The sequence below is a fragment of the Callithrix jacchus genome, chromosome X (genome assembly GCF_049354715.1).
Source record: "Callithrix jacchus isolate 240 chromosome X, calJac240_pri, whole genome shotgun sequence".
In the NCBI taxonomy this organism is placed as follows: domain Eukaryota; kingdom Metazoa; phylum Chordata; class Mammalia; order Primates; family Cebidae; genus Callithrix; species Callithrix jacchus.
Genome location: NC_133524.1, coordinates 28,919,066 through 28,991,154, shown reverse-complemented (window position 1 = coordinate 28,991,154; position 72,089 = coordinate 28,919,066). Strand labels below are relative to the sequence as shown.

At 37.8% G+C, this 72,089-nt stretch overlaps 2 protein-coding genes across 2 annotated transcripts; both read left to right on the top strand.

Annotated features, from left to right (window-relative positions):
• The first annotated feature begins 45,621 nt into the window (after positions 1 to 45,621).
• On the top strand, positions 45,622 to 48,559 carry LOC100398575 (DDB1- and CUL4-associated factor 8-like protein 1). The gene has a single exon (XM_002762745.6). It carries the CDS (start codon positions 45,720 to 45,722, stop codon positions 47,547 to 47,549), a length of 1,830 nt encoding a protein of 609 aa, XP_002762791.3. The 5' UTR covers positions 45,622 to 45,719; the 3' UTR covers positions 47,550 to 48,559.
• Positions 48,560 to 58,934: 10,375 nt separating this feature from the next.
• LOC100398228 (DDB1- and CUL4-associated factor 8-like protein 2) lies at positions 58,935 to 61,859 on the top strand. The gene has a single exon (XM_035288710.3). It carries the CDS (start codon positions 59,011 to 59,013, stop codon positions 60,787 to 60,789), a length of 1,779 nt encoding a protein of 592 aa, XP_035144601.1. The 5' UTR covers positions 58,935 to 59,010; the 3' UTR covers positions 60,790 to 61,859.
• The last annotated feature ends 10,230 nt before the right edge of the window (positions 61,860 to 72,089 follow it).

Here is a 72,089-nt window from a genome sequence, read left to right as displayed (position 1 = left end):
GCCTCTAGCTCCATCCATGTCCCTACAAAGGACATAATCTCATTCTTTTTTATGGCTACATAGTATTCCATGAGATATATGTACCAAATTTTCTTTATCCAGTCTATCATTGATGGATATTTGGGTTGATTCCATGTCTTTGCTATTGTGAACAGTAGTACAATGAAAATACATGTGCATATGTCTTTATAATAGGATGATTTATATTTATTTGGGTATATGCTAGTAATGGGAATACTGTGTCAAACCATATTTCTGTCTTTAGGTTTTTGTATAAGTGTCCTGTTTTCTCCACAACCTCATCAGCATTTATTTTTGACTTTTTTTTTTTTAGACAAAGTTTCACTCCCATTGCTCAAGCTGGAGTGCAATGCCACAATCTCAGCTCACCGCAACCTCCACCTCCAAGGTTCAAGTGATTCTCCTGCCTCAGCCTCCTGAATAGCTGGGACTATATGCATGCACCAACACTCCTAGCTAATTTTTTGTATTTTTAGTAGAGACGGGGTTTCTCCATGTTGGCCAGGCTGGTCTCGAACTCCCAATCTCAGATGATCCACCTGCCTTGACCTACTAAAGTGCTGGGATTACAGGCGTGAACCACTGTGTTCAGCCAACTTTTTAATAATAGCAATTCTGACTCGTGTGAGATGGTATCTCATTATGGTTTTGATTTGCATTTCTCTAGTGATCAATGATGTTATGCTTTTTTTCATGTGCTTTTTGGCCACGTAAATGTCTTCTTTTGAGAAGTGTCTGTTCATGTCCTTTACCCAATGTTAATTGGATTGTTTACTTTTCTCTTGTAAATTTGTTTACATACCTTATATTATAGATGCTAGATATTAGACTTTTATCAGAGGCACAGTTTGCAAAATATTTCTCCCTGTTCTCATGCTACTAATAAACACATACCTGAGACTGAAAAATTTATAAAGGAAAGAGGTTTAATTGACTCACAGTTCCACATGGCTGGGGAAGTCTCACAATCATGGTAGAAGGCAAATAAGGAACAAAGTTACCTCTTACATGGTAGCAGGCCAGAGGGCTTGTGTAGAGAAACTTCAACTTATAAAACCATCAGATCTCATGAGATTTATTCACTAACATGAGAACAGTATGGGGGAAACTGCCGCCATGATTCAATTATCTCCACCTGGCCCCACCTTTGACATGTGGAGATTATTACAATGCAAGGTGAGATTTGGGTGGGGACGTAGCCAAACCATATCATTCCCATTCTGTAGGTTGTCTCCAACAGCACATTTAAAGGATTATAAACCATGACCAAGTAGATTTTTTTTCTTTTAACTAATCTGTATTTGTTACATCTTTAAGCAGAATGTGACTCAGGCACTACATTTTCATCCACAAGACTGGCTCTGAGTTTATTTTTGAACAGCTTTTATGACATGCTTAGATAGGCTTATAACTTTGCTCCTCCAAACAATACTTTTCTTTCGGAAAACAAGCCCTGTGGAGAGTTGCTTCCATCAAGTTGCTTCAGTTTAACCTATTTCTAGAGAACTAGTATATGCAGAATTAGCAACTACAGGGGATGAAAAGTTCAAAAATAGATCCTACAAGATGTAACCAATACTTTTCTTCTAAATATCAAGGTACACCTCAGAAACACTTTGATAACAAGATTTGATCTACTAAGGAATCTGGCTTGATAGCTAAACACTTTAGACCACAAAGTTAGCATCATGTTACATACATCGTACAACACACGGTACCTCAATCTATTAAAATAACCCAGTGTGAAACTAAGAAAGCATTACTAGCTCTGCTTTAGTGCCTAAGGTATTACAGTGTCACTTAGAAGTAGACAGAAATCTTATCTTCCCTTTAAAGTAGTTATTGTCATGCCTTACAGAATTTTTATGTTAACAAAAATAAAGAAAAACATCCTTGAAAATATATTATCAGAGGAATTGTAGAGTATTGAACAGGTAAGACATTCCTCAGATGGAGGTTAGTCTACTTCTTTTATGCGTGATTTGTCATCATCTCCTTCAAGGGGTGGCGTTTCTTCAGTTACAGCTGCACTGGTATCATCAGCAGTAGGGTCAGCTTCATCAATACCCAGACCAAGTTTGATCATCCTGTAAATCTTGTTACCATGTGTTTGGGGACCTTCCATACTGAAGCCAGAAGACAGGAGTGCAATTTCATAAAGCAAGATGACCAGGTGGAATTTAACCCAGAAATGCAAGTGTGGTTCAACATAAGGATATCAATTAATTTAGTGCATCCCGTTAATAGAACAAAGGGGGAAATGCATAATCATCTGCACTGACATTAAAAGAATTCACCAATTCTTCATGATAAGAAATGTTAAAAAACTTGAAATAGAAGAGGATTTTTTCAACATAATGAAGTATGTTAGTAAAAAAAAAAAAAAACATAGCTAACTTCACACTCAATGCTAAAAGACTGAAAGCTTTTCCCCTAAGCTCAAGAACAAGACAACGATATCTGCTTTCACCATTGCTATTTAACATTTTACTGGAATTTCCAGCCAAAGAATTTAGACAAGAAACAGAAATAAAAGGCATTCAAATTGAAAAGGAAGAATCAAAACTATCTATATTTGCATATGATGTAATCCTTTATATAGACAATCCTAAAGAATCCTGATATGGTTAGGCTTTGTGTTCCTACCCAAATCTCTTCTTGAATTGTAATCCCCAGCTGTTGAGGAAGATACCTGGTGGGAAGTGATTGGATTATGGGGGCAGTTACCCTGATACTGTTCTCATGATAGTGAGTGAATTCTTATGAGATCTGATGGTTTTATAAATGATAGTTTTTCCTGTGCTCACACATTCGATCTCTCTTTCCTGCCAGTGTGTGAAGAAAGTCTTTGCTTACCCTTTGCCGTCTGCTATAATTGTTAGGTCTCCCCAGCAAGGCGGAACTGCAAGTCAATTAAACCTCTTTTCTTTATAAATTACCCAATCTCAGGTATGACTTTACAGCAGGCTGAAAATGGACTAACACAAATCCACAAGAAAACTATTACACCTAATAAACAAATTCAGTAAAGTTGCAGGGTACAAGATCAAAATGTAAAATTCACTTGCATTTTCATACACCAGGAATGAAAACTCTAAAAAGGAAACTAAGAAATCAATTCATTTATAATAGTGTCTAAAATAATAAAATACATGGGAATAAATTTAATCAATTAGGTGAAAGAAACTGTACATGAAAAAATGCAGAACATTGTTCAAAAAGTATCCTAACTAAATGGAAAGACATCCTGGATTTATGAATAGAGAGACTGAATATTTTCAAGGTGTCAATACTACCCAAAGCAATCTACAGATTCCACACAATCTCTATCAAAAATCACTATAAAAACAACTTTTGTTTTGAAGAAGTGAAAATGCGAATCCTCAACTTCATATGAAATTTCAAGAGATACACATAGTCAAAAAATTTTTTTAAAAGACGTTGGAGGACTCATAGTTTCAAATTTCAAAACTTACTGCAAATCCACAATGATCAAAATAGGGCAGTACTGCCATAAGGATAGACAGATAGGCCAATGTGACAGAACTGATATTTCAAAAACTGACCTATGCATCTATGGCAATTGCTTTTGACAGGAGTGCCACACCCATTCAACAAGGGAAGAATCGTCTTTTCAATGGTTGATGCTATGGTCAACTGGATTTCCACATTCTAAAGAATGAAGCTGGACCCCTCTATGGCACACCATATACAAAAGTTAACTCAGAATAAAGCAACAACCTGAATATAAGTGCTAATACCAAAAAGCTCTTAAAAGAAAATATAGAAATAAATTTATGTGACCTTGGATTTGGCAGTGGAAGACCATGAGTAACAAAAGAGAAAAATAGATAATGAACTCCATCAAATTAAAAACTTTGGTGCACAAAAGTACACTATCAAGAGTGTAAAAACAACCTCCAGAATGAGAGAACATATTTGGAAACTATGGATCTGATAAGGTTAAATATCCACAATATATAAACAACATCTACAACTCTAAAACAAACAACACAGTAAAAATTTTGCATAGACATTTATTCAAAAAAGATAAACAAATGGCCAATTGGCTCATGAAAATATGTGCAACATTAGTCATTAGGGAAATGAGAATCAAAACAACAATGATATACCACCTCACACCTGCTTAGACAGCTATATTTAAAACTTACAAATGGAAACTAAGAAGTATTAGCAAGAATGTGGAAACACTGGAACCCTCATATATTGCTGGTGAGAAGGTAAAATGATGCAGCTGCTAGGGAAAGTGGTTTGGCAATTCCTCAAAAAGCTACACATAGAATTACTAATGACTCACCAATTCCATTACTAGGTGTATAACCAAAGAAATTAAAGCAGATATTCAGATATTTGTTCCGTTTAATACTTGTTAGATGTTCTTTGCAGTATGATTCACAAAAGAAAAAAATGAGGAAAAAATCTTAGTGTCCATCTAGATGAACAGATAAAATATGGTATATGCATACAACATTATATTATTCAGCCATTAATAGGAATGAATTTCTGATACATGCTACAACAGGGAGGAACCTGGAAAATATTGTGTTAAGTGAAATAAGCCAGACCAAAAAAAAAGGACACATATTGTGTGATTCCATTTATATGAGGTACCTCCCATAGGTAAATTCATAGACGAAGAAAGTGTAATTGAGGTTACCAGGGGATGGGGAGGAGAGAAAGAAGAGTTCTTGTTAATTAGGTATAGAGTTTTTATTTGGGATGATGAATAAGTTCTGCAAATGGATAATGGTAATGATTATACAACATTGTGAATGTACTTAATGATAGTGAATTATACACTGAAAAATGGTTAAAAGAGAAATTTTAGGGTAATTTTTTAAAATCAGTAATATATTAAAAACTGTTGAATTGTACCCTTAGGATACTGAATTGTACGATATATGAATTCTATCTCTATTCAGGTGTTTAAAAATTTTTCATTCTTTGCCAAATCTCCATACTGTTTTTCAGAGAGGCTATACTAATTTACATTACCATTAAAAATGTATAAGTGTTTCCTTGTCTCCAAATCATCACCAACATCTGTTATTTTGTGACTTTTTAATAGTAGTCATTCTGACTGTTGTAAGATAAAAAGGGAAGGAAATGTGGGATGAGAGATTGCTTAATGGGTACACTGTACGTTATTAGGGTGATGGTTACACTAAAAGCCCAGATATCTTCACTACACTATGCAATATATCCATGTAACAAAAATAGCCTGGCCTTGTACACTTCAAATTTATACAAATAAAAAAATAGATAGTTTCAAGCTGTTTAGGTAGCTGAAAACCTTGGACTTATCTAAATTAGTTTAATTAATAAATATTCATTACATATGTAGATCATTAAAAATGAGACAAAATACTGAAATCGTACTACAAATAATTTTAAGGACATATATACATGGATTTGTTAGTGTTTTCATTTCTGCCAAATTAAGAAATTGTACATTAAGGATGTAGTACTATATCCTTTGTGTAATGACAGCAAAAAAGTTGTTAAATGTATATCTTGAAGCTTTGCTAGTCTGCTATAAAATACCAATGTATGCCAGATAGTTCACAGTTATCTACCTCTGAGTTTCTTTGTAAAACAGAATTACCAATGGTAAAAATTATAATCAACATAGTATACATATGCAAGGTAGGCAGAAGATATTTTTATTGAGAAAAAGAGAACAGTTTTGTTTTAAGTCAAAAAACTGGTTCTTCCTGAATGGTAAAGAAAAAAGCATAGGATAAAACCTGAATAGATATAAAACATTATAAAAAGTCAGATAAAGAGAATTTTGCAGTGGTCAAAACAAACGTTGATAGACTGGTTGATAATATTTAGAAAGCACTTTAGTGTCAAATGTACTGATACAAAATTAGAATTTGCTTTTCTCTCAAAATGACAATATTTTCATGAATTATTGATCTTCTTTCAAGAGGTTGGAAAAGGTTTTCCTTTACCTTTTAAGTATTTTGCTTTGAAGGTAAATAGTCTATGTCTAATCAGAATAATTTCTGATGCTTTATGTTGACTTTATTACATCTTTGATGATTTAAGAAAAAAATTCATCTCACATTTTTTTTTTATATATTTTATTTTTTGTTAGAGATGGGGTCTTGCTATCTTGCTCATGCTGGTCTAGAACTCGTGAGCTCAAGCAATCCTCCCACCTCTGCCTCTCAAAGTGTTGGGATTATAGCAATGAGCCACTGCACCCAGCCTCATATCCCCTTTGAAAGTGAATGTTTTCTACAATCATGTTACCTCCTATATTTACTTTTAAATTGTTTCCTTGTCATTTGGATTAAATAAGTAACCAAATACTGTTTTGCACTCACCCATGATTCTATTTAATAGAGTGTTCAAACCTCCTGACAAGTTTTGGCATTTTGTCTTCCTTAAATTGGATCTTAAATGTTATCTTTAGCACCTAAAACTTCCTTTGCATCCCAGAAGGTCCCTGGAAAATCACAAAGGAATTGTTCTTTCACCTTGTACAAAGAGAAGTACTAGAAATAATTAGGTTTATTTGAAACGTTATGAGTTGCATAGGAAGGGTTGTCAAATCAGAAGAGACATTTAGCCTTTCTTAGGTTAAATCTATGTTGAGTAAAATGTTATTAATATAAATAGTTCAGAAATTATATGATGTTCCTAGAGAATTTTCCATGTTGTTGCTGCCTATGATGTTTCTATCTACCAGAGTACTGGTGCTATTTTGCCTAATGTCATAAAACAGTATGTTGTTATTACTGATAACTTTATTTATTTTTAAAAACATTAACTTGGTCACAATTTTACTTCTTAAAATTCAATCTAGATCAGTGGTTTTCAATGGGGGATTCATATCACTAACCTATGGAGTTTTCATATACTGTTGTTTAGGACCTACTCCAGACTGGCTGAATCTCTTTACTTGATATCCTTGATATAGTCTTGGTATATTCTAACTAAATACTTGATATACTTATGGTGTGTTATGATTCAGGATTCTTACACATCTGAAGATATTTTCCTGTGTAATAATTGTGCTTATTCATTTTTATGAATGAGATATCCACTTTTCTCTGAAAATAAGGCTTATCACTATGTTATAGATATTTTGTATAAAACTTTTTTGATCGACATTACCAGAATTTTGTTCGACATGCAGAATGTTATTCTGCATGCCACAGAACAACAAAATAAAGAAAAACATTTGCAAATTGTATATCTGATAAGGGGTTAATATTAAAAGTATATAAGGAACTCATACCAATCAATAGAAAGAAAACCAATAACCCAACCTAAAAATGGACAAAAGACCTGAATAGATATTTCTCCAAAAGAAACATACAAATGACCAACAGGTATGAGAGAAGGTGCTCAACATCACTAATTATCAAAGTGATGCAAATCAAACCACAATGAGATATCACCTTAAACCTTTTAAGATGGTGATATTGTTTCTCTCTGTGACCCCACCCAAATCTCATGTTCAATTGTAATCCCTGATGTTGGAGGTGAGGCCTGGTGAGAGGTGATTGGATCCTGGGAGTGGATGTGCCCTTTGGTGCTACTCTCCTGATAGTGAGTAAGTGCTTGTGAGATCTGGTAGTTTAAGAGTGTATATCACCTCCTCCCTCTCTCTCTTCCTCCTGCTCCAGCTATGTGAGGTGCTTGCTCTCACTTTGCCTTCTGCCATGTTTGTAGGTTTCCTGAGGCCTCCCCAGAAGCCAAACAGATGTCAGCATCATGTTTCCTGTACAGCCTGTAGAACAGTGAGCCAATTAAACCTCTTTTCTTTATAAATTACCCAGTCTCAGGTATTTTTTATAGCAATGCTAGAACTCACTAATACAGATGACTATTACAAAATAAAAAATAGAAGAGCCAACAAGTGTTGGCAAGAGTGTGGAAAAAAAAGTCAACTCTAGTACACTGTTGGTGGAAATGTAAATGAGTATATCAATTTTGGAATGTAATTTGTAAGTTTCCAAAAAACCTGGAAATAGAATTGCTGTATGAACCAAGAATCACTCCTCTGAGTATATACTCAAGGGAGATAAAATCACCACTTTATAAAGGTATCTGCACTTCTTTGTTCACTGCAGCATTATTCACAATAATGAAGATATGCAAATAACCTAAACATCTGTTGATATAGTAGTATATATATGCATAATTCCATAAGATTATGAACAAATGGCAGAGTATTCTTTTTAGGGCTGAAAAATATGCAAACTGTTGTTCAGCCTTAAAAAACATACTCTGCCATTTGTGACAACATGAATCAACCTAGAGGATACTATGCTAAGTGAAATAAACAGGACAGAGAAAGAAAAATATTACACAATCTCTCATTAATCAGGAATCTAAAACAAATTGAATATATAGAAACAGACAGTAGAAAAGTGGTTACCAGGGATGTAGCAATGCTAGAACTGACTAATACAGATGACTATTACAAAAGTCATAGTAATAGGGAGTAGGGGAAATGGTGAGATGTATGTCGAAGGATACAAAGTTGCACTTATGTAAGATGAATAAGCCTAAAGAGCTAATGTACAATATGAGAACTATAGTTATTAATATCGTATGGTATATTGGAAATTTGCTAAGAGAGTAAAGTTTAGATACTTATTATCACACAAAAATGAAAGGGAACTATGTGAGATACAGATGTTAATTTATTTGACTATAGTAATTACTTCACTATGTATATCTATATCAAAACGTCGTGTTGCACATCTTAAAAATATACAATAAAGAAAACCTATAGCCCACCTTTATGGATTATAAGATTTTGGTCCTTTTTATTGTCTTTGAGCTACTTACCTCTTTGTAACTGATGGATATGCAAATTCTATCTTGTATGGTGTAGATACTCAATTGACTTTTATTCCCACTGTTGAAGAAAACAGTTTTGTTACCTACCTGTAAACTGGATTAGATTTTAAATTGTCACCCCATACCAAATTTTCCATTCTTCTAGTTTCTTTCAATATCTGGTTACATTACTCCAAATTAACATTTCCAATTGTTTTTCCCTCCCTCCTACCTCGGCATCACCAAGAACTATAAAACATGGCTACCCAGATCCTTATAGAAACTTCAAGTAAACCCATTGCTGGCCTTTTCCCAAAGGTCTGAAGGAGCACTGTTACTTAAAGCCCAAACAACTTGATATATACCTTAAAGGATTCATTACCATGGCAGACTATGCATGGGCTAGATTTCTCACTGGACAAGTGTCTGAGACACTAAGAAAGTCTGGTAGAATCATCATGCAATGCATGTCCTTATAAGTGAGGTAACAAATACTGTGAACAACATTACCAAGAGTACCAGAAACGCAATAAGCAATGCTGCATAATCAAAAGATTTTCACCTATCAGCCTCTTGGAATTTGCTTAACTGGATACCCTTAGTGCTCAACTTCTGGCTGTTTACTTTCATATAACCTTTTATAATAGCATGTATCATTTTCATTTTGGGCGCCACTCTTTTAAAATGCCTCAAATGCAGGACCTTAAAACAACTGAGCTCTGCCACCTGGCCCAACAGATGGTTGAACTGGTCCTATAGGGACAATCCCACCAAGAAGGCATTTACCCTGAGGATTATTTCATTTGGTTATGCTCTGTTTCTGGTTCCCTTTATCCCTGAGTTGTTCAAGAACAGTCTCTGGCTGAGTCTGTCTTGAAAAAGAGAAGGTACTGACAAGGTTGATGGAACTTTGTGCTTGACATAACTTTAGACTGGCTTGACTAGGACAGCTAGATGCTAATTTTTATGGGAACATCCTGCACTATAACTGCTTTGCTAATCTCAGTCCCAAACCTCTGCCTTGTGCTTAAACACAAACACTTCTTACCTCAACATTCTCCTTATTGCAATATTTTACATAGTTGTGTAATTTCAAGCCCTCTGGCTAGCAGTTTTAGCACTCACTTCCTCCTTCCACAGCCACCTATCCCATGGTATCTGCATATAAAAGCTTCGCTTGTCTACTCCTTTCCTGAGATGTTTCTGAATTAGGTTTTCAGCATATCCCTAGTGCAACTGTCCTCCTATTCCCATTCTAATAGTCCCAGTTCAAGTCTCTGTATTAATTTCCAGATACACTTTTTCTTGACCTGGACTTGACCTTCTAGTCACCACTCTGTCTATGTATTGAGTAAATTTGGGTCCTTCCAGTCACCTTCCACCCTACACTGAGGCAACTGGGCTGTTTCGGTTTTCTACCACTGACCAGCCACGTACATGTTAGCGAACCAAGGGCTTTGGTGACCGTCCTTCTCCTGCTCTGGTAACCAGGCCTTCGTTCTAGTAACCAACCTGCCTGTGTGGTATGGAACCATATCAGCAACCATCTGTCCAGCAGGCTGGAACCTCGGAGTCCCTTCCAGTCACCAGTGAGCCCATATGTTCAGACCTCGTTGCCCTTTCGGCTAACATTTTTCCTGGGCACAAGTACCCCAGGGTCCTTTCTGGTCAGCAGCCTGTCTGTGATCTACTGAACCTCAGGCTCTGTTAGCAATCATGCATGCCACACACTGATGCCCCCAAGTCTTTTCCAGTCACTGGCCCGCCCCTTAGCTCTAGACCCACTAGCCCTTTCAATCATTGTATAACCATTGTATAACCTGTTGGGGCTTTTTAGCCACCACCATGCCTACCTAGGCCCTTCTGGCCATCTACCTGCTCATGTGCTGTGGAAACAAAGGTCTTTTCAGCTGCTTTCTGGACCTCACACTGTTGCCCCAGGGGGCCCTTCCAGCTACTTCCTTCGTGCTGGTCCCGCAAGGGGCTTTTCTGACCACCAGCATGCTGGTGCACTAGGGTTTTGGGGACTTTCAGGCCACCAACCTGCCCTTGTGCTGGGAACCTGGGACACTTGCACTGGTCTGCCCAGGTGCTGGAGACCATGCCTGCCCTGAAGGCAGCTATGATATGTACTGATGACCTGATTGTCATGGTAGTGGCCTCACTGATCCTGGCCGCCCAGAATCCCGACTGGGTCCAGCCATTCGGTTACTGCAGTGGGGCCAAGAAGCTGTCAGATGTCAGAACACTGTGGAGGATAACAGGGGCATCAGAGGTGTGAGAAGAAGCTTACATGGATGTGAGCTCAGCCACCTTGGCTTAATGGAGACATGCAGATCCAGGCATCTGGTGCAACCTCCCTGTACCAAGTGAAATAGATCCTACTTTGCTGTGGCCATGACAGAACAGGCCTTGCTGAGTCCAAGCAGATGAGCAGAGCCTGGACAAGGCCAGGGGGAAGTCAGTGGCCAGCAAGTGAGCAGTTGGCCTACTACCAGGCCTGGAGAGTGGGCGAGAGAAAAACTAGAACAACGTACTTCATTTGGTCAGCAGGGAGTGCCCAACAACGTTTTGAAAGATGCTCAGGTCATTTATAAAAGGCTTAACGCATATAACTATAAAAAGACTTCTCTCAATTTTTGTCAACCTTTTAAAAGACAGCTTTAAATTCTTATTTTGCCACATCTAGGCTTCTAGAAATAAAAAGGTTGCTGACATATGTTAAAAATGTAGAGTTAGAAAATCACAGGTCTTGTACATGACCTTTTGTTTTAAAAAACACTTAAAAATAAATATCTTCTGGAAATGACTTCTGGGACTATAACCACTAAAAGGGACATCAGGAGCAACACATGAACACATTTGTTTGGTGGGTTAGAGGAGGTGGAGCAAAAGGACTTGAGAAGAAAGAAAAAAGTTCATATTTAGGGGATATTTCATGTTATAACAAATGCATTCTGTGTATGCATTTTTTCTCCCCCAACCCCACACACCCCTCAAAACGATATTTCCTTTACTTTTTCTTATTTTAATTATTTTGCTATTGCTTTTCATTGACATAATACTTGTACATATTTATGGGGTATAGTGTGATATTTTGATACATATGTAAAATGTGTTATAACCAAATTTGAGTAATTAGTAAATCCATCTCTTAAAACATTAATCATCTCTTTGTGCATTGGTTCCCCTTTTGTTATATGGTTGATAATATTACTTTTCTTTGAAATATCTAGTCTCTCTACATGTTCTGAGATCCACAAAGTATGTCAAAAACAGTGAAATAAAATAACACATTTTGTTATTTATGTTTGTTAAAATTCAGATTAAATAATATATTTTAGAAATAAAATAGTTAAACTTCCCTTGTGAGCTATATTTTGTTTTACAATATTTATAAGTACATAATTGATGAATATGTCCCAATTTTGCAACCTCTATTATCTATGTGTTAAAGAATTCTATGAATTCTTAATTGTATTAATAAAACTAAAACATTATACACTTTGTATTGGAACTCATAGGAAAACATGTCTTCTGTAAAACACTTTTGGAAATAAATTTAAATTTCTTCAACTGCCTCTAAGCAGTACACTTGTCTATACTTGTCCACTGAATTGGTGGTGAAAAGGGTGAAGAGAGGAGGACATGGTTTAAGACCAAGATGGGCACAATTAGAAGACACCTCAAACCATAAGCATCATTTTGTGTGTGCGGTTTTGTTGAATGGCACTCTGCATAAATGGACAAATAAATTCTTATTTCAAATATGCAGACTTTCTAAATATTTAGAAATGTCCAATGTATTTATACTAGTGGTAGTAAAATAAAACTTTCATATGAAATTTACATGAAATCTTATCTTTGAGGCAGGAAATGGCTAAACCTTCTCTTGGAGCAATACTCATTGTGTTTATTCACTTGGTCTGGCAAGAGGGAGGAGAACACAGTACTCAGGACTTAGTGGCAATGTGTTCACAGTTGTATCATTTTAGACAAACACTTGTCCTCCATGTTCTGTATATGTCATCTTATTTTGTTGGTCTATGGTGTTTATAATGGACTAACCAGTTTTGATTTTACATCTAGTCTTTCTGGAATTTAAAGAGGTTGTCAGTTATGACAAAAGTAGAGTTAGTAAATTTTTCTCCATTTCTTGTTAAATTTCATATTCAAGAATGTCTTCTGAAAATAACTTTGGGAAATACAATTGTTAAAATCACCTCTTAGCATTACAAATGCTTACACTTGTCTATTCAGTGGACAGAAGTGAAAAGGAGTAAGAAAAAGGAACTTTCTAGGCCAAATTGTCCTTATTTAGAAGACAATTTCTGGTTATACGTTTATGGCATCTATATGATTTAGTCAATTCTGTTGTGTGTATAGTGAACAAACTTAAGTCCTAATTTGAAAAATTTAGTATTTGTAGATGTTAGAAATGTATAACATATGTTAAAAGTATATAATATATAGCCACGGATATATGTGTGTATTTCTTTTGACCATAAGTACAGTTTTGTACTTATGAATAAATTGTTGGAAAGTTAAAGGGAAACATCTTTTAGCTGTTATTTTAATATTATAGACCTAATAATGACTTATTTTAGAAGCATTATACCTCTTGTACTCCATTGTGTTGTGTCTCATTTTAAACTGAACATTAAGACAATGCAGTACATGTTGAGCATCTCTTATCCGAAATGCTGTGGACCAGAAGTGTTTCAGATTTTGGATTTTTTTCAGATTATGGATAATAGCATATAAATGAGATATCTTGTGGATGGAATCCAAATCTAAACATAGAATTTATTTGTTTTCTAGACATATTATGCATATAGCCTGAAGTAATTTTATACAATATTTTAGGTAATTTTGTGCAAGGAATAAAGTGTACAAAGAGCAATCAGAAAATAAAGGTGTTGCTATCTCAGCCACTCATATAGAAAATCTGGGGTTGTTAGGCATCACAATTATTCTTGATTGTATTTATGTGCTCCTGATAAGAAATTATTTGCTTAAATTTACTCATACCTAAGTACTTAGTAAATATTACATACCATTGATACAGTAGAAAATTTTTTCAGGGTAACTAAGCAGCAAAGCAGCACAGTGGCAACACCAGAAAACCTATATCAACTGTTCAACAGCAACAGCAGGCTTTCAGTCTCCAGCTATGTTGCTGTGTTTTGAGTAAAAGGATATTGTACATTGTATTCTACTTTTTAGGTATGAAGAAACATCAGAAGCAGCTGAGGAACCAGGAAGTGCATTCTCTAGTGATGAGGAGGCATTCTGCTGGATGACTTTTTAAAAATATTCCCTCCAGAGTCATCTGCCTCTTTAAGAATGTTTTTTGTCTTAGAAGTCTCACTTGGATTTTATAAACTGACATGATTTCCTGGTCTGTTATGAATGTACACTGTTCTATTCCTTCAGTAAAACAATCACACAGTTTCACCATATTGTCTATAGCCACTTTTTCTGCAATGTTAACAATGTCATCTTCATCATTTCTACGATCATGATCACCTTGATTCAGAACCATGTTGGCTGTTTCACCATTGGTCAATAAATGTATAACTGGAGCCACATTATTGATGTTAAAAACTTCTTCAATAGCCACTTCTTCCACCTTCATGATAGACTCTGCATTCTGAAGGTATACTTTTTGCATATGTAAGGAGGTCAGAAATCAATTTTTAAAATTTGATAATCTGGAATCCTTCAAAGTCACCAACTTGTTCATCACCATTACTGAAAGTAGTCGCAGGCTATACTAAAAACAATTGTGTTTTTAGTCATGGTATTAAAAGCATTAACAACAGCATATATTCTTCATGCTAAATTCCTTTTGAAAAATCTTTTGTACCCTCAATTCTGTTCAGCGCTGCTAGCATGCTGTTCAAGAAAGTGTTTTTATATTTACTCTTAATTGATCTAAAGATACCTTGATCACATGGCTGAGTTAATAAAGTCACATTTGTGGGGAAGTACATGACATAAATATTATTTTTCATGAGAATTTCAGCTGGAAGATGAGCAGAATAATTGTCAAGGAATAACAAAATCTTGCAATTGACATGCAGTCCAGCTTTGTGGCAGAGAGCATGAGATGCTGGTAGAAAATATTTATGAAACCAATCAGAAAAGATTTCCCTGGTAATCCATGCCTTTTTGTTAGCATGATAATGGAGAGGTAATAAATGAATTTCTTGAAAACAGCAAGGATGCAAGCTTTTGCCAATGATAGCACGCTTAAATTTAGGTGTACCTGCTGCATAAGCACATCCCAGTACAGTTATTCTATCCTTAGCATCCTTAATTCCTGTACTGTCTGTCTCATCAGCTACAGCCAGTGTTTTTCTAGGACAATAATGCCACAATGATAATGTTTCATCAGCCTTAGACTTGTTCTGGTTTCGTATTTTCTTCAGCTATGACCTTGGCAAACTCATCAATGAATGTCTCTCCTGCTTTGTGATCAGCAGATGCCTTATCATCACACATTAAAAATGTAATGCTGTGTATATCTTAAATGTCTGCAATAAGCCTGTTGAATATTCAGTGTTTCCTTCAAATTTCAGTCCATTGTAGATCTTTGCTTGTTTCAAGTTGGCATACTGGTAAGTGGCTCATGTTCACTGCAACACTCACAGATGCACCCTTTCAGTACATGATCAAGATCTTCATTATTAGCTTTATGCAGTGTTTTTCTATTTTTAATTAACTTCTGTTCATCACTCTCAGCATACAACTTCAATATTTTATTCTTCTGCTTTGCAGGTTATATAAGATGGTCATTTCAACACCAAATTCTTCTATAAGATATTTCACATTTACACTGCTGTCCAGTTTCTCCAACAGCTTGACTTTCTGTCACATATATAAACATAAATGCTTCCTCTTTTTCTTATCACTGTTACCCATAGGATGACTTCAGGCCTTTTTGACATTTTCAATAATATATTTATACCATAGTACAGAGAATACACAGTGAATAATGCACATAGGTTTTAGCACTGTGCGGGGCATCATGGAGAAACTGCCATTATTGAGTCGGGCCTGTGTACGTGCCATTTCATTAAACTTTTTGGGCATGCTTGAGGAGGGAATCTGGATATACCCAGAAAAGATATATTGCAACTGAAGTGGGCTGAGAAAGTACGTTTTTCCACTGGAGATGCTAAATAAACTGTATGTTGTGCATATGCATTTTGCTTGTAACCCTCACATAAGGTTCAGTATGGAATTTTCCACTTGTGGTGTCATGTTGGCACTCAAAAAGTTTTAAATTTCAGAGCATTTCAGATTTTAGATTTTGTGATTAGGCACGCTGAAACTGTATTTTAATTATAATTCTACCAACATTTTTTAATCCAGAGGCTTGTCATTTTTGGTGTTTAAACAATTTTTGAGCTTGAGAGAGGAACAATTGCATTTTTCTCCTCATTAAATTGGCGTATTCTATTTTTGGTTGTTAAAATAGTCATGGCCTTGGAATTTTTAATTGGCAAGTCACCTAAGTGTATGTTCCCTGTGTATATATGCACACACAAACACACAGAGAACTAGAAGTTTACTTTAAACTGTAAACTGCTTTGATTAAGGATGCATTTGTGTTTTTTGCTTCTTGTATTTTCAGTTTTCTACAATATACCTATTAACTTTAAAAAGTTGGAAAAATAAATGATATTTATAAAAAAAATCAGTAGGTATTGTTCTTATTTATTTATTTATTCATCTTTGAGTCAGAGTTTTGCTCTTGTTGCCCAGGCTAAAGTGCAATGGCACGATCTTGGCTCACTGCCACCTCCACCTCCTGGGTTCAAGCAATTTTCCTTCCTCAGCCTTCTGAGTAACTGGGATTATAGGCGTGCTCCACCACACTAGCTAATTTTGTATTTTTAGTAGAGGCAGGGTTTCTCCATGTCGGTCAGGCTGGTGTCGAACTCCTAACCTCAGGTGATCTGCTTGCCTCAGCCTCCCAAAGTGCTGGGATTACAGGTGTGAGCCACCATGCCCAACCTGTATTGTTCTTTTTAACACCTACTGTTCTTGAAGAGAAATAGTAGTTTGTCTCAGCAGTTACCCTCATCTTAGTGGTCCAGTTTTTCTCTGACTGCTTATAGGACTTTTGGTCATTACACTAGGATATATGTTAGCATTGATGTTCTTTATGAATTGTCCTGGTACATAGTGAGCTCTTTCAGATTCAATGTTGGGTCTTCTTTCATTATAGAAAAACTTATATTTTTTAAACCTTTATTTTCTGTTCCTTTTTAGCAGACCAGCCACTGTACTTGCTTTTTACTCTCTCTGTAACTTTACAAGTACTCACTTCTAGGTAACTGATTCACATCTTTGCAGCATGGTTTTTGCACTTTGCTAGTTTGTGTGCATTTTAGATTTTTGTGTGTTTTATGTTCTGTTTAATTCTTTAACTCTAGAAATTTTCTTTTTATCTCATCCTGTTTTTGTACCATCTTGGAATTCATAACCTCATTTTCCTAGATGAAAGTATCTTTTTAATTTCCTTGAAACTATGGAGGGTTGTCTAAACTTTTTTTCCATTTTGTTACCCTTTTTTTTAAAAAAAAAGAATACTTCTAAGATATGCTCTACTTCTCTCTCTTTTGCTAGACTCCTTCCTGTCATTTTTCTTTAAATTGTACTTTAAGTTCTGGGGTGCATGTGCAGATCTTATAGGATTGTTACATAAGTACACACATGCCATGGTGGTTTGCTGTCCTCATCTCCCCATCACCTACATCAGGCATTTGTCCCAATGTTATCCCTTCCCAACCTCCTCACCCCCCGCTATCCCTCCCCTAATTCCCCACCCCCAAACAGACCCCAGTGTGTGATGTTCCCCTCCCTGTGCCCATGTGTTCTCATTATTCAACACCTACCTATGAGTGAGAACATGCGGTGTTTGGTTTTCTGTTCTTGTGTCACTTTGCTGAGAATAATAGTTTCCAGATTCACCTATGTCCCTACAAAGGACATTAATTCATCCTTTGTTATGGCTGCATAGTATTCCACGGAGTATATGTGCCACATTTTCTTTGTCCAGTCTATCACCCATGGGCATTTGGGTTGGTTCCAGGTCTTTGCTATTGTAAACAGTGCCACAATGAACATAGTGTGCATGTGTCTTTATAATAGAATGATTTATAATCCTTTGGGTATATACCTAGTAATGGGATTTCTGAGTCAAATGGTGTTTCTATTTCTAGATCCTTGAGGAATTGCCACACTGTCTTCCACAATGGTTGAACTAATTTACACTACCACCAACAGAGTAAAAGTGTTCCTATTTCTCCACATCCTCTCCAGCATCTGTTGTCTCCTGATTTTTTAATGATCGCCATTCTAGCTGGCATGAGATGGTATCTCAATGTGGTTTTGATTTGCATTTCTCTAATGACCAGTGGTAACGAGCATTTTTTTCATATGTTTGTAGGCCTCATAAATGATTTCCTTTCTTTCTTCTCTATTCTTCCTCTCTCTTCTTCTGTTTTGTCCTCCTCTCTTCTCCTCCTTTTATAATTTTACATAGTTCCCAGTTTGTGCTGTTTCTCCTATTATTGCTGAATCAGTGTGTGAATAACATTTTTTTTTTTTAAATGCATGTGATGTGGTTTGGCTGTGTCCCCACCCAAATCTCATCTCAAATTGTGGTCTCTACATGTTGAGGGAGGGACCTAGAAGGAGGTGATTGGATTTTGGGGGCAGTTTCCCCCTTGCTGTTCTGATAGTAAGTTCTCAGAGATCTCATGGCTCAAAAGTGGCAGTTCCCGCTGTGCACTCTCTCTCTGCCTCCATGTAAAATCTGCCTTGCTTCCTCTTTGCCTTCAATATGATTGTAAGTTTCCTGAAGCCTTCCCAGCCATGTGGAACTGTGAGTTAATTAAGGCTCTTTTCTTTATAAATTACCCAGTCTCAGGAATTCTTTATAGTAGTGTGAAGATGGAGTAATACAGATTATTGATATTGGGAGTGGGGCACTGCTATAAAAAAAAAAAACCCGGAAATGTGGAAATGACTTTGGAATTGAGTAACATGCAAAGGTTGGAAAAGTTTGGAGGGGTCAGAAGAAGATAGGAAGATGCGAGAAAGTTTGGAACTTCCTAGAGACTGGTGGAATGGTTTTGACGGAAGTGCTGATGGTGATATGGACAACAAAGTCTAGGCTGAGGTGGTCTCAGATGGAGATGAGGAACTTATTGAGAACTGGAGTAAAGTTCATTCTTGTCATACTTTAACAAAGAGACTGGCAGCATTTTGCCCAACCCTAGAGATCTGTGGAACTTTGAACTTGAGAGAGGTGATTTAGAGTATCTGGCCGAAGAAATTTCTAAGCACCAAAGCATTCAAGAAATGATCTGGCTTATTCTGAAAGTGTTCTTTTATAGGTGTTCACAAAGAGTTGGTTTGAACCTGGAACTTATGTTTAAACAGGAAGCAGAGCCTAAAGGTTTGGAATATTTGTAGCCTGACCATGGGGTAGAAAAGAAAAACCCATTTTCTGGGGAGAAATTCAAGCCAGCTGCAGAAATTTACATAAGCAGTGAGGAGCCAAACGTTAGTAACCAGGAAAATGGGCAAATGCCTCTAAGGCATGTCAGAGATCTTTGCAGCAGCCCCTCCCATCACCGGTCTGGAGGCCTAATGGCTTTTTGGGCCCAGCCTAGGGCCATGCTGCTCTCTGCAGCCCCAGGACAAGGTGCCTTGCATCCCAGCTGCCCCATCTCCAGCACTGGCTAAAAGGGACTAAGGTACAGCTTGGCTATTGCTTTATAGGGTGCAAGCCCCTAGCCTTGGCAGCTTCCACGTGGTGTTGGGCCTGCAAGTGCGCAGAAGACATTAATTGAGGTTTGGGAACCTCCACCTAGATTTCAGAGGATGTATGGAAACACCTGGACATACAAGCAGAAGTTTGCAGCACCAGAGGAAACCTCATGGGGAAACTCTGCTGGGGCAGCACAAAGAGGAAATGTGGGGTTGGAGCCCCCACACAGTCCCCACTGGGGCACTGCCCAGTGGAGTTGTGAGAAGAGGGCCCCCAGCTTCCCGACCCCAGAAAAGTAGATCCACCAACAACTTGCACCATGCGCCTGGAAAAGCTGCAGGTACCCAATGGCTGCCCATGAAAGCAGCTGCAGGGGCTGTACCCTGCAGAGCCACAGGGGCAGGGCTGCCCAAGGCCATGGGAGCCCATCCCTTGCATCACCATGGCCCTGGATGATGTATAGTCAAAGGAGATTATTTTGGAACTTTAAGATTTAATGAGTGTCCTGCTGAGTTTTGTACTTGCGTGGGACCTGTAGCCATTTTGTTTTGGCCAGTTTCTCTCATTTGGAATGGGAACATTTACCCAATGACTGTACCCTATTGTATCTTGGAAGTAACTAACTTGTTTTTTATTTTATAGGCTCATAATTGGAAGGGACTTGCCTTATTTCAGATGAGACTTGTGACTTGTACTTTTGAGTTAATGCTAGATGAGTTATGACTTTGAGGGGCTATTGGGAAGGCAAGATTAGTTTTAAAATGTGAAAGTAACATGTAATTTGGGAGGGTCCAAGGGCCAAACAATATGGTTTGGCTTTCTGTCCCCACTCAAAATCTTATTTTGAATTAAGTCCCCACGTGTTGAGGGAGGGACCTAGTGGGAGGTGACTATATCATGGAGGTGGATTCTTCCATGATGTTCTAGCAATAGTGAAGGAGTTCTCAGGAGATCTGATGATTTAAAAGTGGCAGTTTCCCCTGTTCTCTCTCCTTCTCTCTTTCTACCTTGTGAAGAAGGTGCTTGCTTCCCCTTTGCCTTCCTCCATGATCGCAAATTTTCTGAGGCCTCTCAAGCCATTTAGAACTGTGAGTCAATTAATCTTCTTTTGTTTATAAATTACCCAGTCTCAGGTATTCTTTAAAGCAGTGTGAAAATGAACTAACACAGCATGTATACAGATTATTTTTAAATGCTAAATTCAAAAAATCTCTCTGGACTTTCTCCTTGCACCAAAATGGTTGTAATCAAATTCAGTTTGTCTTTCTTCACTAGCTACCTGGACACTGTGAATTTTCTTCTTTGATATGAGCTAAAGAGCTGAAAATAGATGAATAGAAAAAAAATGTTATGGATTGGTTAAACATCTAATGTAAGCTTAGAATTTTTCTTCAAATCATTTCACATATTATATCTTTTCAGTGCACTAGGTTCTATGGGGAGACATTCTGCCTAGTTTCTATGCAAAGGTATCCTCATACCTAAAGTAGACTTTTTATATTTGGATATATTAGTCTTTTTCTTTCTTGCATACTTATTTACTCTATACTATTATTCTAGAAGTGGAGCCCAGAATTTCTTTGTCAATATAATCAAAATTGTTCAATGATATCATCTAAGTTTTGACCTCTTTCTTTAGTTTAGAGCTGATTACATGCTCTCTTATTTTAATTTCTTTTTATTCTCTTCAGTTAGTTTTCAAGAAAAAGTTGTTTTGTGCCTTCATGGACACCACCACTTATGTAATTGCCATCACATTTTACTATATGCATTGTAATATGAACTACATTTGTAGTATGCTTATATTATGTGCCATACACAGATCTCTGCATAGTTCTGTTTTAGAAGATGGATAACTTCATTTTTCAAAGGAGGAAATTGCTACTCAGAGGGAATTAAAAAGTATCCTTATCTGCCCAGTGATAAATTTTTATTCCAGATTTGTCTACTTTAAGCTGGAGAGATTTGTTTGTATGTTTTTGTTTGGTTTGCATGATTATTTCTATGGTATGCTACCTTTATCCAGAAACAGGGATATGAAAGTGTAATCTTTATTTGACTTTATGGTTATGGTCCAAAGGCCATGTATAAAATGCTCAATATTATCAGTTCATCTGTGGTTTATCTTTATAAGCTTGCTAATACATGTGGATTACACCTGTTCCCGATGTCTACTCTATGCTTTAAATGATCGTTAGATTTTTGAGGGCAAGCATGTCTCCCTATAAAACTTAGTACAGTGTTTCACATATGAGTTTGGTGAAGAATAATATTATCTAACTGAGATGAAAACTACAGAATGAATTCTTGATGATGCACTGAGGTAGCCATTTTGGCTGCATCATCAGCCACATAAAGACAAGAACGAATAAAGATAGCCACAAAAAGACAAGAACAATTTTACCTCCATGTCTTAATTTTTATCTGTATACATAATTCTATAATTTTAATTAATTAAAACATATTAAAATATATCTGAAGTAGTTATGAAATGCATAATATAAATATGCAAAGTTTGGTCTAGACTCTGCTAATTAAACTCATTTTCTCTTCTTCCCAGTGGAAAACCCTAAAATAAACAATTCATCCATTAGCAAAGACCTGCCTTAAATTTTAGCCCGAATCATGAAAAGGTAGTATGAGCACAGATTAATTCTCTATCATTTGGGCAATAGTAACATATTCCTTCTTCTATATGAAAATATTTAAGGAATATTCTATTGAAACAAAAACATTCTAGTGCCTCTAATATCTAATATAGTAATTTCTCTTTCTGTGGGTATTATTTTGAATACTTGTTAAATGTATTTTTGCTGATTTTTATTTAGTACCATTTGATATTAAATAATAGTGTTTCACCAAAATCTCAAAAATCACTACTAAAGCACTTACTCTTGTAACCAAATACCAGCTGTTCCCCAAAAACCTATGGAAATACAAAACTTTTTAAAAAATTTTAAAGGGATTCAGCCATCAACAACTACAAAAAATTAGTGTTTCAAAATTTTTTTTAATTCACACTTATCTCTCAGTTAAATTAAGCCAGATCTTTTTATTTATTATGAAGAAACTGAGTGTTTTCTTGCTCCATTGCAATTCAGAAATTCTGGTCACATTTATGAGTAAACTACAAAACACCTTCACAAATCTCTCATTAGTTTACTTATTAAGATAGCTTTTGTGGCCGGGTGCGGTGGCTTATGCCTATAATCCCAGCACTTTGGGAGGCCGAGGTGGGTGGATCACAAGTTGAAGAGATCAAGACCATCCTGGTCAACAAGGTGAAACCCCGTCTCTACTAAAAATACAAAAATTAGCTGGGCATGGTGGCGCACGCCTGTAGTCCCAGCTACTCAGGAGGCTGAGGCAGGAGAATTGCTTGAACCCAGGAGGCGGAGGTTGCGGTGAGCTGAGATCGCGCTATTGCACTCCAGCCCGGGTAACAAGAGCGAAACTCCGTTTCACAAAAAAAAAAAAAGATAGCTTTTGTTTGGTGAATGAGAGCAATAATACACCCTAATAACATTCTCACAGTGGGTGTACATCTGGAAAAAAATGCATTTTTATCAACAATACTAACGCTCTATAATATACAGTTCAATAAAATCATCCTTAGTATGAATGCTGTGGATCTGAGAATTAAAAATATAAAACGTGTGTTTAAAAATCCATGACTGACATATTGGCCAGGAGCAGTGGCTCATACGTTTAATTCCAGCACTTTGGGAGGCAGAGGCAGGCAGATCATGAGGTCAGGAGTTTGAGACCAGCCTGACCAACATGGTGAAATCTTGTACTAAAATCTGTACCAAAAATAAAAAAGTTAGCCAGGCGTGGTGGCACGTGCCTGTAATTTCAGCTACTCCAGAGGCTGAGGCAGGAGAATTGCTTAAACCCGGGTGGCAGAGGTTGCAGTGAGCTTAGATCGCGCCACTGCACTCCAGTCTGAGCAACAGAGCAAGACTCCATCTTAGAAAAAAAAAATCAGTGACTGACATATAAAAAAATGAAATATCAACTAATCTTTTTTCTTTGCAATCTTTTCAATTACTCTCTCCTGTTCTTATCACAGTAGTCTATGCACATTCAGAAACTGTGGAATTTAAAAAATATTACATATGATAATTTAATTGTAATTTTTCCAGTTTATATTTACCTATTTTGACTTCTGTATCAATAATCCATTCACAATGTTAAACAGAGCTATTTTAGTTTCATTTGTATCTGAAGGCACAAGGAAAAGACCCAATAACCTCTTATTCTGAAGTATGGGAAAACCATCTATGCAGGGTTTGTAAAGAAGGATATGCAAATACAAATTTTACATCGCTACTCGCTCACCAACTTCAGCACTTATAAATGGGTTAAGGTTGCAGGAACAGGGATAATAGAGAAATAATTTCATGGAGAAAGTTGAGAGACATTTCCTCTTCCCCTTAATGTCAGGAATGAATCTCTGGAGCTCAAATTACCAATGGGAGTCAAATAGCTGTGGAGGAGAAGGCTACAGTGTAAACTGCATCAGGGACAATAAACTCCTTTCCTTCTCCCTCCCTAGAAATCCTCATAGATTTTTGCTGATGACTCTGTTTCCCATTGTTCATAGATTCAGGATTTATTTTATACTCTGTTAAATGAAAGAATAACACCTAAAACACACTATTGTTTCATAGGAGCAGGTACATCTGTTAAATTGAAGAAATTGGAGATTAAACACTAAATCTCTTCATTGGCAGCCTAATGTAATAAAGCTTGAAAAAGAAAAAAAACATTATTATATATTTCACCAAGACACTGGTGGATCCTCAGAACCCAAAATGGTTGTATTCTACTTGACTGTGCCCACAATTGCCCATTTCTTACTCTCCACTTTGTCTTGATCAAATTTTAGTTAGGCTTCTCTCTTTCCTATAGAACCCTGAACTCTGTCCCAAAACCTTAGCAAACACTAAGAAGGGAAATGTGCCTGCCTTGTCAGCTTATCCTGGGAATCAACTGACCATAGCAAGGTACTTTTCCAGGCAGACCATATTGGTTATCTCCCTTTGTTTGTCCAGCTTCCCTTTAAAAGATTGTGCTTAATGCTGCTTGCCCTTCCTTTATACTATAGAAGAAAAACCTTTTCTGTTTGATTTTGAGACACAGATTTCCTAGATTCCCTTTGCAATCATCTTTCCTTCTAAATAAAGTCTCTCCTACCTAAGTCTGGTTTTTATTGGAGATACCTGATGCACCTGAAAGTGTTTCTGTGTGGAGAATGGAGATGTATGTTGATGTTGGAGGTAACAGAAACCCAAGGCAAAATACTTTACTCAAAAAAGTTAATTTCTCAATGCTTGGAACTAAGAATTTCAGAGGTGCTTTTGGCTTTGAGTAGAAACAATATTCACAAGATCAGATTCCCTTATCATAATATTTTCTTTCTCCATGCTTTAGCTTGGCTTTCTCTGCATTTCCACAGAAAGCTCTTCCCATACAGAAATAAAAATGGCCACCAGCACCTTCTTGAAGGAGTCCCAAATAAGGCTTCCAAAGTGGAGCAACAAGAAAGCCTTTATTGGTTGATGGTAGGAGAGCCAGTCTGAAATAAGACTGCTGTGACTTTTGGCAGTTAGCTGAGTTTTTATGTGTTATGAGCACTCAGGTGTTTAGGAGAAAGGGAATAAAAAAACAATGTGATATATGGGGCAAAACAAATGGACAGTTGTTAATTTTCTGAGGTAGATGTTCTACAGATAAGCAATTCTGAGAAAGTACATACTCCTGTGCAAATTTAGCAAAGCAAATGGACAGTTTAAGAAAGCCTAGTTTTGTGTTTAGCAGGAAGAACTATTGCTTAGGCTAGAAGCTTGCAACTCTTAGTGAAGAGGTAGAACAAAATATTAATCCTTGTAACCTCTAGGCCTAAATGGCCTCATTAATCAAATCAGTACAGCTTTTTCCAGGTAGCTTCATCAAAAGTTCTGTGGATGTTTGCGGTGATTGGCCCACCTTGGGTCAAGTACTCTTTCCTTAACCATTGTAAACTGAGAGATACAGAAATCTCATCAATCAGACCTAAGTCAAGTGGCTATCCATAGAGAGGGGGACAGTCAGTCCCATCTGAACCAAAGTCTGAGAGGGGGCAATGGGTGGCATTCTATTAACAACCTAAACGCCTGCTGAGAAAGAAAAAACATCCTTAAGAGGTGTCATATGGTAGCTGGCTATGGTCTTCTCCTGATGAACATAAACTCACTGAAGACTGACCTCAATTGAGTTCAGTTTGTGTGCATGATGGAATGAGACAAAAATATGACCACTCTGTAATCATGCCTGCACTCAGACAGAAACAGGAACACTGCAAACAAAAAGAACTATGCACATGTATGTTCACTGAAGCACTATTCAAAATAGCAAAGACATAGAATCAGCCTAAATGCCCATCAATGGTAAACTGGATAAAGAAAATGTGGTACATATTTTGTTTATGGAATATTTCTTTTTTTCTTTTTTCTTTCTGGAATACTGCACTACTTGAAAAAGAACAATATCATGTCCTTTGCAGCAACATGGAGGAGCTGAAAGCAATTATTCTAAGTGAACTAACATAGGAACGGAAAACCAAATATTGCATGTTCTCACTTATAACTGGAAGCTAAACATATGAGTACATTTGAACACAAAGAATTAAACAGCAGACCCAGAGACTTACTTGAGGGTGGAGGGAGGGAGGAGGGTGAAGATCGAAAAACTACTTTATGAGATACTATGCTTATTATCTGTTTGCCAAAATAATCTGTACACAAAACCCCTATTATATGCAATTCACCAATATATCAAACATGCACATGTACCCCGAACCTAAAAGTTTTAAAAAATTGTCCAAACGTGTCCCTCTCCCAGCTTATAAGAATGGCTGCTGCTTTTTTACCTATTACAGTCCTAGTTCATCTTTCACATCTCTCAGATAAAAATTATTAAGACACCTGTCACCAAATTGCTTCAGATTTCTGACAGCACCCAATCCAGGCAATGTGTCTGCTTCTATGAAAATTTACTGAAAGTACCACAGGCCCTAATCTTATAATAAGCTCCTCCTATTAGCCTTTTGTAGACATGACACCATGTTGGTCAGTTTGCCCTGTTACAGCAGGTAATAACTCCAGGTGTGTTTCCTTGTGGTCTTTGGCTGATAAGCATCAACACCACTACACTCCTGACTTAAGAAATCTTGATTTTTCAATGACCACTACCTGTGTGCATGGAAAAGACCAAAAAAACATATATTTACACTGAATAAGAATAAGAACCCTTAGGGTGACAGAACACAGATAGCCTCATATTCAGGAAAGCATGATGATGCTACGGATATTCAGCTTTGGTTGTTATTTTCTTCGGCATTGAATAATATAGTTTCCAAAGCAATCCAGTACTCTTATTGAGACAGGGACTTAAATGATGAAGCATTGCTTGAGGTTACATCAGAATAAGATAAAGTGTTGGTAAGCAAAATTATTTTTCAATGCTTTTGGAAATCCATTTTCAAAAGGACAATTATTGCTTTGCATTTTCAAAGGCCATGCTAGAAAAAGTAATAAACAGGCAATTTTTCCTTAAAATGTTAACATTTTGTTTACCAACACATCTATGCTTTGTCAGAAGGCACATCTACCCGGAGGCATCCACTGTTGTCCCACTTTTTCTCAGTTATTCCAGACATTCCACAGGCTGAACAGCACTCCATACCCATGATATTTCCTTTCGTCTCTCCTTGCACCTCTTCCTTTAGGGTTCTCTGCTAAGGGGAGATGCAAATTTGAGCAAAAAGGTTAGTGGCTGTTAATAGCTATATGTGTTTCATTTTTAGAGATAAAATACTATCACAAAAAATAACTCCTGGCCTCTGTTGCGGACGGCCTGAGTTTTAATTCTTGTACTTCTGGGTATAGGCTTTGCTGGGCAACTAATTTATTCTCTTAGAACCCTATGTTTCAACTGATAAAATAATTTTGTTTAAGCACTTTCTGAGGGCCACTGATGCTTTCAGAACCATGGATGACCCCTGAGTTTACAGCTATGCCACCTGAATTTGAGAATGTCACATTTGTTTTGTTCTTTCCTCACAAAATTGTTATGAAACTCAAACTAGACCATTTCTATGAAAACATTTGGACAATTCTGTGTATCGTTAGGATGGCAGCATGTATAAAATTTCTTTCATTGTGTTGAAGCACAGGAACAGGTAGGAGTAGGTATTTCAGGGAAATAAATTGGCTAAAGATGGGGAAATCTCCGATCAGAGGTAACTTGCTTGGTGGTTTGAAGTTAATTACAAGAAAATTACTGCCAAAACTGAGGAATTGTTTTCTCCATTGTTTTATTCCCTAATATGTAAACTAAAAACCTATTCTTTCCTTCCTGTACATGTTAAAGTGTCTTATTCTTTGCTTCTAGTCTGCAACGCCATTAATGATTTTGAGAAGGACAAATGAAATCATGTGTAACCCCATATTAGTTTTTATGCTCTGTAACAAATTACCTCCAATTTAGCAGCTTAATACCACACATATTTATTCTCTCACAGTTTCCATGGGTCAGGAATGCAGGTTTCTTCTCAGAGTATCACAAGATGTCAGTCAAGATGTTGACTGGGCTATATTCTTGTCTGGAGGCATGACAGGGAAAATCTGCTTCTAAACTCAGTTTGCTGGCAGAATTAATTTCTTTGCACCTATATGACTGAGGATCCTGACTCTTTTTGCTCTCTGTTAACCAGAGGCTGCCTTTAGGTTCTAGAGCAAGTTTCAAGTTTCTCCAACCTGCGACCCATGGGCATCATGCGGCCCAGGATGGCTTTGAATGTGGCCCAACAAAAATTTGTAAACTTTCTGAAAACCTTATGAGATTTTTTTTCTTGCAATTTCTTTAAAGCTCATCAGCTATTAGTGTTAGTGTATTTTGTGTGTGGCCCAAGACAATTCTTCTTCCAAAGTGGCCCAGGGAAGCCAAAAAGTAGACACCTCTGTTCTTGAGGCTCCCCACAGTTCCTGCCACACAGCCTTTGTCAACATGGCTGCATACTTTAACAACTCAGCACAGGGAGGTCCATCCTAGACCCTTTTTTTAAGGGATTCATCTGATTAAGTCTGACCTTTCCTGGATACTCTCCCTTATGATTATTTTAGTATGTACTGATTTGGGATCTTAATTACATCCACAAAGTCCCTTAACCTTTGCCATATTTTATGACTACAGCAAGTCACAGGTCCTGTCCACACTCCAAAGGAGGGGATTATAAAGGAAATATCAGGGAATAGGAATCAAGGGGCCACCTTTGGGACTGTGCACCGCAGTCCTTAGAAGAAATCAAAGAGAAAAGTTTTCTTTTTAGACAATCTAAACTTGCTCCATTCTTAAATTAAATGCAGTATACCATTTACTTAACTTATCTATTACAGTTCTTTTTGTTTTGTAAGCAGCTTTCGGAAATAGAACTGCATCTCCACAGGAGAGATAGGCAGTGAGCGGATGCAATGGATGGAGAGTAGGAGGGCTAGTCTGATGATATTAGCAATAATAATAGTTAACTATTAACTGTATGTCATAAGTATTTCACATACTTTTTAAATTTAATCCTCACAGCAATCCTATGTGGTAGTTTCTCTTATTATGTAGAGGAAAAATGAGATCATCTGGAAAATCAACATAATGCCTAGTAATCTGGAAGATCAACTTAGGAATGCCTAGTAATATCTGTGCCCTTGGTGCTTAATGTGGTATGTAAGTGGTTACTCAATCCAGATTTGTTGAGCTTATACGCCGAAATATTCATAATCCACATTTGGAGTCTACAATACTTACACAGTCATTAAACTAAAGGTTCTTGGCAACTTGCAATCAATAAAAAACAAGCTGGTTGTTAGGTTTTTCTCGGATTCTGAACTTGACCCTGCTTTTTAACTTGTTGAGAACTTGACATAATCACCTCAAACTCCTGGATTCCCATAACCTTTCCTTGTGTCCTTTGTGGGGACATGGATGACTCTGGAAACCATCATTCTTAGCAAACTGACACAAGAACAGAAAATCAAACACCACATGTTCTCACTCATAGGCAGGTGTTAAACAATGAGAACACATGGACACAGGGAGGGGCGCATCACACACTGGGATCTGCTGGGGGCACTGGGGGAGGGGACAGCAGGGGAGTGGGGAGGTTGGGGAGGGATAACATGGGGAGAAATGCCAGATATAGGTGACGGGGGTGGGGATGGAGGCAGCAAACCACATTGCCATATATGTACCTATGCAACAATCCTGCATGATCTTACATGTATCCTAGAACCTAAATTACAATTAAAAAAATTAAAAATAAGGATTTGAAGCTGGATGCTCTGTAAGGTTGTGTCTATATTTAGGTAAAACACATTCAAAAATGCATGGGGAATTTTTTGCAAAGTCTGTCTAATAACCAAAAAAATCCAAATACATGAACTATATATATTTATAGTAGAAATAATGCTAAATGAATGGAGTTTATATATGAACAAGGGTTTTGCTACTGGAGAGACCTAAGTGTGCATTCCAGCCCTAAAACGTATTAGCTGGAAGTAACTTTGCCTCTTTAAACCTAAATCTCCTCCCCTGTAAAACAGAAAGAAAAGAACTACCTTAGAAACCTTTTTTGGGACTCAATTAAGATAACTTGCATAAAGCAATTAGTGTAATATCTGGTGCAATGATGTTGCTCACTTTCTCATTTAAAAAAAAAAAGAAATTAAAAAAAAATCTAAAAACATCACCAAATGAATTTTATCTTCATATAGCAATTCAAACTTTGAAAACATAAACTTCTGAAATTTTCATTTGGATGTTTGTAAAGATATAACACCCCACAGTTGGTGTGTGTGTGTGTGTGTGTGTGTGTGTGTGTGTGTGTGTATGAAGATATTGTGTGAATAAAGAAGTTCCCTTGTTAGCTGAATGAATCTTGTAAGTCGGAAGACTTGAATATAAAATGTTTCCCTTGGTGGTTATAAAGGAAAGTCATGTGTGCATTTCTGAATGTTCCATTACACACACTTTAACTCTAGTGGTATTTTAATTGCACAGTGATTGCAGTTTTATAACAAAGACTTATAAAAATAGTCTATGCCATACTATATTGAATGAACCATCCCAGCATTTAAGAAGATGATATAAATAAGAGTTGTAAACTACATAAAGCTCTTTTTATAAGGTGATTGCTCTTTAATTCCACCTTCACTGCCCACAGGCTGAAAACTGTTGGAGAATGAACACTGTAATTGACTAGCATGGGAGGTTTTAACACTTACTTGTAGTGTTGAGGGAAATCAGTTTTTGCACATCTTCTGAACTGTGCTAAAATCTCTATCTAGAGCATTCCTATTAAGTGTCCATCTTATCAACCATGCCTTTATATGTTTCTTTCTAATTTCTTTGTGGGATACCCTTGCTCACATAATCAAAAATAAACATGGATATATTATGCTTTTAAGATCAGGTATGGTTTCTTTAATCATTCCTTTGTGGCTACTACAGCTATTAAGAAAACACATGGTTGAAAGATTACCTTTTTAGAAGTCCTATGCCAACAATATCTGCCTCAGTTCTTTCCCATGTCTTTTTGTTATTGCTTTCTTTTCCATTTCTAGCCCAAGTATATTCAGAGAAATTGACATTGCTATGAAGAATATACTGATACAGACAGATTTGTTTAAAGAAATTGAAAAACCTGAAGAACACAATAGCTATTTTTCATTGATGGTCCTTTTACACAGGACCACTTTGTAAATGAGTGACTTGTATTTCTGAGACTCTAGCCATCAGAATAGTTCAGGATTGAACCAACTTTGCTGAAAGATAATACAACTAGTTGTTGGAACTATTTTGCTTCTGAACCTACATAATTAGCTAATTTGGCTTCCAATGTCTTACTTAGCACATATACTAGAAATTCTTTTGCTTCTAACTTAAGAGTACTGTTTGTACATATTTTAAGTTTGTTTTATCATGTGCTGAAATGTAAATTGAAAAACCATAGTATGAACAAATATATTTCTACTAGTTTCCCAATCTATGAAATAAAGAAGCTGGGAACTTTATTTGGCTTTTAGGGCTTTTTTCAGTTATAATCTATGATTTTATCTTTCTAGGATCCCATATTTTTCATCAGATAATTGGAAAAAATTTGTACCTTTTATTTCTTTTGTTACTTTCTCCACAGGCCAAATTATTTATAACATGCTGATTTAATTATTTAATGAGATTGGAAATATATATAAAATTGCATCTCTTCTTTCCTTGAAAACAATTGATGACAAAAATCAAGGGAAAATAAAGAAATAAAAACTGAAATGGCGAAACAAACAAACAAAAGAAATGAAGTCCTCAATGAATTAGAGTAAAATTTGGACCAAATCAGATAAAATCCTCAAAGAAGTTACATGCCTTTTTAGTCATCAGGCATTTAACTTGCAGAGCTGTTCAGAAGTTGGTAGTCTTCTAACTGGCTATCTGTCCATTGAACCATAACTCCATGTACCATATACAAGGTATAGATGTGAGGCAGAACTCACATGATGCCAAGACATGTCAGAGAAAGGTAATAATCAAATTAGATAGACATGTCATCATGAGAGAAAGCAGATTTTCATCATGGCTAAGAATTTACCTTTATGGTTACTGATCTTGGTTAACAGAAGAGTGGTGGGAGAAAAATCACCATATAGAGAATTACTGAAGGGCTGGATTCACTGAGAGTCAGGCCTCCTCCCAACTGGTAAGTGGAAATACTCTCAGCATTGAGTGTCAGAGACAAAGAGTTTTAATTCTGTTGCTCTAAATCTAAGATGCTTACTTCTTCAACTAATCTCCTGGGTACTTCCCCCTCATTGTATTAAATTTAATTTAATTAAAGCTTGGTTGTAGTAGATATGTTTGATTCGAACTTAATACTCATTTCAATATCATTTTAATTAGTTCTTCTGTGCTTAAGAGTTTAGAAAACTAAAAGCCCTATTTTCTAGATGCTTTGTAGCTAGGGACATGAAATTTATGTACCTTCTGCCAATTAGATGCATTCATATGAATTTTGGAATGGGGAACTGTTGTTTCTATTTTTTCTGCTGTCAAGCTAGGTCATGTTCCCTCACACTCCTCCGCAACATTCAGTGTTAGTTCCTAGCATTTAGGGTGTCAAGAGGCAGAATATGGGACATCTATTTTGTGCTGGTGTACATCTGTATATGATAGCATGGCTATAGAGTTAGGAACTGAAGCCACTTAATGACCAATAGATTAAAGCTACAATGATATGTTCTTGAAGTCAACGTTAAAGAATAGGTAGTAACTCCACTGTAGGGTCAGTTCTGTGTTGCTTACCATGGAATAATGCCTGTCTAACCATTCCTTTAGGTCTTCTAATTTGCTTTAAATTTGTTCTTAAATTAACTGGAGGCATTTCTGTTCCATATAACTGAAATCTGCTTGGAATGTTGACCCAAAGGCATTTATTTATTCAAAGATGAATTATAACTAGTATAGGACATTTGCAAAAGTACTATAAATAAATAAGAAGTTCAAAACATTAAAAAGACAAAAACAATTCTAGAAAACAGTTACACACCGAAAAGTACACATTTTAAAGAAATCTACATTAAATCAAGGATATTAGAAAAAAAATGGCTTCTCTGAGACAAAGGTGGAGATACCGTATAAGACTTCAAAGAAGAAAAGTGAGAATAAAAGAGAAATAAATATTAACTTGCACAATGCAAAAAGAAAGAAAATTCATTGACAGAGGGTCAAATTTGCATAAATATAAAAATAGTGGAAAGAAACAAAAGAATGAAACATCACTGAGTATATTTAAATGACTTCTATTAATTCCTGTCCAATCAAGCAAATACAAATTTGAATGGCCCTCTTACATGTATACCAAAATCTGTACCCTAATATCAGTGACCATATCTTCATCTAATATGCCTACATGACAAAATTTTATAAAATTGACTGTATATTTGGTCACATACATTAAGAATCTCTAATAATTTATAAATATTAAAATATACCATATTCTATTTTCATAATGTAATAAAACAATTTTTTAATAATAAGAAAACCCACTATGTCTAATGTACAATACACATAAGTTTTAAACACTTTTAATTCTGTAAGAAAACAAAACCAAAGTCATAAGTATCCAACAAATACTCATAAGCAAGCATTATATATTAGTACCAATAGAATATAGCTAAAGCAATGTTCAGTGTTCTAATAACTTAACATATTTTAAATCTTAAAAATTGTGGTAGGCCGGGAGCGGTGGCTCACACCTGTAATCCCAGCACTTTGGGAGGCCGAGGTGGGTGGATCACGAGGTCAAGAGATCGAGACCATCCTGGTCAACATGGTGAAACACTGTCTCTACTAAAAATACAAAAAACTAGCTGGGCACGGTGGTGCGTGCCTGTAATCCCAGCTACTCAGGAGGCTGAGGCAGGAGAATTGCCTGAACCCAGGAGGCGGAGGTTGCGGTGAGCCGAGATCGTGCCAGTGCACTCCAGCCTGGGTAACAAGAGCGAAACTCCGTCTCAAAAAAAAAAACTGTGGTAGATATTGTTAGTTTCCTAACCAACAGCTCCCTATTCCCTAATTACTTGCTGTCAAAAATTGCTTTCCACAGTTCAGGCTTAAAATAGCAAATGCTTTGTTAGATAGAGTTAAATTTGCATGTGGAGCTGAGAACTGCTGTAGCTACCTAGAAAACATGAGTGGGGATAACTCTGATATGGTGAGAATGATTGAGTAGAAATATAGAGAATACAGGATGATCCTTGAAGACATAATCGAACTGCTGAACCAGCTGTGGAATCACCCTGCCTCCAGACTTGCTATGTGAGAGAATAAATGCCCTTATTGTTTAAACCACACTTATGGTTATATACTCTTCCAGCAGAAAGTGATACTACAAGCAAGAATGAAAACAAATGAATTAAGTGTTCAATTTAAAATTTAGCAAGAGAGAAATAAAATACATAGAAGGAAAGAAATTGGAGTAAACAGAAAATGGGGGCAAAATAGATGAATGTTTAGTAGACCTTAAAAGAAATACATATAATAAACCAACTGAAAACTGGTTATTTGAGGGGGAATGGAGGAAATAATAATATAATCAACTAACTAATTTAATTTTTAAAAAGAAAGTGCAAATGCATTTTGAAATAAAAATGAAAGAATGATGGTTAAGAAGAGAGTATCTTCCTCAAATACTTGCAATGAATCAGAAAGCTACATTAATTGTGTATTTTAGGATATATTAATTATAATACATTTATTCCAGAAGTAAACAATCTAAGCATTACAATTCCATCAAAGAAATTGGGAATACTTTAAAAGAATGTGTCTCAAAAAGGTACCAAATCTTGGTAGTTTAACATAAAATTGCTAGCGAACTTTTAGGGAGTATAAATGCAATGATATTTAAACTGTAGAGTGTATAAAGACCAGGGACAGTTCCAAATTCATTTCATCAAACGAGCACAATTTATATACTTATTATTCCTTACTCTTGTCTAATTCCATTGGTCAGTACTATTAGAACGAAGTAAAATCATTAAGATATTTATTACATATTTCACCAAGAGATAAAATATATATGATTCTCTCTGTAGGTGTCCAAATGGATTTCACCAAATGCAAAACCAAGTTCTAATTTGGGGAAGGGTAGGATATTTTCATACACTAGTAACATCAGAATACTTTAATATAAATATTGAAAGCCAAATGTATGATTAATTGTGAAATGCTAGATGAAATTGTATCCAATTTGGGATTATAAAAGTATTTTTACTATCATGACCATTATTTCTCATCATTATTGTAGTACTAACCAATGGAATTAAGCAAGAGAATGAAATAATAGATACATAAACTAACATGGCATAGCTAAATTTTATTATTTGGTAATAGACTCACATGTCTGGAGACCCAAGAAAATCAGCTTAAAAATTATTAGAATAACTAGAATTATACAATGGTTACAAAATTACTGAAGGCAAGAGTCAGCAGACTTTCTATAAAGGACCAGATGGTAAATATTTTTGGCTTACTGGGCCATACAGTCCTTATTTCAACATTAATTTTGTTTTTATAGCATGAAAGCAGCCATAGATAATACATAAACAAATGGGCATGGACATTTCCAATAAAACTTCAGTCACAAGCATATAAAGAGGACTGGATATGACCTAAGGGACTTAGGATGCTAATCCTTGAATAGGTATAAAATCTTTGATTTGAACAGCACCCAGTTAAAAAATGTAATGAAATAAAGCAATGTCACTTATAATAAGGAAATAAAGCAAATTAAAGTTTAGAAATGTATAAGATTTGAAAGTTCAATTGAAGTAAGACTATTAGAAGCCTAAGATTGCTGTTAGCCTTGATGACCAAATATATAAATATATCTTTTCTCCCCAAGTTAATCTAGAAATTTACTATGACCCCTCTAAAATAATAATGGAATTATTTGTCATGTGAAAAATAAAACAAGAATACTAAGCAAATTACAGTTATTAAGCTATATTTTCATTTGTAAAATAAACTACAGGCAGATTAAATAAACAAAATAGTTCAGAATGAGATTTTGAAAATATGAAAATTTAACATGTACTAAATGTGGCATTTCAGATCAAGTAATTAATCCAAAACAACGTTTGAGAGCGACTAGAGCGAAAACAGAAGTCACTAAAAAATCTATTTAATAATTTTACATTGAGCAAGAAGGAAGGCAAAAACCTACAAACTCTAAAAAAAAAATGGACAAATCTGTTTAAACAACCGAAATAACTGTGTTAATGATGCTTCTGCTGCTGCTTGCTGATAGTTGCAAATTGGTTAATATGTGCTAGTTGTTATTCCAAAAATTTAAATGGATTAGCTCTTGAAATCCTTTCAAAGACTAAAATACTAGTCCTACCTCAGATAGAGATTTTACCGATAGGGGGTCTGGCACAGAGAGGTCAGCTAGTAAATAGTGAAGGAATTACATTTTCTTTCTTTTTTTAAAATTTTAATTTTAATTTTTTTCATTCTCAGAAAACTGACACAAGAACAAAAAATCAAACACCGCATGTTCTCACTCATAGGTGGGTGTTGAACAAAGAGAACACATGGACACAGGGAGGGGAACATCACACACTGGGGTCCGTTGGGGGGAAATAGGGGAGGGATGGCAGGGAGTGGGGAGTTGGGGAGAGAGAGCATGGGGAAAAATGCCAGATATAGGTGATGCAGAGGAAGGCAGCACATCACACTGCCATGTGTGTACCTATGCAACAATCAAGCATGTTCTTCACATGTACCCCCAAACCTAAAATGCAATGGAATTACGTTTTCTTTATGGCAAAATAGAACATACACAGTATCAAAATACAAATAAAACATGTAAAAATATTAGCTAGCTATATGGAGAAGAGCTTATTTCACTGACATATAATAAGTTATTTTATACTAATAATAGAAGTCTAAAAAACAATAAAAATGGGCAAATGTAATAATGTACACTTTATAAAGAAAATAATATGCAACAAATAGACATGTTAGAAGGTTCAAATTCTAAACAGAATTAAGAGAAAAGTTGAGGTACAGATTTTTTATTATATTAATATAGATCTGAAAGTTTGTAATTTATTGAGGGATTTGGTGATGAAAAAAATGAAAGAAAAGAATCATTTGAAGTGCTATTTGTCAATATTCTACTTATCCTACACATACATTTATAAACATGATAAAAACACACTAACATTTGTAAAACGTTTGCCATTTCAGCATTACTAATCAATACCAAAATCCTGAAATGCACCTAAGGGTTGTTTTAGTCATACTTTATTTTTAAAAATGATGATAGCTACAATTGTAATATTAGCTGTTAAAACAAATAGAGATCCTGTCCTTACATGCTGATATTGAAGTACATAAAAGATATTCTAACAAAACATAAAACAAACTGCAAATACAAATGTAAAAAGTGTGTATAATGCACACCTGTAATCCCAGCACTTTGGGAGGCTGAGGTGGGTAGATGACAAGGTCAGGAGTTCAAGACCAGCCTGACCAACATGATGAAATGCCATTTCTACTAAATTTACAAAAATTTAGTGGGGCATGGTGGTGAGTGCCTGTAATACTACTTAGGAGGCTGAGGCAGGAGAATTGCTTGAACCCGGGTGGTAGAGGTTGCAGTGAGCTGAGATCGTGCCACTGCACTCCAGCCTAGGCAACAGAGTGAGACTCTGTTTCAAAATAAATAAATAAATAAAAGTGTGTATAATGCTCATTTAAGTAAATTTTTTTGAAAAATATGGATATATGTTTGGGATATTTCCAGAAGGTTCACAAGAAATTTACTGTGGTTCCTGTAAGGAAAGAGAGCTGTATGATTGTATACACAACTGTGTGTGTTTAGGACTTTTAATCATGTTTTTTTCACCAATAGAATAACTTAAAATTATGTTAAATATCCTAAGCAACAGGATAAATACAGGTAAACATAGTAAGAAAATAGATAAAGATATATAAAAATAGTAAGATAACTAACAATTATATGTATGTATTTGTACAGTGAAAAAGGACTTTTTGAAACACTGTTATAGAATGTAGATATATCTTTTGTGCATCTACAGAGATATACTATATATGTGTGTACACACACACATAATAAATATACAATACAGATATATCTTTTGGCAATTTATTTTCTGAAGAAGTAAACCTATGGAAAATCAAAACTTCTCCTGATAAATAGCAATTTCAAATAAATTTTAGAGATTATTTTTCTGAAGTTTCTATATCCTAACACATACATATGGATAATTTTTCACTCATTGAAAATGTGAACAAAGGAATAGTTTCTATTTATGACAATGTCGTAAAACACTGAGCTGCTGTTAATGAATCTAAGGACAATTATTTGCCTGTAAACGATTTTATTACTTTTTCTAAAATCAATTTTAACCTATTAGATTGTCATGGTCCCGTCTCCCTTCTCTTACTATTTTTCTTCTCTTGCCACCAGCTAGAAATGAAATACCATAGGCATATGTAGCAAACATAACACGAACAAAGAAGATTTTTCATTAAACATAGGGTTGAATAATACTGCTCTGTGTTAAACTTATATTTAGTTCTAGCTGTTTACAGTTTAATAACATTTCTAGCAATTACCACAGTTGGAGTATATCTAGATTTTGCCTAAGGGAATGTGTAAAATAATGTAATACCAAGAACTTAGTCTGATTATGTATAGAAGTTTGTGGGAATAGTTTTTTCTCTTCTTTTTGGGTTAAGTAATGGCTTAATTTCAAAATGACAAATTGGAGAGGAAAAGTTAACAATGAATAGAGAAAAAGATGCATTGTAGTAACAAAAATAAATGCAGGGGACAAGACCTTATTCCCTGTGAGCATGAACATCAAAGCAAACCATCACTGTAAAAACCTGAAGGTTAAGGGAAAGACCCTTTTAGACTACCTATGAGTATAGCGAATAGAGGATATTTAGCAAATATAAATCCATGTACTTCCTAAGGATGACAATGTGCATTTAATATACTCATCATTTTATATCACATTGCTTTGCAGAGATACAGTACTTAATTTTTCAAAAGAAAAAGGAGATGCTTCTTACTGTAAAAAATATTATTTAAGGATATAGATAATACATAATTACGTACTAACAAGCAAACACTTCAAGAATGTATACATACATGCAGTTTCAGCCCAACAGCTGTGATAAAATTAATTTGTTGAGTACCAAGTGGTAGACCCTTGATTAAAAAATCTCCCAAAACATAAACTAAATCTTCATCAATAAAAACAAAACTGTCATAGAGAATGTCAATCACAAAATGAATTAGTAAGAACTATTTTTAGCCATTAATCACCAACGAATAAATGACACAAAAAAGTAATATTTGTAGAAAAAGGATGAAGTGATGTCTTACCTTTTGTTTGTCCTTCCCCCAACCACTAAACATTATACTTAATTTCATGAGAGAATGAATACATGAAGAAGCACCTGTTCTTTCCATGTATGTTTTGTAAAAGAAAATCAAGCTATAATAATAGGGTACCCCCATGGAAAAAATTATCAACATTAGACAAGTATGGTTATTGGCCCCTTTTTGCTAGTCTTTCATAAGCATGCATTCTTTCTAATCTTCAGGAAATTTAACTGTTCTTGGTATCAGTTACTAATCTCATATATTAATTAGAGGATTCCTCCTAAGTTTCAATTCTAAGTCTTTTCTCGGTCTAACATTATATGGTGCTCCTTGTTATCCTTTGCTTCTGCTTAAAAAGTCCATAAAGTTATAACAGAAGAAAATAAATCTATTTGAGGATCTATTACAGAACATCATCAGAGGGTCGTGAATACGGAATCTAAAAGAGAGTTTAAACTTCAGCTTTTCTTTGTTATCATCTTTCACTTCATATCTGTTCTAGGCCTCACTCTCCTTTTGCTCTCTATGGTCCTCTCGGCCTTGTCTTTACTTAACCATCGGGATCAAGGTCCTTCACGGCGATCACAGGGCTCCCTAGGTACTGGGTTACACTACTGGCTATTTCTAGAAAGAAAAAAACCAAACAAACAGATTCTTACTCTTTATTACTGGAGGGGTTTTAGATCCTTTAAATTTTTCGGAGAAGACAAGGCCACCTTTCTTTTTCTAACATTGTCAGCCATTCATGACATAACTGAAAAACATGATTTTATTTTTCTCTCTGCCTCATTGTGATTTTTTTTTTCCTAAGGATACCACACCCCTTCAGGGATTAAGAAAAAGACAAAAGATAGAGGAGGTGAACCAGAAGGACAGTTTCATGATGCAACAGAGAATACCATGGATGGCTCACCATATTTCTTGATTACTCACTATATTTTGGAAAGCTTTCTAATAGTACCAACTGCGTAAATCATGAAAACAAGCATCTCACAATATGATTCTTCAAGAAGTTTGCAATGTAATAAAAAGGATCTAGCATGATGTAGGTAAAAACAGTAAGATAACTAAATACATTGTGTAACAAAAATGAGGATAAAAGTATCTTGAGACTAAAGTTGATAAGATCACAATGGTTGTCATAAACGTTCTTTGCCTTATATGGGAACAATATTCCATATAAGTCCTATATATTTCCATGTATTTCCCGGCTTCTCAACTAGATAGCAGAAGTTTCTCAAGGGCAACACACATCCCTTTTCTATTATCCCTCCTCACCACCTAGCAGTGTCTCCCACGTAAAAGATGGCGTGAATCTGTGTCAATCAACCAAAACATGCTGCTGCAGTATACTGACTCCACTGTGAGGCGGGGAAGGTCAGTAGGATTTTTGCTCCTCGCTTTGTATTGAAAGGATGCTCATGGCTCAGGTTCAAATTTCAAGCCACTGCTACACAAATCAAGCTAATATTAAAAGCTCAAAACCCCACATTGCAAATAACTACTGACATGTACCATAAAAATGTATCTGTGCATTAAGAGAAATTTCTGTCAGAAGCTAAATTAGACACAAAATACGCAGAACATTGGATACATCCTGTGTATGTAGAGCTAAGTGGCAAGGGAAGACAGATTACATATGTTTTTTAGGATTCTTCTCGTTGGAAAGCACTTGCATTTAACCTCTGATAAAGTCTAAACAGTCCCTCAAGATATGTTTTTCCCCCAGGAATATATTTTATTAATAGAACCTTCCAAGATGTAACTTAATGAGTTAGGGCAAATGTTGACAAAAGGGAAAGTTTATAGGGATATGTGTTTACTAAAATTTTAAATAAAAATTCACCTAAATCAATTCAACAAATGTTTAGCGCACCTCTACTACATAGAAAGTACTTAATTAGGTGATGTTCTTCTTTGGCGGGTGGGAGGCAGTATCTCAGTCTGTTGCCCAGACTGGAGTACAATGGTGCAATCTCCGCTCACTGCAGCCTTGACCTCCTGAGCTCAACTGAGCCTCCTGCCTCAACCTATCAAGGAGCTGGGCACACGTCACCACACCCAGCTAATTTTTGTATTTTCGTAGAAATGGGATCTCTTGCCCAGGCTGGTCTCGAACTCCGGGGCTCAAGCTATCTACCTGCCTTGGCCTCCCCAAATACTTGAATTACAGGCGTGAGCCACCGCCCCTGGACAGATGTGCTTTTTAAAAAGAAGTAAACAGAATGTCAAAGCAATACGGTGAATGTCAGTGGGAAAATTTTATTCATACTTAAAATTTAACTCTGTACTATTAATATTGTTTTGCTATGGAATATGTTGCAGGGTTCATCATGTCTTATTTATCGGTTTATTGTTTTTTTACTTAAAGAGTAGAATGACATAACATGACCTTATACTTTTCTTTGCTATTTTTCTTTCTTACTATTTTGAAAACAATATCTTCAGACAATTTTTCAGAAGAAATTTGATTCTAAGAAGAAAAGGCAAACACGTGGTAATACTTTCAGTGCACACCTCACCAATGTCAAAGCTTACTGAACTGCTCACAATTTTATTGTTGTTGTTAATGAATCTCTCAGCAAACCACAAAAAAATGACCCCTGATTCAAAATCTCTGTCCTTAGCAGAGGCCTAACATGGATACCATTTAAAGTTTGTGGCTGCAGAGTTTTAGATATTCGATGTTCAAAAATGTTTCCTGCTGACCAAATAACTCTTTCTCTCAGAAACATGGGAAGGAAAAATGGGAAAGATAAGCGGAGAAAAGCAAATTGTTCTTAAAATACAACAGCTGGCTGAATTAAAGTTAATCAATTACACTTTACATCTTACATTGAATTATGGTGTTTAGCGAAGAGACAATAATATTATGGTGATTTAATTTTAACAGGAGTTTCTCACAAAACATGTAAAATATACAGATATGACAACTATCAAGAAATACATGTTGCAATTTTAACCCTCTGGGTTGACACACTGTGTCACAGTGAAACTTTGCAGTAACAGTAGAGCTGGAAGAAAATGTGAAGGCTATCTTTTAATGCAGCAGTAATTAAGCAGGCAGATGTCTTCATTGTGGTGCGACTGGCCTACTTCTCCACAAGCTAAATATCTTGGCCCATCTGGATGTGGTCAATGACCTACTTTTCTCAGTTCTACCAGTATTGTATACGAACTCACAAAAGTGAAAAGTAATCTACTCATTATGAGAGGAAGTAATGCAGTTGAAATGATGTATGATATTTAGCAATTAATCTCACTTAGATTTCTTAGATATTATGGGCAAATAGACTTTCCTATAAGCAATTTTAAGCCTTAAATTAAAACCCAATATATGACAGAAAAGCAAGCCTAGCGTGAACATATAAACATACATTTTCATTTCATTTTTACATCTTAATTTAACGCTTCCTTTTATTATTTTGAGATGGAGTCTCGCTCTGTCACCCAGGATGGAATGCAGTGGCATGATCTTGGCTCACTGCAACCTCTGCCTCCTGGGTTCATGCTATTCTCCTGCCCCAGCCTCCCTAGTAGCTGGGATTACAGGCACCTACCACAACATTCAGCTAATTTTTAGTAGACACAGGGTTTCACCATGTTGGCCAGGCTGGTCTCGAACTGCTGACCTCAAGTGATCTGCCAGCCTCAGCCTCCCAAAGTGCGGAGATTACAGACATAAGCCACCGTGCCCAACCTTAATTTAACATTTTAAACATGGTTTTGAATCTACCTTCCCTCAGCTGGACACTTTACAAAGATAACATAAATTTACTGTTTCTTATGAAAACTTCAGAGAATGATCTTTGGCCTGAGTCTTAGGCAATGTTTGCATCACCCTGATGTAAAAGTGTTCAATATTAGATTTTTACATTGACATTAAACTCAAAATAGGTATCTCCCTTAGGCTATTCACTATTATCCATCCTCCATGGAACGGTCAATGGAATTTTTTTTTTCATTCTTCTGCATATCCATTTGTAAATATACAGCTTTAATACATGAATTCGCCAGAAAAAATACTTACTACGTACCTACCCTATGCTGAATACTTTGTTGTTAGGAGCAATAAACATTACTGTCTTGTGAAAGGAGAGTCAGAAACTTAACAGTCTTTAATAACTTGGATGTTTTGTCATCCTCTAAATATAAAACATAACTTAATATTCTGACCTAAGTTGTAAGATTTAAATAAATAATCAACAATGTAGTTTGTCTTAGTCAGATAGATTAGGCACTTCTGTAGTAATAAAAATTCCCCAGTTTTCCAAAAATGATAATGATGATGATGATAAAGTTGATACTTTGCTTCTGCCACATGTCTATCATGGGTTACTGGGAGGAATGGGAGAAATGTTTTCTGTTCATGGTAGATATTCACGGAGACTAGCTGACATCTGGAACATTGCAGGTCATGAGCAAACTGGGGAAAGCGATGTATGGATGGCCACACATTAGCAATTAAATGAGCCACCTCAGTAATAACAAACATCACTTCTATTCACAAGGGAGCAGGTAAATCTGGTCACACAGTGCCATCCAACCATATAAAGACCAGAAAGTACAGGCCTACCATAGGCATCAATGGGAGAAATGTGGTGAGCCAACATCACACCATTGCGCTCCAGCCTGGGCAACAAGAATGAAACTTCTCAAAAGAGAAAAAAAAGGAATAACAAAGCCTGGGTGACAGCACATTTGTTTACAGCATGGTTTACTGAATATTTTTAATACCCTGTTGAGTTCTACTGCTAGCGAAAGAACATTCCTTTCAAAATATTACTGATCATTAACATTGGTCCTGGTTACTCAAGAGCTCCGTTGATGCATAAGGAGATTGATGATTTCACATCTGCTGACACACCATTCATTGATAGACCTTGAGTCAAAATTCTTGTTGACTTTCAAGTCTTATTGCTTAAGACTGTCAGCCTCTGCTCTTCACCATTGTGCCCCAGATTATTCATTCAACTGGCATGAAGAAGGGTATGGCAACTGTGCGATTTGAACCATCATTTAACAAGATACGGGAAGGGAATAGCATTTGCTCGCCACGACTTTACTTGTAGTTTCACCTTCCAAATTAGGCTTCTATACCCTTCTTAAACTTGTATTTAAGTTGTATTTTCGTGAGCGTACACAGTAGTAACAGCCCCTTCTAATAGTCACTGTTAGCTACCTTGTGGCTGTTAATGTTCATGCTCCTGGCAGACGCTTTCGAATCCCTTTTTGTACCATCTACTTTTTCCCATCCAAGCATCAGTACTAATGCACAGCCCTTTAGTTCTCAAGCTGCTGAAGCTGCTGAAGCTGCTTTCACCCACAAGTGCAGAGATTTTAAAGCATCTGGGACATCTGGAAGTTGATATGCTCATCCCTCCCAGGGGGGTCTTTGACTAGTGACTGAACAGTCTCGGAATTTGAAAGTTCACTCCCTTGCCTGGTGTAAGGATAACTCAGACATAACTTACTCTCCAGAGTTCCCCAGGAGGATCGTGCTGAAACTATTCTCAGAGGGGTGTTCCGCTGAAATTTCACTCTTCCTTGGTGTCTGCTGTCTTTCCTTGGATCATTCTCTTAAATTAATCAAACATATATCCTCATCTGAGAACCTATGTCTAGCTTAAGATACACCTATAGTACACACCTCACCGTCATGCCAAAATATTGCCGTCTGGTGGCAGGACTAAGAGTATCAGAGTTCTTTGCATTCAGTGCGTGACTGTTCTGATGAGAACACTTTCCAAAGTGCAGCAAGTTTCAACCTTCACAAAAACCACAGCGACTCACAGTTTAAGATCTCATGGAGGTGGGGCTCTGGGCCTGGAAAAATTAGAGCAGTCTGGATGCACGCCGCTAAGAGACGAGCGGGTAAGAAGCCTTCTGAACCTCACGGGTCCCCGTACTGACGTAATTAGTTTGTGACTCTCATTAGCCAATCCGGTTAGTGTCTCTTTGCTGCTAACCTAGTGCTTTCTGCCACCGTCCGTCCTCAGGGTAGGCCGGCTCTCTTCTCTGAGCTTTTAGGGGTTTGCTTTTCCAGAACAGCTACAGCAAACATTGTTCAAGATGTCCCACCAAGAGGGCAGCACAGATGACTTCCCAGACGTAGGGACTGAAAGCCTGTTCAGCCCAGAGGAGCAGTCCGGAGCGGCGGCGGCGGCGGCGCCGGAGGCGTCCTCAGACATAGAAATGGCGGCCGCAGAGCCATCGACCCAAGATGGCGGTGATAGGAGGGATGGTGGTTTCCGGAACGATGCCAGCACAGAAAGTCGAAGCACTGACCGAGAAAGTTCAGGTGAAGACGTCGAACTTGAGAGCTTGGAGGCGCGTTTCCTCAGGCGCGGTGGAAGCTTATTTTATTACCCTTTACCGGGAGAGGAGGAGAGAGAAGGGGAGGAGCAAGGAGAGGAGAGCGTGGAGGGAGGGGATGAGGAAGAGGAACAGTCTCAGGTGTGTTCACAATGCGGTGCTGCCAACCATGAGCAGTGTCCGTTAGAGGAGGATACGGTGCTGGAGGAGTGGATTTCTGCAGAGACATCTGCCCTGCCCCGACCTCGCTGGCAGGTCGTTCCTGCTCTTCGCCAGTGGCAGCTGGGTTTAAGTACCCGATTTGTCTATGAGGCTTGTGGGGCAAGAGCCTTTGTGCAGCGTTTCCGCCTGCAATATCATCTTGAAGGCCATTTCGGTTTTACTAGTACTGTATGCTTGAACCAGCGTGGCACCCGGCTGGCCACTAGCTGTGGTAACCTAAAGGTGACAGTGTGGGACTGGGTGCGGCAGCGGCCACTACTGAACTTTGAGAGTGGTCACCAAATTAACGGCATCCAGGCTAAGTTCCTTCCTAACTGTGGTGATTCCACACTGGCCACGTGTGGCCACGATGGGCAGGTACGGGTAGCAGAACTAATCAATGCATCATATTGCAAGAATACGAAGCATGTGGTGCAGCACAAGGGAGCTGCCTATGAGTTGGCTCTGGAACCAGACTCTCCTTATAAGTTCCTCACTTCAGGTGAAGATGCCGTTGTCTTCACCATTGACCTCAGACAACACCAGCCAGCTTCAAAAATTGTGGTAACAAGAGAAAAGGGGAAGAGAGTGGGGCTGTATACAATCTCGATGAATCCTGCCAATACCTACCAATTTGCAGTGGCTGGTGATGATCAGTTTGTACGGATATATGACCAGAGGAGAATTGATGAGAAAGAGAACAATGGCGTACTTAAGAAATTCTCTCCTCATCATCTGGTTGATTGTGATTTCCCAACAAACATCACCAGCGTTGTGTACAGCCATGATGGCACAGAGCTCCTGGCCAGCTACAGTGATGAAGATATTTATCTCTTCAACTCCTCTCACAGTGATGGTGCTCAGTATGCAAAGAGATTTAAGGGGCACAGAAATAATATCACGATCAAAGATGTTAAGTTCTACGGCCCCAGGAGTGAGTTTGTCGTGAGCGGTAGTGATTGTGGGCACATCTTCTTCTGGGAGAAATCATCTTGCCAGATCATCCAGTACATGGAGGCGGACAGAGAAGGTATAGTAAACCATCTTGAACCCCACCCTTACCTACCTATGTTGGTGACCAGTGGCCTAGATCATGATGTCAAGATCTGGACACCCACAGCTGAAGCTGCCACTGAGCTTGCTGGGTTAAAAGATGTGGTTAAGAAGAACAAGCGGGAACGAGATTCAGATACCTTGTACCGTACTGGCATTTTTGAGAGCTATAGGCTTCAGCCTCCCACGCAACAGATGTCACAGAGAGGTCATCACCCTGGCAAGAGAGATCACAGAGCTGCGTTCCCAGATGAAGAGTTGGATGAGGCTTCCAGCACGTCAGATACATCTGAGGAGGAGGGCCAAGATCAAGGGCAGTGCTTGCCATCTTGAAGGCCTCATATCCAGTCCAGCTAGATGCCACTTAAGTACACTGGACTTTACAATTCAGTTTGACTAATTTAGAATTGTCAATAGATTAATAGATTTGCTTATTGTCTTCTAGTTTTCCAAATATATGCTAAAAGCCATCTCTTCCATCTCCTTCCTTACTTTCCTTTCTTCCTTCCACACATTCTTTGTCTCTCATTCCTTTCCTCTGTTTCTTTATGCCTCTTTTGTTACCTGTTACCCCTTATATGAGTGCATACACAACTTATTTATGCCTCTTTTTCTTTATTCCCTTATAGTTGACCTCTAAATTTTCCTAATTTTGTTGAAAAAATTAATGGCCGTATTAGATATATCTACTCATTTCTAACATTCTGAAAACTATTACCTTTTTACTTTTTTCATCTTTTAACAATTGATTTTGAAGATCAAGTTCTTAAGTTGACTTGAAAGTTTCATAAATGTGTTTATTCTTTAGGGGGAAACTAAAGCAAACCATAGTTTTGTTATTTGAATACTGACACTTGGCCACACACATACACATGCACACACACACACACATAATCTTAGAAAAGGAAAGAAAAGTAGTATTTAGATTAATTCCTAACACACACACACACACACACACACACAGCCTGAGAAAAGGAAAACAAGAGCAGTATGTAGAGGAATTCCTACCCAGGTAATTCATCCCCTCAGAGCAAATAACCTGGGATTATCTGCATTTTCTGAATCCATACGTTAATAATATTGGTTAATAATATTGGTACACTGAAGTTGGTAAGAACTACGTTGAATTCAGTCACATGACATTGTGTACTCTGCACATTAAATTTTCCTGAAATTTTATGCATGGGAACTCCCACAGCATTGCATTCCAGGAAGTCCTCCTGGGACAAACATCTCCTATAGGATGCCAGCTAGGAATATAAACTTCTCTCTTATTTGAAAAAATATATTTTAATTAACTTTTAAGAATAAGTTGCAATAAAAATTGTTTATACATGCATATAACCGTTTGATATAGCTGTTAGAAACATTTTGTTTGACATCCATGTATTGCTTAAAATTCAGCTGTTTTATGAGTTTAAATTGTTCAAAAAATTGTTGCAATAAAAATTGTTTTATACTTACATATAACCATTTGATATAGTTGTTAGAAAATTCCTCTTTGACATCCATGGATTGTTTAAAGTTCTCTCAGTTGTTTTATGAGTTTAAATTGTTTTAAAAATTGTTTTAAGCTTTACTTAAAATAAATTTAAGTTACTAGATATCCAGCTACTGTTCAATAAAAATATTTGTTTTTATTTTATATGTGTTATTTGTGTAAATGAATGCAGAAGATTGCATTTTCCCTAACACCCATGAACTATACCACACCATTCTTGTTTTTTTTTTTTGTTTTTTTTTTTGAGACAGAGTCTGACTCTGCTGCCCAGGCTGGAGTGCAGTGGCACAATCTTGGCTCACTCCGCCTCCTGGGTTCAAGCGATTCTGCCTCAGCCTCCCAAGTAGCTGGGACCACAGGTGTGTGCCACCATGCCCAGCTGATTTTTATATTTTCAGTAGAGACAGGGTTTCACCATGTGGGCCAGGCTGGTCTCAAACTCCTGGCCTCAGGTGATCTGCCCACCTCAGCCTCCCAAAGTACTGGGATTACAGGCATGAGCCACCGCACCCAGTCTGTACTGCACCATTCTTTGCTGTCTTTTCTTGGGAAAGAAAGATGTAATGAAATATCCTGTGTCCTGGCAATGACTTTTCTTTGGTAATACTTCTTGAGATGAATATTATCTCTGGTTTTTTTGGGAAAGTGTAGAGTAATTTGCATAATGAGTTTAGATTTTAGAATGGAATATAACAACTGATGTTCCTGCTCACTGAGATCCAAAGCTAAGGACAACTGTCCTCTGGTCTGGGAGCCTCAAGAAGCCCCCACCAAGCTCTGCTGTCAGGAAAGGATCTTAAAGAGTCCCAAAGGAGAATTTATGGGCCATAAGAAGAGAGTTATAAACTTGAATTCCAAGCTTAGGGCTCCTTGTACAACTTTATGGGATGTATACCAGCAATAATATTAACAAAACATCATTTGGTATTTCAAGTGATAGTTGCTATCAATGAGAGCAAAAGTGAAAGCAGATAAATTATGCAGTTGTTTTTCCACCTGCTGTTTGGAAGGTCTGCCTCTGTGGGGAATTTATATTCTGCTCTCTTAGCTAAACTCAGAGTTTACTCAGAGTTCCCTGAATGGTTCTGAGATTGCTTGTGCTACGAGAGGCATTTGGTGAAAGATTTGGGAGGCAAAGGTAAAGTAGTAGCCACATTTATTTTGTGCTTTATGCTTAGAAAGGCGCTGCTGTGGCTCATGAACATTTTTGCTTCTATCCTGGCTTACCTTGTTGGTGTGGGGCAGCATCTGGGCCCACACCTGCTCCAGTTCTCCCTCATATCTTCCTTCTTCACTGGCTCCATAAAAAAGAATACCAGTTTTATGTTAAGGGCATTGATGTCATTGAAATAGGAGGTTGGAGGCAGTGAAAGATCAACATGGGCCCCAGACAGTCCTTGTGAGCTCCAGACATTCCTCATGGATTCCTTTTCCCCTTGCTTCCTCTACTTTGCATCACCTCTTCCCGACTTCCCTGCTGACCTTGGGTTTCAGCATCTGATGCAAAGACAGAAGCCTTGCTGAGACTGATTACCCAGCTTCCACATTTTAATAAGGCATGGACCCTATTCTAAGTCCCCGCTTATATGTGTATTACCCCCATATGTGTATCATCTTATATTTGTTCAACCGGAGTGTTTGTTTCTCTGATGGAACTCTGATTGATGCAACCTCCCCAACATGCTTGGGACTGAGTAAACCCCTGGTTACTTAGACTTGGACCTTTGCCATCAGAAGGAATTATAGGTCCCTAAAGGGAGAAGTTGAACTTCACACACACACGCACACATTCTTATATTCTCAGTGTGAGCTGACCTAGGGTCCACTGACCCAGAAGTGGCCCAGTCCTGGGAGCAAGAAAGAAAGGGAAGGGTGAAGTGGTATGAACCCCATTGTTCCTCAGTCCTGGGGGGCTGGGGAAACACCATCTCCTTCTCCTGGCCTGATCCAGGCTCCAGGAAGGAGAGCAGATTGAGTCTCAGGCCTGTGACTTCCTGTCCACACTGCCGATCCCTGGGTTTGAGGGTAGCGAAGAGATTTGGGGAAAGAAGGGGACAGAATCGGGAAAAGATGTTGATCAAGAAAAATGACAACCAGGGGTGAGGGCTGAAAGTGAATTAAAGATAAGAACACCATTTAAAAAGTAGAGAGGAGGGAAACAAAACCAAAATCCATCCCAAATCCAAACCTGCTTTGAAGAAAAGAAGATCCTCCGGTCTCATAGAGACATTATTTGGAAAGGCTTGCTTTCCTGCAGGAGCGCTCAGGCCTCAGTGTGACCCTACAGATGGAGGACGCAGCCTCTCCAGCTCGTCCTAGTCCTGGCTGGGGGCAACTTCCTCTTTGTCATCCTCCTTGCCTTCCTCTCTCCCTCGCTCTCCGTCTCTCTCTCGCTGTCTCCCTCTCAATGAAGCTCATGTGGTAGAGCTATATTTTGTTTTATTGCACTTCATTTAATACGTTTTGCAATTATTGTGCTTTAGAAATACTGCTTTTTTTTTTTAAACAAATTGAAGGTTTGTGGCAACTCTGCAATAACCAAGGCTACCAGCACCATTTTTCCAACAGCATGTGGTCACTTCATGTCTCCATGCCACATTTTGGTAATTCTTGCCATAGTTCAAATTTCCATTATAATTTTATCTGTTATGGTGATTTGTGATTGATGATCTTTTCTTTTTTCTTAGACAGCCTTGTTCTGTTACCCAGGCCAGAGTGCAGTAGGGCAATCATAGCTCGCTGCAGCCTCCTGGGTTCAAGGGATCTTCCCACCCCAGCCTCCAGGTATGAGGGACCGCATGCCTGAGCCACTGCACCCGGCTAGCCTATTTTTGGTAAAATTTTGTTAGAGGTGGTGCCTTGCTGTGTTGCTCAGGCTGGTCTGGAACTCCTGGCCTCAAGTGATCCTCCTGAGCAGCTAGGATTACAGGCAAGAGGTGACTGGTGATTACAAGCAAGAGGTGATCGGTCGTCTTTCATGTTACCGTAGTAATTGTTTTGGCACACTGTGAACTGTGTCCAGTATAAGACGATGAACTTATTCGATGTTGTGTGATTTTTCGGTGCCCCACCCACCAGCCATTCCTGTGTCTGCCTCCCTCTCTTCTGGCCTCCCTATCCCCTAAGACACAAGAATATGGAAATTAGGCCAATCAATAACCCAACAGTGGCCTCCAACTGTTCAAGTGAAGAGTCACATGTTTCTCACTTTAAATCAAAAGCTAGAAATGATTAAGCTTAGTGAGGAAAACATGTAAAAAGCTGAGATAGGCCAAAGCTAGGCATCTTGTGACAAATAGTCGACTAAGTTGTCAATGAAAAGGAAAAGTTCCTGAAGGAAATTGAAAGTACTACTGCAGTGAGCACATAAATGATAAGAAACTGAAACAGCCTTGTTGCTGATATGCAGAAAGTTTGAGTGGTGTGCATAGAAGATCAAAGGGACCGCAACATTCCCGTAAGCCAAAACCTAATCCAAAGTCAGGCCTTAACTTTCTCCAGTTCTGTGAAGGCTGAGAGAGGGGAGCAAGCTGCAGAAGAAAATTATTAAGCTAGCAGAGGTTGGTTCATCGTGTGTAAGGAAAGAAGCCATCTCCATAACACAAAAGTTCAAGGTAAAGCAACAAGTGCTGCAGCAAGTTGTCCAGAAGATATAGCTAGGACAGTTGTGTTTGTCTGTTGCATCGCTATAAAGAAGTACGTGAGGATGGGTAATTTGTAAAGAAAGCTTTTATTAGCTCATGGCTCTGTGGGCTGTGTGAGCATGGTACTGGCATCTGCTCGGCTCCTGGTGAGGCCTCATGGAGCTTTTACTAGTGTCTTAAGGTGAAGGCAGAGAAGGTACATGGCACGGTGAAAAAGGGAACAAGGTGGCAAGGGAGGTGAGGAACATTCTTTTAAACAACCAGAGCAACCAGAGCCCATGTGAACTCAGAATGAAAACTCACTCATCACCAAGGGGATGGTGCTAATCCATTCATGAGTGATCTTTCCCCATGATCCGAACACCACCCACCAGGCCCACCTCCAACACTGAGGATTGCATTTCAAAATAAGAGTTAGAGGAGACAAACCTTCAAACCATGTAATTCCACCTCTTGCCCCCCAAATCTCATGTTTATCTCACATTGAAAAATGCCATTACACCCTGCCAATAGTCTCCAAAAGTCTTAACTCATTCCAGCATCAAGTTCAAAGTCTTACGTTTCATCTGAGCCTCATCTTTCACCTATGAGCCTATAAAATGAAAACAAGTTGTTCGCTCCCAAGATACAATGGCAGTACAGGCGTTGGATAAACACTACCATTTCGAAAGCAAGAACCTGGACAAAAGAAAAGGGCTATAGGCCCCATGCAAGTCTGAAACCCAGCAGGGTTGGCATTAAATTTGAAAGCACCAAAATAATCTCCTTGACTCCATGTCCCACATCCAGGGCATCCTGGGGCAAGGATTGGGCCCCTAAGGCCTTGGGCAGCTCTATCCCTGTGGCTTTGCAGGTTGCAGCCCTGTGACTGCTATCACTGGTTGGAGTTGAGTGCCTGTAACATTTCCAGGCTCGGGATGCGAGTTGCCCATCAGTATACCATTCTGGAGTCTGGAGGGCAGCAGCCCCCTTTTCACAGCTTCACTAGGCAGTGTGCTTGTGGGGAGAACTCTTAGAGGGGGATCCAACCCCACATTTGCTCTCTGCACTTACCTAGTAGTCTCCCTGTGAGGGTTCTCCCTCTGCGGCAGGCTTCCTCTTGGGCACCTAGGTTTCCTCATACATCCTCTGAGATCTAGGGGAAAGCTTCCAAACCTCCTTCACTCTGTCATTCCATGCACTGACTTGATACCATGTAGACACTGCGAAGGCTTGTGGCTTACACAATCCAGAGTTGTGGCCAGAGGGTCAGGAGGGAGGGGAGGGTGGGGAGGGATAACATAGGGAGGAATGCCAGATATAATATGCACGTAAAGTAAAATAAATAAAGTTAATAAGAAAAAATACAAACATTAGCCCGGTGTGGTGGCACATGCCTGTCGTCCCAGCTACGTGGGGGACTGAGGCTGGAGAATATCTTGAACCCGGGAGGCAGAGATAGCAGTGATCCGAGACTGTGCCATTGCACAGCAGCCTGAGTCGATATTGCACCACTGCACTCTAGCCTGGGCCACAGAGTGAGATGAAAGGAAGCGAGAAAGAGAGAAAGACAAAGAGGAACTGAAGGGAAGGCAAGGGAAGGGATGGGAAGGGGAGGGGTGGGGAGGGGAGAGAAGCGGAGGGGAGGGGAGGGGAGGGGAGGGAAAGGGAGGAGAGGGGAGGGGAAGGCAAGGGAGAGGAGGGGAAGGGAAGTGGAGGGTAGGGGAGGAGAGGGGAGGGTAGGAAGGGAAGAGGAGGGAAGGTAAAAGGAAAAAGCAAAGGAAAGGAGAAAGGAAAGGAAAGGAAAAAGGAAGGGAAGGGAAGTGAAGGGAGGGGAGCAGAGGGGAGGGGAGGGGGAGGAAAGGGGAGGGGATTGGAGAATAGGAAGGGAAGAAGAGGGAAAGAAAAAGGAAAAGGAAAGGAGAAATGAAAGGAAAGGAAAGGAGAAGCGAAGGGAAGTGGAGGGAAGGGGAGGGAAGGAACAACTCTTGACTGTGAACTGCTGCTCAAGGGAATGGAGGGGAGTTGAGGGGAGGAGGAGGGGGTCGGAGAGGGGAGAGGAGAGAAGGGGGTGGGGAGGGGAGGGGATGGGAGAGGAGAGGTTTGGGGAGGAGAGGGGACGGGTGGGAACGGAAGGGAAGGGAAGGGAAGGAACAACTCTGACTGAACTGCTGCTCAAGGTTCTTGATTCCCAACACAAGTATACCAAAAGTCCATGCTCTTGCAAGTTTTAGGCAGCTATTTGATTTGTTCTCTGGATAGTTACATACATAAAAACACCGCCATTCAATATGAAATCTTAATAATTCATGATTTTAGGCTAGTTTCTCCAAAGATCCCAGAGAAAACGAGTGGCATTTCTTCTATTTTGTGTTTTGTCTGATCTAAGTGCTCAAACTAGGTGTCTGCGTTGGGAAAGAAAAGCAATGTACCAGTGTCAGTCTTTAGGACAGCCATAGAAACCACAGAGCAGCAAAACTAAAAGCAAAAAAATTCAGATGCATTCCCTTTTACCTTTTGGCTTAAAGTTATAAATGATCCCCATTTTTTAAAGTGTGTAACTAAATAGTATTTAAAGGTTCTCACACTTTATTTTTTATTTCATTTTTAAAAAGTTTTCGAGATAGAGTCTTACCCCGTGACCCAAACAGGGGTGCAGTGACACAGACATGACTCACTGCAGCCTCAATCTCCCAGGCCTAAGGAGTGGGCCAGGCTTGTCTCAGCCTCCCGAGTGGCTGGGAATACAGGCACATGCCTTCACACCTGGTTAATTTTTTTGAAAGGTTCTCACATTTTAAACAGTAGTTCAGTAGTTCGCTGTTAGATCAAACCACCATCAGAATTCTCCCACTCTAAGTCCATGTCAGTTTTGGAGAAAACTTAGCAAAAGGGGACATATGCTGTTCACACATTGTTTGTTTGTTCTTCGAGACAGAGTCTCACTCTGTCACCCTGCCTAGAGTGCAGTGGCATGATATCGGCTCACTGCAACCTCCACCTCCCAAGTTCAAGCGATTTTTGTGCTTCAGCCTCCCGAGTAGCTGGGACCACGTTCGCGCAACCATGCTTGGCTAATTTTTGTATTTTTAGCAGAGATGGGATTTCGTCGTGTTGGCCAGGTTGGTCTTGAACTCCTGACCTCAAGTGATCCACTTGCCTCAGCCTCCCAAAGTACTGGAATTACAGGCATGAGCCACCGTGCCTGGCTTTTACTATTCATTATTATTATTTTTATTTGTCTTTTGAGGCAGGGTCTCACTCTGTCAACCAGGCTGAAGTGCAGTGGTATGATCTCAGCTCACTGCAACCTCCACCTCCCAGGCTCATGCAATCCTCACACCTCAGCTTCCCAAGTAGCTGGAATTACAGGTGTGTGTCAATACACATGGCTAATTTTTTTGTATTTTAGGAGAGATGGGATTTCACCATGTTGGCCTGGATGATCTCAAATTCCTGATCTCAAATGACATGCCCACCTCAGCCTCCCAAAGTGCTAGGATTATAGACATGAGCCACCATGCCTTGTCTGTTTACAAATATTAATGTCAGGAGTTAAACCTTTTCAAGTCCAGCCTATGATAAAAGACTAATACTTCCTACTACTTGCATGGGGTTCACTATTTACTATTGTGATGGGAATATCACAGGACGATCACGACTACACCACTTTAAACTGTACAGGTAGCAGTTCACAACTTACTCCTGTGCGTTTAGATGTACCTGGAAGACCTGTATCTGTTGTGAACGTTGTTTGCTATAATGGAGGAGAAAACAAAATTCCTGCATCTGGGCCTTTGACTGATCATTCAAAGGGTTCCTGTTACCTGCTCTCCCGTTTGCATATATCTGTCCACTTGGATAAATTTAATCTCGGTATTTTTATATTATACAAATTCTTAACTGGCCTATCTCCTTTAAATTGTGTATATCATTATATCTGACATTATCGTAACTACTGTACAAAAAATAACATTCCTATAAGAAATCCCGCTTAAAGGAATATCATGCTGAAGGGTGAACCTATATCCCACGTTAGTTGGTAGTCGCTTTATATGATGTTTAAAATAAAATATTTTAATGAACTAAGTTGAATAACAGCAAAATTAAAGGCCATAAACATGGATGCCCAATGTTGAAAGTGGGGCCATGTAGCAGGTGTTTGGATTATGGGGGTAGATCCTTCATCAATGACTTTGTGCCTTCTCTCCAGGTAATGAGTAACTTCTCACTGAAGTCTCATAAGATGTGATTGTTCAGAAGAGCTTTGAACCTCCTCTTTTCCTGCTCCTTCTTTCACCACATGACCCGCTGGCTCCGCTTCTCCTTCTGCCATGATTAAAAGCTTCCTGAGTTCCTCACTAGAAGCAGAACCTGGTGCCATGCCTCTTGTCCAGCCTGCCGATCTTTTAACCAAGGAAACCACTTTTCCTTCTAACTTACCCAGCCTCAGATATTCCTTTAGAACAAAGCAAAATGGACTAAGATACTTCCTCTCCTGGATAATGCTTTTATGGGCATGTTAGGGTTTGATGTTCTAGGTTTCCCGTTTTGGGGTTCCATGGCTGAGCAAGAACCCTTGTTTATGAACGTGAATTCTGTTAAAGAATTAGCAATGTAGCATACACATAAAATGGATATACCTTGCAATAAATAATAAAAATAATAACTGGACACCTCAACTCAAGGTAAGATATAAATAATGCCCCCAATTTTTGAAGTTGCACCTTTCTCAGATTTCAATCTTCTTTTCTTTTTGAAAGTTAGTCATTATCCTGAATTGTGAATCCATTACTTCCTTGACTTTTTAAGTGATGGTATTTCATATGAAAACAATATAGACTTGCAAAATATTGAAATACTTGACTATCCTCGTTGTGTTTTCACTCATCATTGTGTTAAAGATTCAGCCATGCTCACCTATTCAATTTTAGTCTATTCATTCTTGCTTCTCATATTATTTCATTATTTATCCATGGTATTTTTGATGGCCTTTTCAGTGGCTTTCAGTTTGCTGTGCTAGGCTTTACACGTTGCTATGAATACTCTTCTACATATCTTTCTGTTACTATTGGCCTTGGAACCATCCACTTTCGTTAGAAGACTGAATACTTCTATTTTTAATCAATTTTGCATTTACCTTGCAATTACTCTGAGGGAACCTTTTGTTTTCCTCATTCTGGCATTCTTAGTCAGCAGTTTACTATAGCCCTTTGAAAATATACTGAAATCAACCTTAGATAATTCATTGAGAGAAACTATTAAATTAACACAGTACTGCCATTTAACTATCTCTGTAGAGCTGTTTTCTCTTCCCTAGAGGCCCGACAGAAGCCCCTAACATATTTTGGGAAATAAGTAAAAGATTTTTATAGGTGTGATATCACATACTTTATGTTTTTCACAAAATCGTGTTGGTGTTCCCTAAGTATCTTAAATTAACTCTGAATAAATATATAGAATCTCTGGTGGAATAAGAAGAAAAAAAGGAAGTACTACTTCCATCTCAAATAGGTGAAGCAATTACTCATTTCGATGTCCGTTTTCAATTGATCAGTTGATTTCAGCCTTCACTACACCGAAGGTCTAAACTCTTCTCACTAAAGGAGTCTGCCAGATTTAATAAATAAAAATAGAGGACACCACATTGAATTTAATTTCAGATAAATAATGAATAAAATTTTAGTGGCAATATATCTAACGTAATATTTGAGATCTACTCGTACTAAAGAAAATATTCATTCTTTATCTGAAATGCAATTAACTATGCATATCATAGTTTACCTGGTAACTGTATATCGATTCTAACAGAGCGCTCAAGTTTTCCTTCAAGCTTTTCAATTTGAGATCATTCTTGTATGTCAAAAAGTCACCAGTCGTGGGACACTAAGCTGAACTTTCATTGTTCTTGCCTACATCTTCATTTCATACAGTACATTATCTTCGAGCAAAACACTGAGTGGCTTCTAAAAACTATTTTGCCGGCTGGGCGCGGTGGCTCAAGCCTGTAATCCCAGCACTTTGGGAGGCCGAGGGAGGTGGATCACGAGAGATCGAGACCATCCTGGTCAACATGGTGAAACCCCGCCTCTACTAAAAATAAAAAAAATTAGCTGGGCACGGTGGCCTGTGCCTGTAATCCCAGCTACTCGGGAGGCTGAAGCAGGAGAATTGCGTGAACCCAGGAGGTGGAGGTTGTTGTGAGCGGAGTTTGCGCCATTCCACTCCAGCCCCGGCAACAAGAGCGAAACTCCGTCTCAAAAAAAAAAAACAAAAAAAAACTATTTTGCCAAAGGAGGATCAGTTTTGCTGATGGTTCTCTGATAAGAACATTTTCCAAGGTGCAGCAAGTTTCAATCTTCAAAAACCCGCAGCTACTCATGGTGTAAGATGTCCATGGGGGTGGGGCTCTGGGCCTGGAAAAACTAGAGCAGTCTGCATGCCGCGAGGAGGTGAGCGGGTAAGAAGCCTTTTGAACCTCACAGGCTCCCGTACTGACAAGTGCTTTGGCAGAATCCTTTCTTCCCTTTAGCCAATCAGATTGCACCTTTTAGCCATGCGCTTACTTCCTTCGCAACCATCAGTCCGTACGGCAGGCCAACCATCTTGCCTGCGATTTTAGGAGCTGGATTTTCCAGCTCCAGATTGGCCGCGGCATACATCTTATGAGATGTCGCACCAAGAGGGCAGCGCAGATGGCTTACAAGACTCAGGGATTGAAACTCTGTTCAGCAGCCCAGAGGAGCAGTCTGGAGCGGCAGCAGCGACTGAGGCCTCCTCAGACATTGATACAGCGACCTTAGATATGAGTATGAGAATGACTGGAGATGGCAGTGATACCAGTGATGGTGGTTTCCCAAAGGGTTCCAGCACAGAAATTCGAAGCACTGACCAAGAAAGTTCAGGTGAAGACGTTGAAATTGAGAGCATGGAGGACTTTGAGCGTTTCCTCCCGCCTGATGTAAGACTATTCTATTACAATTTACTAAGAGAGGACGAGGTAGTAGAGGAGGAAGAGGATGAAGAACAGGCTCAGATGTGTCCACGATGCGGTGGTACCGACCATGAGCAGTGTTTGTTAGAGGATAGGGTGCTGGAGGAGTGGATTTCCTCAGAGACATCTGCCCTGCCGCCACCTCGCTGGCAGGCCGTTACTGCTCTTCGCCAACGGCAGCTGGGTTCAAGTACCCGCTTTGTCTATGAGGCCTGTGGGGCAAGAGCCTTTGTGCAGCGTTTCCGCCTGCAATATCGTCTTGAAGGACATACGGGTTGTGTGAATACTGTACACTTTAACCAGCATGGCACCCGGCTGGCCAGTAGTGGTGATGACCTAAGGGTGAGAGTGTGGGACTGGGTGCGGCAGAAGCCAGTATTGGACTTTGACAGTGGTCACATTAGTAATGTCTTACAGGCCAAGTTCCTTCCTAACAGTGCTGACTCCACCCTGGCCATGTGTGCCCACGATGGGCAGGTACGGGTAGCAGAACTAATGAATGCATCATGTTTTGAGAGTACTAAGTGTGTGGCCCAGCACAAGGGAGCTGCCCACAAGTTGGCTCTGCAGCCAGACTCTCCTTATGAGTTCCTCACTTCGGGTGAAGATGCGGTTGTCTTCACCATTGACCTCAGACAACACCAGCCAGCTTCAAAAATTGTGGTAACAAGAGAAAAGGGGAAGAGAGTGGGACTATATACAATTTCTGTGAACCCCGCTAATACCTACCAATTTGCAGCGGCTGGACAAGATCAGTTTGTCAGGATTTATGACCAGAGGAGAATTGACAAGAAAGAAAACCACGGTGTACTCAAGAAATTCACTCCTCATCACCTGGTTGATTGTGATTTCCCAACAGGCATCACCTGCACTGTGTACAGCCACGATGGCACAGAGATCTTGGCCAGCTACAATGATGAAGATATTTACCTCTTCAACTCCTCTCACAGTGATGGTGCTCAGTATGCAAAGACATTTAAGGGGCACAGAAATAATACCACAGTCAAAGGTGTTAATTTCTATGGCCCCAGGAGTGAGTTTGTCGTGAGCGGTAGTGATTGTGGGCACATCTTTTTCTGGGAAAAATCATCTTGCCAGATCATCCAGTTGTTGAAGGGGGACCTAGAAGGTACAGTAAACTGTCTTGAACCCCACCCTTACCTACCTATGTTGGCAACCAGCGGTCTAGATCATGATGTCAAGATCTGGACACCCACAGCTGAAGCTGCCACTGAACTTACTGAGTTAAAGGACGTGATAAAGAAAAACAAGTGGGAACGAGATCAAGATGGTTTGTACCATACCAACCCGTATGAACAGTACATGACTTGGTTTCTCATGAGCCACCTGTCACAGAGAGACCATCACCTGGGCTGGGGAGCCAGATTCCCAGGAGAAGAATCGGATGAGTCTTCCAGCACCTCACATACATCCGAGGACGAAGGCCAAGACTGAATGCCATGCACACCATCCCAAAGGCCTCACACCCAGTCAAGCTAGATGCCACTTAAGTATGCTGGATTTTACAATGCAGTTTGACTAATTTAGAATTGTCAATAGATTAATAGATTTGCTTTTTGTCTTCTGTTTTCCACAATTTGTACTAAAAACCATCTCTTCCATTCTTTTCTCTCTCCTTTCTTCCTTTCACACATTCCTTCTTTCTCATTTCTTTCCTCATGGTTTCCTTATGCCTCTTTTGTTACCCCATATTCTTATGTGAGTACATACACAACTTACTTATGCCTCTTTTCCTTTGTTCCCTAATAGTTGACCTCTAAAATTTCCTAATTTTGTTTAAAGAAATTAATAGCCTCATTAGATGCATCTACTCAATTCTGACATTCTGCAAATGATGACCGTTTTATATTTTTTCATCTTTAACAGTTTTTTTCTGAAGATCAAGTTCTTCAGTTGACCTGATAATTTCAAAAATATGTTTCTTCTTTAGAAGTAAAATAAGACAAACTATAGTTTTGCTCTGTTGATGCTGACACTTGGCCACACACACACAGTCTGAGAGAGGGAAAAGATGAGTAGTGTGTAAATTAATTTCTAATCAGATAATTCATCCCCTCAGAATAAACAATGTGAGATTATCTACATTTTCTGAATCCATATGTTAACAATTTTGAAATATTTGAGTACAACGTAGCTGGTAAGAACTAAATTAAGTCTGATCACATGACATCATTTTCTCTGTGCATTAAGTGTTCTTGAAGTGTTAAGGTTGGGAACTCCCAAAGGGTGACCTTCCAGGAAGTCCTCCTGGAACAGCCATTTCCTATAAGTGCCAGCTACTGGTATAAAAATCTCTCATATTTGAAAATACATTTTAATTAACTTTTAAGAACAAGTTGCTGTAAAAATTGTTTATGTTGACACATAACCATTTGGTGTAGTTGGTAGAAAAATCCTGTTTGACATGCTCACATTGCTTAAACTTCTCTTTGCTGCTTAAATTGCTTTAAAAATTCTTTTAAGCCTTATTTAATATATATTAAATAAGGATACTGGATGTCCAATTACTGACCAATAAATATATTCATCGTTATTTTGTATGTGTCATTTGTATGAATGAATTTAGAAGATCACCTTTCCCCCAGCACCCATGAACCATGCCGCACCATTAGCTGCCGTCTTTTCTTGGAAAAGAAGGATGTAATGAAACATCCTGTGTCGTGACAATGGCTTTTCTTTGGTAATACTTCTTGAGATAAGTATTATCTCTGTTTCTTTGGGAAAATGTAATTTGCGTAACGAGATTAGAATTTCGGTTGGAACACAACTTGACTGAAGTTTGTGCTCACTGAGATCCAAAGCTAGGGACAACTGCCCTGGGGTCTGGGAGCCTCAAGAAGCCCCTACCAAGCTCTGCTGTCAGGAAGGGATCCTAAGAGTCCGAAAAGAGAATTTATAGGCATATGAGGAGAGTTATAAACTAGAATTCCAAGTTTGGGCCCCCTGTATAACTTCATGGGATGCATACCAGCAATAATATTAACAAAACATTAAAAAAATCGTTTGGGATTTCAAGTGACACCCGGTGTCAGTGTGAGCAAAAGTGAAAACAGATAAATTATGTAGTTATTTTTCCACCTGCTGTTTGGAAAGTCTGCCTCTGTGGGGGATTTATATTCTGCTCACTTAGCTAAACTAAAACTTTCCTCCAAGTTCCCTGAATGGGTCCGAGATTGCTTGTGATACAAGAGGCATTTGGTAAAAGATTTGGGAGGCAAAGGTAAAGTAGTAGCCACATTTATTTTATTCTTTATGCTTAGAGAGGTGCTGCTGCAGCTCATGAACATTTTTGCTTCTATCCTGGCTTACCTTGTTGGTATGGGGCAGCATCTATGCCCACACTTGCTCCAGTTCTCCCTCATATCTTCCTTCTTCTTCACCAGCTCCATCAGAAAAGAATACCACTTTTTGTTTTGGCAGGGCATCGATGATATTGAAATTGGAGGTTTAGAGGCAGTGAAAGATCAACATGGGTCCCAGACAGTCCTTGTGAGCTCAGATATTTCTAATGGATTCCTTTTCCCCTTGCTTCCTCTACTTTGCATCATCTCTTCTTCCTGACTTCCCTGCTGAACTCGGGTTTCAGCATCTGATGCAAAGACAAAAGCCTCACTGAAACTTATTAACCAGCTTCCACAATTCAATAAGGCCTGGACCCTATTATAAGTCCTTGCTTATATGTGTATCACTGTCTCAGAGTTTGTTTCTCTGGTTGAACCCTGACTGATGCAACCTCCCCATGCTTTGGACTGAATAACTCCCCTGGTTTCTTAGGACATTTGCCATCTGGAGGAATTATAGATCCCTAAAAGGAGAAATTGAACTTGATACAGTCACACACACACACACACACACACACACACAAACACACAGACTCTATAGGTCCCTAAAGGGAGCAATTGAACTTGATACACAAACACACACACACACATACACACACAATTCTTTGTTTTTTACATGAAGAATTTTTTAGTAACCTTTGCATGACATTTTGACAAAGCTACTCAGTTCTTTCGCTATATCCTTTTACTTTTTAGTTTGAAGTAAGTTACATTTACAGAAAAGTTACGGAAAATAGTTATCATATTCCTTTCATCTGGCTTCCTGTATCATTAACAATAGTGTAATTATCAAAACCAGGAAATTAACAATATTAACTATATTATAGAACTAATTCAAATTTCATCTGTGTCCCCATTAATGTTTTTCTTCTTTTCCAGTATCCAATAACATATGTTAATTATTAGGTCTCCTTAGCCTCTTCTTATCTGTGACTTTTTTTACTCTTTTCTTGTCTTCCATGACCTTAACAGTTTTATAGTGTACCGATCAGGCATTTGGTAAAATACATCCTAATTTGAGTTTTCCTGATGCTTTCTTATGATCAGATTGAGGTTATGCATTTTTGTCAAGAATTCCACACAAGTATTGTCTACAGTTATATTTGAGATGTGTGTGTGTGTGTGCGCGCGCGCACATACTTTGCTGTGTTTTCTTCCCATCTGACACAGAATCCTGAAGCTAATGCCTCATATTTGAGGATTTTCTTATGGCAGTTCCCATTTTCTAGTAGCCAATTTTGTGGCAGTCAAAAGACTATGTTACAAAGACTGCAACTTGCATATCTCAGTGCTTTAAACACAAAGGTTTATTTTCACTTATGCTAAATATCAGTCTCAAGTTTGCAGAGGGGCTTTGCTCCTGGTTGCTTCTCAGATATTTAAGCTGATAAAATATCCACCACTTTCAACATTTCTGGTCATCAATGCAGAGGGGAAAAAGAACTTTGGAGTATCTTATATCAGCAATTAAATGCTTCAGCCTTGAAGTGATAGATCATACTTCTCTCAAGTCATTGTTTCAAACTAATCATATGCCCTACTTAACTATGAGGCCACAGGAAGAGCATTCCTACCATGTGCTTGGAAGCAGGGGACCAGAAATATTTGACAAACAGCATCAATGATGACCACGTTTCTACTATGATAGTTTGTATATTTTAAAATCATTTTACAAAATTATTTTCTGACTGCATTTTATGCATAATAAAAATTTTGAAAAAAGCTAAAAAGCATAAAGGACAAACGACAAATTATTCCTCATTCTACCTTTAAAAAGTAACGCATGAGTGTTTATGTTTGTTTCCTTGCATCTGCTTTTTCTGTGTGTGTGTGTGTGTGCGTGTGTGTGTAATCAAGACCACACCAGAAACAGAGCTATATACTGGTAAATTTCACTTATTTCGAAAATCTTACCGTTTCAGCACAAATTCTTTAAAATGACTGATTTATTAAATAACTAAATACTACTTCAGTGCATATGTGCAGACTTGTTTTACGTTTTTCTTTTAAAGACATAGTCAATTTTAATATTCTATTATAAAACTGTGATAATATAATCTATTAAGATACATTCATTCTGTTTTTCTACTTACTAGCATATCATTTAAAAACTGGACATACTGTCATGAGATTCTGAGGCTTATTTGTGGAAGTTGGTTTATTATTATTATTCCTGATTTATGCAGGGATCATAACTGACAGAGGTCCCCAGCTACTGCCCTCCATTATAATATTGGCACAAATGCCATGCCTTTCATGAGCTGTTCCCAGCCAATGACAGTGTGGCAGAGATGCTAAGATAAACCCATTCTGGAAAACACAGGGCTCCTCTGACAGCCCATTTTGACTCAAGGATTGTTGAAATATTCTTATAACTGTGCCATAGTCTAATACATTTCCTACCCAAATTTATCCTCTTTTCTCCCTGCGCAATGGTTAGACTTACACCACAGTATGATGACTATTCCAGCTCCCGCAGGATTCCTCCCCATTTTATCCAATAAATGTCTTGCATGTTTAATTCCATCTTGGCATCTGCTTCTCAAAAGACAGGAGCTAACAATAAGGAAAAGGTTTCATTGGAGAAATTTACAAGAGAAGAGTAGCAAGAGAAGGTGTGAATATTCTGATTTTTTCCACCTTTCCGCAAGGAGCCATGCCATGGTCAGTCAAGTGGAGGGACACTTCCTGTTTCCTACTTTTCCTTGTTAGGGGTCAACTGTGAGAACCCACTGTCATCACTGTGGGAACAAAATGTTGTGGTACCGGGATATCAAGGTTGTCTGGGAAAGCTAGCTGCCCTGCCTTTGGAAACACTGAAGTTCATTATATGTGTGTAGCCCTGCTCTCAATAGTAGGAAGTCATCCATCCTTGGAGAAGTTAAGTAAAAGTACACCTCCTCTCCCTGGAAGGAGGGGGTGCTCTAGGTCTCAGCCAGCTAATTGCTTGGCAAACTGAAATGAGTTCCCAGGATCACACTTGGCCATTTTTGCTTATTGCTTGGCTCCGCTTAAAAATGTTAATTACTATTAGTTCAATTTACTACTTTTCATGCTGTAGAGATGTCGTTATATTCACATTATATTTAAAAAATTTTAATAGTAAGCTGTTTTTTCATTCCTGAAGTAGCCCTAATCTTTTTTCTCAGCAGATGAGTCACTTAATGAATGATTGAGTTTGTTTTCATGAACTCAGGTATTCTCATTTAAATATACTTGAGATTGGACTATTATGGAAACATGGTTGCATGGAGATGTGTGTATATGTGTGCACACATGGGCTCCTGTGTGTCTGTTACCTTTGCCAATTACTGATAATTGTGATTGCCTTATTGTGCTCCATTCAAAAACAAATTGCTTGGCTTTCCATTATTTTATATATGATTAAACATTTGTTTAGCACGGAAATTATATCAGAAAAACAACACAACATCTTTACTCAGAACTTTTTTGAGAATCTTGATACATTTTTTTCCTTTCCTCCATGTTAGTTAATTGGTTCAGATTTTGTATACTTATATCATTTTAGATAATTTTTTTCCATAAATTTCATTTTTTTCAGATAGATGGAATGAATGTATTATTCCTCTATATTTTTAAACAACTCTCAAGTTCTTCTTTTCTATGCTTCAAGTTATATTTATCAATGTTTTCTTTCTTTCTGTTTTTTTTTTTTTTTTTTTTTTCCGAGAGAGAGTCTAGCTCTGTCACCGGACTTGAGTGTAGTGACATGGTCTGGGCTCACAGGAAGCTTCACCTCCTGGGTTCAAGTGATTCTCCTGTCTCAGCCTCCCGAGTAGCTGGGCTTATGGGCACCCACCGCCATGCTCAGATAACTTTTATATTTTTAGTAGAGACAGGGTTTCACCAGGTTGGCCAGGATGGTCTCAAACTCCAGACTTCGTTATCCGCCCACCTCAGCCTCCCAAAGTGCTGGGATTACAGACATGAGCCACCATGCCCAGCCTTGTCAATGTTTTCTATCATTATTTAACTTGCCAAAATTTCGTGCATGAAACACTTAAAAGAAAACAAGTGTTCTGTACCTAATTTGCCAACATTTCATGTATGAACTACTTTTAAAAACTAGTATTCTATTTATTATATTATAATTGACTATCCATATTATAATTTATGATTTTATGCTTCAAATTATCTGATTTTTTGATGGTTTTCTTATTTTTTTCTAAAATTGTTATCTAAATAATTTTTTGATAAGGAACATATTCAAACCTATGAATCTTCTTTCAATGAACATTGCTTTGATCACATTTCTTATATTTTAATCGGTAATATTCTCACTATTTCCTGAATTGTCCACAGTCATATTTGTCCTATGCTTTTCCAATTTACATATTTTAGATATTAAAAATAATGCATGTTTGTTTTAACAACTGAAGTAATACAAAGTTTAGAAATAAATGTTGATACCTTCTCTGTCCACAGATTACCAATGTTAATCAGTTTGTTCAGTATCCTTTTGCATCTTTTTTTTTGTGCTTCTGTGGATCTATTCAAAAGTACACATAAATAAATAAATAAATACACAGCTGTTCCTCTTCATCAATGTGTTCACAAAAATGCGATCATTCTATACATATTACTTAGTAAGTTTTAACTCTCATGTATTTTTCCTTAGTAATATACTATATACTAGTCTTGCATGATAGCTCATTATTTTTAAAGAATCACTTAATGTTCCTTAGTACTGAAGCTCTCTATAGAAGTATTTAGAAGCAGGCTGCAAATTACATTTCTCAATCCTGTTCTGTTACCTTTTGTAACTACTGAGATTCTAGGTTTTTCTATTAGTTTCAGTTAATTTAACCTGAGGTATAGTGAAGGTTTTTTGTTTGTTTGTTTTGCTTTATCTTTGGCTCAACAGACACTATTTAGAAAGACTATGAAAGGAGGTATTTTAGTAGCCATATCCGGTTTTAAGTTAGTATTCTCTCTAACTTTCATATTCATATATGTCTTTTCGACAAGTCTTGCTTCTCATTCCTCTTCGTTTATGACAGTTTTTACTTTTTCAAGTTAAAGTTAAAGCTACAAAATCAAACTTCTCAGCAAGATACACAAAGGCCTCCATTATATCTCCTCCTCTTCTCTCTCCAGCCTCTTCAACAGCCACTTCCCGTTTCCAAACAGACACTCACGCATTCCCCAATCACTTTCCACCCCTAAATTATTCCTTGCTCTCCTTATCGAAATCCAAGTTTTTCTTTCTGCCTTGAATATCCTTTCTCCTTTTCTGTTTCTGATTGATTCTGGCACATCCTCAACAACCAGCTTAGGAATCGCTTCTGTAAAGTTCACCCAACCCTTGCCCCTGTCCAATTCTGGGCTTATTTCCTTTGCAACTGTCTATAAATAGTACTTATCATCCTCTTGCTGCTGCATCTGACAGCCCCAAAAGTATTTCCTAAATTTCCCTGGCTTCTCACTTTCTCATTATGCATCTCTTCTTTATTGTGAAAAGCAAAAATCAGTAGCATATGCCACACAATGTAGCATTTAAACATAAACGATAAAGTATATGAAAATGTATTACATGTTTGTATTTATAAATTAGATAGTATGGATATAGATATAGACAACATATACTGATACAGACTTAGAGTCTTAGATAGCTAAACACAGAATGCAATGGTAATCACCCTTCAGAATCATTTGCAAGTGATTGGTGAATTGTAAATTTCTATAGAAATGACAATCATTATCCCTTAGATGTACTAATAGTATCATTACCCAGTTTTTTAGGAATAAATTTTTAGTTAATAAAATCAGTCTAAATTACTGAGGAAATCCAAGCATAGCCTTGGAAGGTTTACTTTGTCTACAATAAAAAAATTAAATTTCATTTTTTCTTTAAACATACTATTGGCGAACTTGTTATATTTTGTAATGAGTAGCTTGAGTCTAATGAAGGAAATTTTAAAATTTTGGAAGGTTAAATAGAAAAATAACATAAATGATTTAAAAAGAAAATCAATGATTCAAACTATATTTATTTACATACTTGAATATAATGAACAACATGAGTCTTGTTTGTCTCTGTTGTCTAGAACACAGCTTGGTACATAGAAAAGACTTAATAAATACTGGATGAGTAATTTTGCAATGGGTTCCAAAGGAGGAAAGAAGTTACAGAGTAACATTATTTAAGTTAACAATGAATCTATTCCCCCAACTATGATCAAATACATTGCTATAGGCTTACCTTGAGTTGGGAAAAGTGTAATACATTATTAAATATGCATATCGGAGGGGTTTCGAGGAGGTGGGCGAGGGCAGACAAATTTTTTCTTAAAAAATTAAAAAATAAATTTTAAAACTGCATGTCATTTTGCAGAAGACTTGCACCATAGCTTAACTTGAATAAGCACCCTAATGATTTGAATGTAAATGCAAAAGCATCGGTGGGCGGTGGAACAATTCCTTTAACCAGCTAAGCCTCAGTTTCCTCATCGATAAGATCAGGAATTTGGTTGTGATATTTCTTTTAGCTCTGACATTCTAAATATCTATGATTCTGCATTTTACTTAAATAAACCAAGTTCATTAGACAACCTGGGTTTTATTGGTTATAAATGGGAAAACATATATTTAGTTCACAGCACCAATAGTACATAATAAAAATAATTTATATCTTGCAACTATAGAAGAAAAAAGTGCCAATTACTTTTTAAAAGGTATAAAAATGACTTTGTGTAGGAGACTTGCAAGTTGTATAACAATGCGGGAATTTCTGTTTCTAAATTCAGTTCTAAATTATGATTCCCAAAGGATTGGGAAGTATTTTAAAACATTATGAGAGTTCACCATAGCAATTAGTCAATTGCTATGAAGTATATTGTGCTCATATAGTATTAGTATTTGTAATACAAGAAATTCAAATTGACATTTGGTAGTACCCATCTCACAGTTTTTAATTGTAAAAAAAAATTAAATTTGCTGATGTACAGTTTCTATGGAACTACTTTTCTGAGCTTTATCCCAAATGTTGCAAAGCACTAGGGAATAGTATTAACTGCTCCTCACATAGTCAACAAATCTTGTGTTGAGCTAATTTCGAAAGGTTACGCACACTAAAGAAAAAGAAATTCATAGAAAATTTAAGGAAAATGGAAACCTTTTTATTTTGATAAAAGTAATAAGTACCTAATAATTTGAGATTTTATTTTTGCTCACCAATGCAGCACAAAAGATATCAGGGAGGGGTGGCTGTTTATTTAAAATGACATTTGTAGGCATATAAACCTTATCTGGATGTATTTCAGTTAAATTTCTTAAAATAATTCACTTCTGGAAAAAAAGCAAGCAAGAAATTTCAGCCCCCAAAAGTAATTTTTTCACAGCAAATAACTGAAGCAAGAATTTGGAAGGAAGGTGCCATCTGAACTCAAGTTGTAGCCCTGATCATTTAAAGCCTGAGGAAAACTGATTATAGTGTTTGCTCATCTTGGAAGACAGGGAAGTCCTAGCTAACAGAGGGAGGAAAAAATGTAGTTTAAAAATCTAAATGTCCATGCTTAAAAATGAATCACACAAATAACAAAAAGCAAAGAGATTTCTTTCTGTTATCATCCAATCATATGTGTTAAAGTTTGGATTGGAATCCCTTGAAGTGATGGAATTCACTTAAAGAAATTCTAAGAGCCTCTATTGCTACAGAAAGTTCTAGTGTATACATGGCCAGAGACAGAAGTCCTAGCTGAAAACTAGACTGAAAGTGGCTCATTACATTGTGGCGTGACTTGACAAATGTGATAAAACACAGAGTTGCATACCTACAAGGTTAGAGTAGTTCATTATTTTGCATCTTTTAACTAAGTATGATAAATGAATTCTTTTTCAAAAATTCTGAAAACTTTCCAAAACATGGAAATTAGAACGTTAATGCAGGAAAGAAAACTCAATGGCATTTAATTACCCTCCACTTCTTACCTCCATTTGAAAGATCTGGAAACTGAAGCTGTGGAAGCGTAAGTGACCAGATCAGATATTTCTTTTACTCTACCATGGGGCTGGAATTTAATCTTACAACACTCTACCCTTGGATTTTTCTCTCCTCACTGTACTGACTCCAACACTCAGCTTTCCTTTTTTCTTTGTATATATTTTACGTGATATTTTTTTCTCTTCGTTGCTCACTGGGTCGCAAGATTAATTAACCAAACATGCATGTCTGGTTTCCCAGACAGTTATCAGTTGGTATGATTGTGTCCAGGATGTCCTGGTTTTACACAGTCCCATGAGTGTTGAGAGAGGAACAGGCAAAAGCCAGGTGCCAGATGCCAGGACCTGCTCTTCTGTCCTCCTCCAGCCTGACATAGTCACTATCTCTGGGATTTCCATACCTTGGAATCCATTCCTGCCTAGTACTCAAAATGTTAAGAAGACTCAGGTTGAATTTCTCTCCTTGGTGATTACCTCCTGATGTTTTAATTGTTGACGTCTTGGATTGCCTTTTCCTATTTGATAAATTATTGCTGTAACTTCTGTCACGAAACATTAGGGAATGAAGTATCCCCAATCAATTGCACTGCGGCCCAACTGTGTGGTCTGGGAGTCAGGTGATAGGGTTCTGGTCCTTCGCCTGATTTCTAATCCATCAGCATACATAGACCTATGGTGACAGATGGTCCTGGAACATAGTTGTCAAGAGTCAAACTCTGAGTTCAAAGTTAGCATGTTTTTAGGAAATAAAGCATGCTAAGGGATTAACTTGAGTGTTAAATTTAAGGGAATAACATGAATGTTCTGTGCCAGTTTCCTCATCAACCAAAAGAGATAATAAAAAAACATAAATCACACAGTCATTATGTTAAAAAAAGAAACAGCAATTTACTTGAACAGTTTATCATGATGCCTGACAAGGAGCAGCATGTGATAAAATATAGCTATGATTATTATCATTATTGTGGTGGCTATTGCAATATCTATACAATAATTACTACCATTGTCTCCTCCCTCGTAGAAAAAGTTTGTTGAAATCTGCTTCTACAAGCTACTAGATACATAAACTCTGGATCAGTTATTCGTTCTTTCACAGGCTGGTAGTCCTCATCTGATAAATGCAGCTTGTATATAATAATTGCTTTTTAAAATATAATAAGATGTGACAGTTACTAAGTGGGTGTGTGCCTGTATTTTTCTGTCTGGTGTTGGTATGGAGATAAGCCTTATGGAAAAACGTGTGCAAAGCAGGAGCCAGAGGAGGGAATGGAAACTAACGGGGAATTCAGAATCCTGAAAAGTTCTTAAGTAAATAATTTAGCACTGGGCATAGTTGTGGACTTGGTAGCACTTTGGAAAGTTTTGCATCTGTGACTTAGAAAATAAAGTGACCAAATGAAAATGTAAGGTATCTGTGTTACACTGTTTAAT

Bases quoted from the DNA above. Each gene is read 5' to 3' on its own strand.
- LOC100398228 (XM_035288710.3), top strand. From the start codon at position 59,011: ATGTCGCACCAAGAGGGCAGCGCAGATGGCTTACAAGACTCAGGGATT.
- LOC100398575 (XM_002762745.6), top strand. From the start codon at position 45,720: ATGTCCCACCAAGAGGGCAGCACAGATGACTTCCCAGACGTAGGGACT.